Source organism: Carcharhinus amblyrhynchos, unplaced genomic scaffold (genome assembly GCF_965287045.1).
Source record: "Carcharhinus amblyrhynchos unplaced genomic scaffold, sCarAmb.v2.hapA scaffold_39, whole genome shotgun sequence".
NCBI lineage: Eukaryota > Metazoa > Chordata > Chondrichthyes > Carcharhiniformes > Carcharhinidae > Carcharhinus > Carcharhinus amblyrhynchos.
This window is the reverse complement of record NW_027649780.1, coordinates 783,540-855,628: the sequence shown is the minus strand read 5'-3', so window position 1 is coordinate 855,628 and position 72,089 is coordinate 783,540. Positions and strand designations below refer to the sequence as shown.

General features: G+C 43.6%; 2 protein-coding genes across 2 annotated transcripts; one reads left to right on the top strand and one right to left on the bottom strand.

Moving 5' to 3' along the window:
- Positions 1-41,385: 41,385 nt before the first annotated feature.
- On the bottom strand, positions 41,386-43,506 carry LOC145363506 (putative G-protein coupled receptor 139). The gene is made up of 2 exons (XM_080218702.1): positions 43,437-43,506; positions 41,386-42,290 (listed from the first exon to the last, which is right to left on the bottom strand). The coding sequence occupies exons 1-2, from the start codon at positions 43,504-43,506 to the stop codon at positions 41,386-41,388; spliced, it is 975 nt and encodes a 324-aa protein (XP_080074828.1).
- A 13,688-nt stretch (positions 43,507-57,194) lies between these two features.
- Positions 57,195-65,186, top strand: LOC145363505 (putative G-protein coupled receptor 139). The gene is made up of 3 exons (XM_080218701.1): positions 57,195-57,341; positions 60,840-60,912; positions 64,285-65,186. The coding sequence occupies exons 1-3, from the start codon at positions 57,195-57,197 to the stop codon at positions 65,184-65,186; spliced, it is 1,122 nt and encodes a 373-aa protein (XP_080074827.1).
- Positions 65,187-72,089: the final 6,903 nt, after the last annotated feature.

Below are 72,089 nucleotides of genomic sequence, written 5' to 3'. Positions count from 1 at the left end.
AAACCCACGCAGGCACAGAGAGAATGTGCGAACTCCACACAGACAGTGACCCGAGCCGGGAATTGAACCCAGATCTCTGGAGCTGTGAAGTAGCAGTGCTAACCCACTGTGCTACCGCGCCGTCCAGTATTTCTTTTTAAAGAAATATTGGGTGGAATTTTCTGGCTGTTCACGCTCCACCACAAGCAATGATAGAGAATTCAATGCTCAGCGAAATGTCTGCTCGTTGTAGTGGAACAATAGAATCCCGCTGGTGAAAGTGTCCGGAAAATTCAAACTGTAGCCTTAGGACAGCATGTTCTCTTAAAAAATGTTTTAATGACAATAGATTTGTAATCAGTATCAGATATATTTCACCATTATCTGTGATGGGATTCTAACCCTTTAACCCCCCTATTATTAGTCTCTATATCGGCAGTAATAATGCAATGACTACATTACTGCCTAATCCGCGAACTCAATTGGTATAGCAAAGCAAGAGAATGAAAAGTGACATCTGCTAACATAAAATGGAATATCATAAACTTCTATCGACATTCAAGGAGTTCAAATGCTGGTAAAATGAGGAGGAAACAGATTCTGGATCAAACAGGTGATTCACATGGCCCTCTACACCACTCGCTGGTGTTAAGCAGGTGCAGGCAGGCAAAAAATGGCAAATGGTATGTTGACCTTCATAGCAAGAACATTTGAGTACAGGAGCAGGGTTGTCTTGATGAAATTACACTGGGCCTTGGTGAGGCCGCACCTATGGTATTGTGGGCAGTTTTGATCTCCTTATCTGAGGAAGGATGTTCCTGGTCTAGAGGGAGTGTGGAGAAGGTTTACCAGACTGATTCCTGGGATAGCAGGACTGGCTATGAGGAGAAGTTGAGATGACTAGGATTAAAGTCACTGAAATTCATAAGAATGGGGGGATTATCTCATAGAAACCAATAAAACTCTAAAAGTACATGTAGGGTCGACATAGGAAAGATGTTCCCGATGGTGGGAGCTTCCGGGTACAGGAGTCACAGTCTGGGATAAGATGTAAACATTTTAGAACAGAGATGAGGAGAAATTTCTTCATCCAGGTCAACCTGTGGAATTTGATGCCGCAGAAAGTAGTTGAGGCTACAACATTATATGTTTTTAAGAAGTAGTTAGATGCAGCACTTGGAGCAAAGAGGATCAAAGAATATGGGATAGGGGAGGCAGGAACAGGCTACTTAGTTGGATGGTCAGCCATAATCAAAATGAATAGTGGAGCATTCATTGGTGAATAGTGAAGGTTGAAGGCCAATTATTTTCTATGCTTCTCTATATAGGGACATTGTGTAAATGTTAGAAAGCATTAGAATCAGATGAGATACATCTAATGGTACTGTACAAAGTGAGAATGGAAATCCAAGAGCCAATGGCTAAACTATCCCTGCCATTGTTATACTCTGGGGTAGTTCCAGAAGGCTTGAGGCTCACAAATGTTACATAGAACATAGAACATTACAGTGCAGAACAGGCCCTTCGGCCCACGATGTTGCGCCGGCCAATTAAAAAGCAATGACCCTCTAACCTAAACCAATCCCTTTCCATCCATAAACCTATCCACGGATCTCTTAAATGCCCCCAAACTAGGCGCATTTACAACTGCAGCATGCAGGGCATTCCAATCCCTCACCACCCTCTGGGTAAAGAACCTACCCCTGACATTCACCCTATAACTACCCCCCCTTAATTTAAAGCCATGCCCCCTCGTGCTAGCTTTCTCCATCCGAGGAAAAAGGCTATCACTGTCCACCCTATCTAAACCTCTAATCATCTTATATGTTTCAATAAGTTCCCCTCTTCGCCGCCTTCTTTCCAGCGAAAACAACCCCAAATCCCTCAGTCTCTCCTCATAGGACCTCCCCTCCATACCAGGCAACATCCTGGTAAACCTCCTCTGCACCCTCTCCAAAGCCTCCACATCCTTCCTATAATATATCTCAAGCAAATTCAGGCCAGTGTCTGATTTACCTGCTGGGGCAATTCTGGAAACAATATTTAGGAACATAATTAATGCCTACATGGATAACTAATGGTTATCCATGTAGCTATCTATGTTCTAGCTATCTATGTTCCAGCTAGCTATCTATGTTCTTCCAAGTCAAACACCATTTCACAGACATACACCCTTTCTAGACTCGGCACAAACAGCAAGTATGCCCACATGATGGTGAATCTTCAACTTTTTGACAACTGCTGTTCTTTTCAACGTTGGATTAAAAATCTGATGCTTCCCAGTCCTGGAAGTTCCAGCATGCCTCTGGAGAGAGAGAGAGAAACAGAGGCACTGGCTGGAATGTTCCGGCCATTTGCGCTGGCAGGATTCTCTGGTCCCTTTGGGAGTGTACCCCCGCCTATGGGTTTCTGGTCGGTGTGCGGCAACATCAGTGGGAATTCCCTTTGACAGTAGTGGGACCAGCGAATCCCGCCACCAGTAAACATCGTGACACTTCCTGCCTGCAGGAAAGATGTGCTGGGAGACCGGAGGATCCACCCCACTGTTTTCTGTTGCAAGTTTTCAAACAGCATTTGAGGAAAATGAAGCTAAACCCTTGGATTTTATTCTGCAAAAATCTGTCCCTAGGCAGCACCTGACCTGTCAATCACGCTCCACCCAGCAATTCCCAAAAGTATCATAAAACCCCAGGTTACTGCGTTAACCCAGATTAGAAATAAACCTGATCAATCATAGAATCATAGAACCCTACAGTGCAGAAAGAGGCCCTTCGGCCCATCGAGTCTGCACCAACCACAATCCCACCCAGGCCCTACCCCCATATCCCAACATACTTTAACCTCTAATCCCTCTAACCTGAGCATCTCAGGACACTAAGGGGGAATTTTTAGCACGGCTAATCAACCTAACCTGCACATCTTTGGACTGATGTCCATTATATAGTTTCAGTATCAATTAAAGGGAAGCAGTTAAAGATGAAATGGTGCCAATAAAATCTTGCAAAGGAACTGCTTGAAAAGCCTTCAAAGAATGATGGTGTAAATAAGCAAGAAATGTCTTAAAGGCACAGTATTGTCACACCCTGAACTAAAGAAATGGATATTGGCATTGGAGGCAGCCCAGAGAGTTCACTAGGTCGATCTTGGGAGTGGAGGGGTTTTCTTTTGAGGAGAGGTTGAACAGGTTGTGCTTCTATTCACTGGAGTTTCGCAGAAGTGGAAGTGACCTATTGACAGATACCAGATTCTCAGGTGTTTTGATATGATAGATACTGAGTGGCTGTTTCCCCTTGTGGGAGAGTATAGGATAAAAGGCCATGGCCTCAGAGTAAGGGGTCACCCATTCAAGACAGAGTCGAGGAAGAATTTCTTCTCTCAGAGGGGAATGAATCTGGATTTCTTTACCACAGAGGGCTGTAGAGGTTGGGTCATTAAGTTCGTTCATAGCCAATAAAAGCATAATACAGAGGAGCAGAATTAGGCCATTTCACCCATCAAATCTGCTCCACCATTCAATCATGGCAGGTATGATTCTCATCCCCATTCTCCTGCCTTCTTCCCGTAAATTTTGATCAAGGACATATCTATCTCTCAAAGACAGTCATCGAACTGGCTTCCATAGCCCTCTGTGGCAATGCATTCCACACATTCACCGCCCTTTGGCTGAAGAGCTTTGTCCTCATCTCAGTTTTAAAGGAGTGTCCCATCATTCTGAGGTTGTGCCCTCAAGTTCTAGTCTCTCTCACTAGTGGAAACATCCTCGCCATGGTCCACGCTATCTGCCCCCTCGGTATTCTGTAGGTTTCAGTAAGACTAAGAAGTCTCACAACACCAGGTTAAAGTCCCACCAATTTATTTGATAGTAAACTCACAAGCTTTCGGGGTTTGGCCCTTCATCAGGTGAACACCCCTGAAAGCTTGTGAGTTTATAGAACATAGAACATAGAACATAGAACATTACAGCGCAGAACAGGCCCTTCGGCCCACGATGTTGCGCCGACCAGTTACAAAAACAATGACCCACTAGCCTATACCAATCCCTTTTCGTCCATAAACCTATCCAGAGATCTCTTAAACGCCCCCAAACTAGACGCATTTACAACTGCAGCAGGCAGGGCATTCCAATCCCTCACCACCCGCTGGGTAAAGAACCTACCCCTGACATCCGTCCTGTAGCTACCCCCCCTTAATTTAAAGCCATGCCCCCTCGTGCTAGCTTTCACCATCCTAGGAAAAAGGCTATCACTATCCACCCTATCTAAACCTCTAATCATCTTATATGTTTCAATAAGATCCCCTCTTAGCCGCCTTCTTTCCAACGAAAACAACCCTAAATCCCTCAGTCTCTCCTCATAGGACCTCCCCACCATACCAGGCAACATCCTAGTAAACCTCCTCTGCACCCTCTCCAACGCCTCCACATCCTTCTTGTAATGCGGGGACCAGAACTGCACACAGTACTCCAAGTGCGGCCGCACTAGAGTAGTGTACAGTTGCAACATTACACTGCGACTCCTAAATTCAATCCCCCTACCAATAAACGCCAAGACACCGTACGCCTTCTTAACAACCTTATCTACTTGATTCCCAACTTTCAGGGATCTATGTACACACACACCTAGATCCCTCTGTTCATCCACACTATTCAAAGTCCTCCCGTTAGCCCTATACTCGACACATCTGTTGCTCCTACCAAAGTGAATTACCTCACACTTCTCCGCATTAAACTCCATCCGCCACCTCTCGGCCCAGCTCTGCAACCTATCTAAGTCTCCCTGCAGACTATGACACCCTTCCTCACAATCTACCACACCTCCAACTTTGGTGTCATCAGCAAATTTACTAATCCACCCAACTATACCCTCATCCAGATCATTAATAAAAATTACAAACAACAGTGGCCCCAAAACAGATCCCTAAATTTATCAAATAAATTGGTTGGGCTTTAACCTGGTGTTGTGAGACTTCTTACTGTGTTTACCCCAGTCCAATGCCGGCATCTCCACATCATATTTCAATAAGAACCTTCTTAAACTCCATTGCATGTAGAATGAGACTCCTCAGCTGAGATTTAGTCAGTAAGGGAGTCAAGGTTTATGGGGCAATGCTGAGAATGGTGCCAAGAGTGCCCATTAAGTGATTGGAATGTGTAAGTTGCAGAAGAAATGTGCAGATGGTCAAAGGAAAACCCAAGCAATGTGGCAGATAACCTGGATGAGGTAGAAAGGAGAGGGAACGAGGGCAGGGTTGGTGAACAAGGTGGAAGATTTACAAGTGGACAAATAAAACGATGAACAAATTTAAAATTTTAAATTTAAGAATATGAATTACTAGGATAAAAAGATTAATAGGGTAAAAATAAATGAAATAAAATAAATGGAGGTGGAGGAAAGAGCTCATGCTCTGAAGTGGTGCAAACTCGATGGGCCGAAGGGCCTCTTTCTGCGCTGTAGGGTTCTATGATTCTATGAGGACCAGGGGGATCCAATCCTGGTCCTGGGAGGGAAGGGAGTGAGTGAGAGTGATGGCAGGGTGCATCAGAAATGCTGAGAGCCCAGTGAACCATGGAGAGAAGTTCTGAGACAACAGAAGTTATTAGTGGATACATTATTGGCAAATGAAGTTGGTAACCCACATTGCAAGGCTAGTTAAAGACCAATGTTACATCTCTGCTCCTTGGGGTTTGAGAGTCATTAAGAGAGTCATACAGTACACAGAAATGGATCAGATCTCACTTCCTTGTGGTGCACCATGCCTGGGAGTGTGGCGATAATATTGATTAAGAACAGGTTGCCCCCTTCCCCCCTCCCCAACACACACCTTCTTGCAGTGACACTGTGGGTGGGTCATACACAGATGTTCCAGATACCAGGAATTTAGGACAGCGTGGCAACACCATGGTTAACACTGCCAGGGATCAGGGGTACAATTCCAGCCTTTGAGACCGACTGCATGGAGTTTACATATTCTCCTTATATGTGCATGGATTGCCTTCAGGTGCCCTGGCTTCCTTCCACCATCTCATGTTGTGCAGGTTAGGTGCTGCCATGCTAAATTGCCCCTTTCTGTCTCAAAATGCACAGTTTAGACTTAGAACTTCGAATCCCTACAGTACAGAAAGAGGCCATTCGACCCATCAAGTCTGCACCGATCACAATCCCACTCAGGCCCTAACCCCATATCTCTACATATTTTACCCACTAACTCCTCTAACATATGCATCTCTGGACACTAAGGCGCAATTTTTGCGCGGCCAATTCACCTATCCAGCACATCTTTGGACTGTGGGAGGAAACCGGAGCACCCGGAGGAAACCCACGCAGACACGAGGAGAATGTGCAAACTCCACACTGACAGTGACCCGAGCCAGGAATCGAACCCAGGTCCCTGGAGCTGTGAAGCAGCAGCGCTAACCACTGTGCTACCGTGCCGTTTAAGGAGATTAGCAGGGTAAACATGTGGGGTTAAAAGGATAGGGCCTGCGTGGCTGCTCTTTCGGAGAGTTGGTGCTGACCCAATGGGCTGAATGACCTCCTTCTGCATTGTGGGGATTCTATGATTCGATGGCTTCTGTGCAACCTTTACCCGGCTTTTGTTTGTGTAGGACTTGGGAGCGTGCAGTGGTTGCAGGAAGGGGAGATCAGGATCATTAGGGATATCATAATGAATGATGGAGCAAGCTCAAAAGGCGGAATGGCCTCCTCCTGCTCCTACCTTCCATGTTTCCTATGTTTCTAATTGTGATGTAAATGTTCCTTTATCATCGTTATTGACTTGACTGGAATTGTCAGTTTATTGCTTCTTAAATGGCTTAAGTGAAATTGTTTACCCTGGGATTAGTTTTATGATCCTGCATTGTTAGGAGAAAACATTGTGTGTTTTGTTTCTTTCCAGTGAGTTTAAAGTTCAGTTTTGAGAATTCTGAAGATGCAGCTTAGTTTTTAGTTTTAGCGGGGACGTCAAGGAAGAAAGAAGCTGAAGTCTCTCTCTCTGTCTCCCTGTTCTATTTGGAAATTCTGCTGGTTATCTCAAGGCAACATTTTGTTTTCGAAAGGAAAGTACAACCTCTGAAAATAGCAAATCCCATTCAAGTGTGATTTTAACCTATGCTGCATTAAACCTGTAAAAAGGGATTTGCCTGTGAAAGGTTTTGTTTTGTTGGAACAGCCTAAATATTCAAATAAGGGTTAATGCATTATTGTGGCTGTTTTCTTTCTGTTTTTCTGTTGGTAATTGTTAAAATGTATTGCTATTTTTATTTTTGTATATGTTGACTATATTCTTAAATAAAATTTGTTTGATAAAAGCTCTGCGATGGTTGTTGAATCACATTTGAAGTGAAACATACCATGCTCATCCGAGCCAATTTCAAGATGCAAAACCCATGGTTCAGGTGGTCTTCATAAAACACTTTGGAGTTTCTAATCTGAACTATAACACTAATACACAACTGCAATTCATAATCTCCTGATTGATTCCTAAAGCTCTCCAGGTCTGTGTTTTCAGGGCTTCATTTCCAGATGATTGGTCATATAAATTGATAGAGAAGATGACAATTTATTAAATCCATTGGATTTGCAGCAGTCAAAGAAACTTAATGGGTAGTGAGCACTGATGATGATGCAATCAACAAGTTTCATTGATTTATTATCTGTACATATTTAAAAATATATAATATTGTTAAATTCATTCTGTTATGTTGCATGCAGGGTGGCACAATAGCACAGTGGTTATCACTGCTGCCTCACCAGCCAAGATGAATGAACATCGCTCAACAATCACCAGGCAAGACTGTTCCCTTCCTGTTGGCGAACACTTCAGCAGTCACGGGCATTCGGCCTCTGATCTTCGGGCAAGCGTTCTGTAAAGCGGCCTTCACAACACGCAACAACACAGAGTGGCTGAGCAGAGACTGATAGCCAAGTACTGCACACATCAGGATGGCCTCAACCGGGATCTTGGGTTCATGTCACACTATCCTTAACCCCCATAACCTGCCTGGACTTAAAAAATCTCACTAACTTTCCTGTCTGGAAACAATACACATCTTTTTAACCTGTGCTTAATACTCTCCCCACTCACATTGTTTGTACCTTTAAGACTTGATTAGCTGTAAAGACTCACATTCCAATCATTACTCATGCAAATTGAGTTTGTGTCTTTGTGCCCTGTTTGTGATCAGACCTCCCAACCACCTGACGAAGGCACAGCCAGTTCCAAAAGCTAGTGGCGTTTGCTGAAAATAAACCTGTTGGATTTTAACCTGGTGTTGTGAGACTTCTTAGTGTGTGTCACGTGCCAGGGACCACTGTTCAATTCCAGCCCTGGGTGACTGTCTGTGTGGAGTTAGCATGTTCTCCCCATGTTTGTGTGGGTTTCCTCCGGGTGCTCTGGTTTCCTCCCACAGTCTAAAAGTGTGTTCACTGGATTTGCTAAACTAAATTGTCCCCGAGTAAAAGGGGAATTAGCAGTGGGGTTACAGGGATTGGGCCTGGCTGGGATTGCTGACAGTGCAAGCTCGATGGGCCGAATGGGCTTCTTCTGCACTGTAGGGATTCTATGATGAGAAAGGAGAAGAGATGGCTCAATTGTCCCCCACAGCAGGTTGTGTTGGGTCTCCTGAAATACAGTGCCACTCTCCAAACCCACAATTTACTGCTTTTTGTAGGTTTGGTGTAGTACAGAACTTCTGCCCCCACTGGGGCCGAGCACTGGCCCAACATAGTTGGCTTTCCTGAGCTGCAGCTTCCTTTAGGAGGTTTTCCTTGAAGTCTACTGTCTGTGCCAGGACCTACAAAAACCCTAACTCCAGACAGAGTCATAGAGGTTTATAGCATGGTAGCAGGCCCTTCGGCCCAACTTATCCATGCCACCCTTTTTTTTAAACCCCCTAAGCTAATCCCAATTACTCACATTTGGCCCATATCCCTCTATATCCATCGTACCCATGTAACTATCTAAATGCTTTTTAAAAGACAAAATTGTACCCGCCTCTACTACAATCTCTGGCAGCTTGTTCCAGACACTCACCACCCTCTGTGTGAAAAAAACTGCCCCTCTAGACACTTTTGTACCTCTCCCCTCTCACCTTAAACCTATGCCCTCTAGTTTTAGATTTCCTTGCCTTTGGGAAAAGATATTGACTATCTAGCTGATCTGTGTCTCTCATTATTTTATAGACCTCTATAAGATCACTCCTCGCTTCAGAGATAAAAGTCCCAGTCTATCCAGGCTCTCCTTATAACTCAACCCAACAAGTCACGGTAGCATCTGAGTAAATCTTTTATGCACTCTTTCTAGTTTAATAATATCCTTTCTATAATAGGGGGACCAGAATTGCACACAGTATTCCAAGTGTGGCCTTACCAATGTCTTGTACAACTTTAACAAGACATTCCAACTCCTGTATTCAATGTTCTGACCGATGAAACCAAGCATGACAAATGTCTTCTTTGACACTCAGTCCACCTGTGACTCCACTTTCAAGGAGCTATGAACATGTACCCCTAGATCTCTTTGTTCTGTAACTCTCCTTAACGCCCTACTATTAATTGAGTAAGTCCTGCCCTGGTTCAATCTACCAAAATGCATCACCTCGCATTTGTCTAAATTAAATTCCATCTGCCATTCATCAGCCCACTGGTCCAATTGATCAAGAACTCATTGCAATTGGAGATAATTTTCTTCACTGTCCGCTATGCCGCCAATCTTAGTATCATCTGCAAACTTACTAACCATGCCTCCTATATTCTCACCCAAATCATTAATATAAATGACAAATAACAATGGATGCTTAGATCTGTGAAATTGTGTCATCTTCTGATCATAGAATTTTATTTCAAATTCATACCTGCACATTGTTGGGCACTAGGGGGCAATTTAGCATAGCCAATCCACCTAACCCACTGTGGGAAGAAACTGAAGCACTTGGAGGAAAACTACGCAGACACAAAAACAAAGTGCAAACTCCACACAGACAGTGACCCAAGGCCGGAATTGAACCTGGGTCCCGGGCATGTGAGGCAGCAGTGCTAGTCACTGTGCCACCGTTAAGTTTGTACAGTCCTCATCATTGAGTTAATTTTGTAATGAGATGTAAAGGATATAAGACACCTTTCTTTAATTCTACTCTGAATTTACTCTGTGTCCCAGCATAAATGAATGGGTTGATGCAGGAACTCAGGAACTGGAGCATGTATCCGAACTCCTCCAGGTTAAAAGTTGATTCACCAAAACCAGAACCTGAGAAGTAAGCAACATTCGCGATTCGGACATAGAAGATGGTTACAAAATATAACAAATATAACAAGATGAAGCTGCCGGAGATGGCAAAGAGTAAAACAATGGACTTTCTCCGCTTCTCCATCTCTGGGTCTCTCTGATTCTCTCCATTGCTCTGGATCCGGAGTCTCCTGCGGGCTCTGTTGGATGCTAAAATGTGTCTGACAGTCAAAGCATTGAGCAGTAAAATCAGAACAAATGGGAGGCAAGGGGTAAATATAACGAGAATCCAGTCGAATGCAGCCCATGCTGGAGAGGTGTAAAATATTAACTTAATGCCACAGAACCAGGCGACATTGTTAATGATGTACAGAGGTTCATATATAAAATACAGGAAGGTATTCCTAAGGCAGCTCAATGTACAGACTACCCCGATAACCCTCAGCGATGTCTTCAGGGTGCAGTATTTTAGTTTGAGCTTCTGGCAACAAATTGCCACAAATCGATCAAAAGTGAAAACCACTGTTAGCCAAGCAGAACAATCTATGGCTGCGTAGATCAGGGCAATACGGAGGCTGCACATTGGTGTTATCGATAGAAAAGTGAGCGGGAAATAAATACCAGCAATTCGGTTTAATATGACAGCTGTGATAATGAGGAGAAGATCAGTCACACCCATGGACACCAGGTAGCAAGTGATACACCTGGAGAGACCGCACCTTCCTCGAGACAGAATCACAATCACTGCAAAGTTAGCTGCAAGAGTAAGACACAGAGGGAGAGAGTGTGAGGCTGGACCTGGATGAGAGGTGGAGTCAAGCAGAGCTGAGACGTTACTCATCTGACTGGCAGTAAAATTAAATGGTCATCTTGACATTACAGGTTTCAGATGCCTTATTATAGCGTCAGAGTCATACGGTGCAGGAAATGGCCCTTCAGCCCATCAAACCTGTACCAACAATAGCTACCAGTAACATGGCATGAATTTCATTTCCAGCACTTGTTCCATACCCTTGAATTTTATGATATTCCAAGAGTTCATCCAAATAATTTTTAAAAGTTGTAAGTTTTCCTGCTTCCACATCCTTCCCAGCAGCACATTCCAGATTCCACCCTCTGACTGCAAAGCTTTTTTCTCAAATCCACTCTGAATCTCCTGTTCCTTACTAAAACTATACCTCATTGTGACTGTCCCTCCCCAAGGAACACAGCTGATCCCTTCCTAGCCATACTACTCATAATCCTAAATCACATTAATTATGTCACCCCTTAGCCTACGTTGCTCTGAAGAAAAGCCGATCCATTCTCTCCTTATAACTCAAATGCTTCATTCCAGGCAGCATCCTGCTGAATGTCCTCTGTACCCCCTCTAGTCTATTACATCCTGACTATAGTGAGGTGACCAGAACTTCACACGGTTCTCCAGCTGTGGCCTAACCAAAGATCCGTACAGCTCCAACATTACCTCTTTGTCCTTATATTCTATGTCACGACATATGAAAGCAAGTGTTCCATTTGCCTTCTTAACTGTAATAGTCAACTGCTCTGTCGATTTCAGGGTTCTGCAAATAAGAACCCCAAGATCCCTCTGTTTCTCTGAGCCACCCAGGATCCCTTAAATACTCCCTTGTTTTGTTATTTGTTCCAAAATGCATCACTTTGCACATGTCAGGATTAAAAACCATCTGCCACTGACAAACCCATCTATATCTTCCTGTAATCTAAAAACATCATCTTAACTACTAACCACCCTATCAATCATGGTGTTGACTGCAAACTTTCTCTACACTCCCCCCACACTTTCATCTGTATCATTTATGTACGTCACAAACAAATCTACCATGAGAAAATATCACTTCCTGTGGGTAGGTAAATCCCTGGGACCTCATGAAGTGCATCCCAGGACGTTGTGGGAGGCTAGGAGGGAAATTGTGGGTCCTCTAGCTGAGATATTTGAATCATCGACAGCCACAGGTGAGGTGGCTGAAGATTGGAGGGTAGCAAATGTCTTGCCTTCGTTTAAAAAGGGTTTGGAACAACCAGCCGGTGAGCCTCCCATCTGTAGTAGGTAAATTGTTGGAAGGTATTCAGAGAGATAGGATCTACAGGCACTTAGAGAGACAAGGACTGATTATGGACAGTCAGCTTGGATTTGTGAGTGAAAGTCATATCTCGCAAATTTGATTGAGTTTTTTGAAGGGATAACAAAGAAAGTAGATGAGGGCAGTGCAGTTGATATTGTCTACATGGACTTTAGCAAGGCCTTTGACAAGGTACCACATGGCAGGTTGTTGAATAAAGTTAAATCTCACGGGATCCAGGGTGAGATAGCCAAATGGATACAAAATTGGCTCGACAACGGAAGAAAGTGGGTGGTTGGAGAGGGATGTTTTTCAAACTGGAGGCCTGTGACAAGTGGTGTGCCTCAGGGTTCAGTGCTGGGTCCACTGTTATTTGTCATTTATATTAATGATTTGGATGAGAATATAGGAGGCATATAGAACATAGAACATAGAACATTACAGCGAAGAACAGGCCCTTCGGCCCACGATGTTGCGCCGACAAGTTAAAAAACATGGTTTGTAAGTTTGCAGATGACACCAAGATTGGTGGCATGATGGACAGTGAAGAATGTTATCTAGGATTGCAATGGGATCTTGATCAATTGGGCCAGTGGGCTGACAAATGGCAGATGGAATTTAATGTAGATAAATGTGAGTTGGTGCATTTTGGTCGATCAAAGCAGGGCAGGACTTATTCAGTAAATGGTAGGGCATTGGGGAGAGTCATAGAACAAAAAAGATCTAGGGGTACATGTTCATAGCTCCTTGAAAGTGGCGAAGAAGGCATTCGGCATGCTTGGGTTCATTGGTTAGAACACTGAATGCAGGAGTTGGGATGTCTTGTTGAAGTTGTAAAAGTCATTGGAAGGCCACCCTTGGAATATTGTGTACAGTTCTGGTCACCCTGTTATAGAAAGGATATTATTAAGCTAGAAAGAGTGCAGAAAAGATTTACTAGGATGCTACCAGGACTTAATGGTTTGAGTTATAAGGAAAGGCTGAATAGACTGGGACTTCTTTTCTGAAGCAGAGGAGGCTTAAGGGTGAATTTATAGAGGTCTATAAAATAATGAGGGGCATAGACCAGCTCGATGGTCAATATATTTTCCCAAAGATAGTGGAGTCTAAGACTAGAGGACATAGTTTTCAGGTGAGAGGGGAGAGATACAAAAGTGTCCAGAGTGGCAATTTTTTCACCCAGAGGGTGGTGAGTGTCTGGAACAAGCTGCCAGATGTTGTAGTGGAGGTGGGTACTATTTTGTCTTTTAAAAAGCACTTAGACAGTTTCATGAGTAAGATGGATAAAGAGGGATATGGCCAGATAGGGGGATCTAGGACGAGGTTAGTTGTTAAAAAATAGGGTGGGATGGATAAGTTGGGCCAAACGGCCTGATTCTTTGCTGTAAACTTTCATGACTCTATGACTCTGTGAGCACATATTTCTGTGTTTAAAATTATAATACATTATGAAGATAAAATAAGGAAAAGCCATTGAAACTGTAAAACTAGCAAAGAAGAATAATGGACTGAACTCAATGTGGCAACATGAAAAAGCACATCCATGAAAAAAATAAATACAAACTTGTAGATGGTGGTCAACTAAACAACAAGTGTGGAGACCGTCAAGAACATTGAGTCCCAAGAACTCCTCCATTTTTAGTCTAACATGGAATTATTAACAATGACAATATTTGGCCTTGAACCTCCTCAGAAAATGTTCCATCAGGGACGAGCGATCGGAACTTTGCCTTTTCTGACCTTCAGAAAGAGATATTGATGAAGATGTCACTTCATCTGTCTGTCACCTGAATCATTCATATCAACCTGAAACTGAGAGTATTTGGAGTTTCTACGCATCCAGATAACGAACAAACTGTCCTGCTCCCTCCAGGCCCATGCTATAGTTAAGAAAGTCCACCAACGCCTCTCCTTTGTCAAGAGTCTAAGGAAATTTGGCATGTCCATGACAACTCGCAAAAATTTCCTTAGATGCACCATAGAAAGCATTCTTTCTAGTAGTATCACAGCTTGGTATGATTCCTGCTCCAAACAAAACCGCAAGAAGCTACACAGGTTACGAACCTAGCCCAGTCCATCACGCAAACCAGCCTCCCATCCATTGACACTTTGCACTCTTCCTGAGTGACTCGGAAAAAACAACCAGCATAATTAAGGACCCCACGCATCCTTGATATTCTCTCTTCCTCCTTCTTCCAACAGGAAAAAGATACAAAAACCTGAGATCAGGTACCAACCAGCTTAAGACCAGCTTCTTCCCTGTCACCATCAGAGTTTGAATGGTCCTATCATATACTAACCTGATCTTTCTCTACAACTTGGCAATGATTTCTCTGAATGAGAAGCTTCAACAACTGTCACTTTCAGGTCAACATGAAAAATGCAGCTGAACTGCGATCTTCATCAACATCTTCTCCCTAAAGTCAGAAAAGCCAATGTCCTGATCTCTCCTCTCTGATGGAACATTTCTGCAGCAGGTTCAAGGCCAAATATTGCCATCATTAATAATCCCACCATAGATCACAAGGTTTGCCCCCTTTCCCTCTCTCCTATACACTCTATGTACTCTATATTTTGTCTGTATAGTGCGCAATAAACAATATTTTCCACTGCATGCCAACACAAGTGACAGGAGTAAGTCATAAGACCAGGAGACCAGAAGATATAGGAGCAGAATTAGGCCATTCGGCCTATCGAGTGTGCTCTGCCATTCAATCATGGCTGATATGATTTTTATCCCCAATGTCTTGCCTTCTCCCCATAACCCTTGATTCCCCCTATTGATCAAGAACCTATAGCTCTCTCTCTCTCAGAGGGCTGTGGAAGCCAACTCATTGACAGTATTTAAGGGAGAGAGATATGGGTTCTTTCAAAGAGTTGACTTCCACAGTCTTTCAGTAAAAGGCTGAAGAAATTGCTCCTCATCTCAATTTTAAGGGACTATCCTTTTACTCAGAGGTTGTGCCCTCAAGTTCTAGTCTCTCCCACTAGTGGAAACATTCTCTCCACGTCCACTCTATCCAGACCTCTCAGTATTTTGTAATTTGCAATGAAATCCGCCCCTCATCTTTCTAAACTCCATCAAGTACAGAGCCAGACACCTCAATCCTTCCTCCTGTAGCAAACCCTTCATTCCAGGGATCATTATGGTGAACCTCCTCTGGACCACTTCCAAAACCAGCAAGTCTCCCCCCGCAGCACTATTTCTCCACAATGTTTCTTTGGACAGTGGGCATTAACACTGAATTCGTTCATGATGGTGAATTTTGAACTTACCACTCTGCACCTCAGATGCTTCAGATACCTCTAATAAGACACAATGTGGAGATTAACTGTGATGTCGGAAGATAGGGAAACATTACTAGGCAGAAAAAGAATGTGGACAAAATGAAGTGCAGCAACAGATAACGTGGAAGAGATGCATCACATGGGTGGCACGGTAGCACAGTAGTTAGCACTGCTGCTTCACAGCTCCAGGGACCTGGGTTCAATTCCTGGCTTGGGTCACTGTCTGTGTGGAGTTTGCACATTCTCCTTGTGTCTGCGTGGGTTTCCTCCGGGTGTTCTGGTTTCCTCCCACAGTCCAAAGATGTGCGGGTTAGGTTGATTGGCCATGTTAAAAGTTGCCTCTTAGTGTCCTGAGATGCATAGGTTAGAAGGATTAGTGGGTAAATATGTCGGGATAAGGGGTAGGGCCAGGGTGGGATTGTTGTCACTGCAGACTCGACGGGCTAAATGGCCTCTTTCTGCACTGTAGGGTCTCTATGTCTCTCTAGTATTTGCCCCATCGAGCCAGCACTGATAACTATCCCATCCTTATTATTGTAACCCCAATTTTTACCCTGAGAAGCCCCCTGATACTAAGGGGCAATTTAGCATGGCCAATCCACCTAATCCACACATCTTTGGACCATGGATGTCAGGGGTTGGTTCTTTACCCAGAGGGTGGTGAGGGATTGGAATGCCCTGCCTGCTGCAGTTGTAAATGCGCCTAGTTTGGGGGCGTTTAAGAGATCCGTGGATAGGTTTATGGATGAAAAGGGATTGGTTTAGGTTAGAGGGTCATTGTTTTTTAACTGGTCGGCGCAACATCGTGGGCCGAAGGGCCTGTTCTGCGCTGTAATGTTCTATGTTCTATGTTCTATGGGAGGAAACCAGAGAACCAAAGAAAACCCACACAGACATAAGAACATAAGAAATAGGAGCGGGAGTGGGCCATCTAGCCCTTCGAGCTTGCCCCGCCATTCAATAAGATCATGGCTAACACGGGCACAATGTGCAAACCCCAGACATACAGTCACCGGGAGCTAGAATTGAACCCGGGTTCCTGGCGCTGTGACACAACTGTGCTAAACACCATGAAAAACCTGACACTCATATGATATGATTCCACATTCATTACTCATATCTGTGCCCAAATCGCGATCCTACATAATACTACTTCAATACGTTAATGATTTTTTTATCGCATGGGAATTATTCAATGGTTCCATGGCCTTAATCAATTCATAAGACACGGCAATATTCCTACCACACAACCGCCAAAATCCTAATAGATCAACATTAAACTGTACAAACAACAAGGCGTCTGTCACACAGTAAGAGCAACAAAAGCACCTGAGAAATAGGAAGGAGATATTGATACCTCATGGAACAGAAACAGTGAAATTGTTTACGTTTGTAGAGATGATGCAGAGTTGGAGACCAAGTGCAGTGTGTCCAAGTTGCAGATGACAGTAAGATGGAGGGTAAAGCAAGGCGTACAGAGGACGCTGAAAATCAGCAAAGGGATATAGATAATCTAAGTGAGTGGGTGAGGGTCTGGCAGATGGAGTGCAATGTTGGTAAATGTGAGCTCATCCATTTTGACAGGAATAACAGCAAAATGGCTATTATTTAAATGGTAAAAGATTGCAACATACTGCTGTGCAGAGGGACCTGGGTGTCCGTGTACAGGAATCTCAAGGAATTGGTTTGCAGGTGCAGCAGGTAATTGAGAAAGCAGATGGAATGTTGTCCTTCATTGTTAGATGGATGGAGTTTAAAAACAGTGAGGTTATACTGCAGCTGTATAAGGTGCTGGTGAGGCCACACCTGGAGTACTGTGTACAGTTTTGGTCTCCTTTCTTGAAAAAGGATATACTGGCACTAGAGGGGGTGCAGACGAGATTCACTATGTTGATTCCGGAGTTGAGAGGGTTGGCTTATAAGGAGAGACTCATACTCATTGGAATTCAGAAAAATGAGGGGGATCTTTTAGAAACATATAGATTACGAAGGGAATAGTTAAGATAGAACCAGGGATGTTGTTTCCACTGGCAGGTGAAATTAGAATGAGAAGCATAGCCTCAAATTAGAGGTGAGCAGATTTAGGACTGAGTTGAGGAAGACCTTCTTCACCCAAAGGGCTATGAAACTGAGGAATTCACTGCCCACTGAAGCAGTTGAGGCTTGCCAGTTGAGGCAAAGATAGATTGATTTTTCATCACTAAAAGAATAAAGAGTTATGGTGAGAAGGTGGGTAAGTGGAACTGAGTCCACGAAAAGATCAGCCATGATCTTATTGAATGGCAGAGCAGGCTTGAGGGGCCAGATGGCTACTCCTTATAGAATCATAGAAAAAAACTACAGCACAAACAGGTCCTTCGGCCCACAAAGTTGTGCCAAACATGTCCCTATCTTAGAGATTACTAGGCTTACTACAACCCTCTATCTTACTAAGTCCCATGTACTCATCTAAAAGTCTCTTAAAAGACCCTATCAAATTTGTCTCCACCACCGTTGCTGGCAGCCCATTCCATGCACCCACCACCCTCTGAGTGAAAAACTTACCCCTGACATCTCCTCTGTACCTGCTCCCCAGCACCTTAAACCTGTGTCCTCTTGTGACAACCATTTCAGCCCTGGGAAAAAGCCTCCGACTATCCACCCGATCAATACCTCTCGACATCTTATAAACCCCTCATCCTTCTTCTCTCCAAGGAGAAAAGACCAAGTTCCCTCAACCTATCCTCATAAGGCATGCTCCCCAATCCAGGCAACATCTTTGTAAATCTCCTCTGGACCCTTTTTGTGGCTTCCACATTCTTCCTGTAATGAGGCGACCAGAGCTGAGTACAGTACTCCAAGTGGGGTCTGATCAGGGTCTTATACAACTGCAACATTATCTCTCGACTCCTAAACTCAATTACTCGATTGATGAAGGCCAGTACACCATACGCCTTCTTCACCACAGCTTCAACCTGATGGCCCACTCCTGCTCCTCGATCTTATGTTATTATGAAAATTTGCATAATAGAGCTACATATCCCATTTGCTTACAGCGTGAGACAAATCACCCACAGTAGGAATGCCAATAGCATAATCAAATTACCTTACCAGTATAATGGCAATGTGATAAAAGTCAGCACACATGAGGCAGTGGCCATAACATACCGTAACATAGAAACGTAAAAATAGAGGCAGCAATAGGTCACTCGGCCTTTCAAGCACACTCCACCAAAATTATGATCATGGCTAATCATAATCCAATATTCTGATTCCTGCTTCCTCCCATACCCCTTTATCCCTTTAGCCCCAAAAGGTATATCTAATTTCTTCTTGGAATCACAACTTTTTCGCCTCAACTATTTTTTGTGGTAGTGAATTCCACACATTCGCCACATGGGGCAGCAGCGGCACAGCAGTTAGCATTGCTGCCTCACAGCACTAGGAACTTGGGTTCAAGTCCAGCCTAGGGTCCCTGTCTGCATGGAGTTTGCACAGTCTCCTCATCTCTGTGTGGCTTTCCTTTGGCTGCTTTGGTTTCCTCCCCTAACTCCAGGTTAGGTTGATTGGCCATATAAAATTGTGCCTTGGTGTCAGGGGGAATGAGCAGAATAAATACATGGGTTATGGGGATAGTGCCTGGATGGGATTGTTTTTGGCTCAATGGGCCAAATGGTCTGTTTCTGCATTGTAGGAATTTTATGATTCAATGACATTCACCACTCTCTGGGTGAAGAAATTTCTCCTCACCTCAACCCTACAAGGCTTACTTCAAACTATGAGCCCTAGTTCAGGACTCACCCACCATCGCAAAATTCTTTCTGAATCTATCCTATCTAACCCTTTAGAATGTTATAAGTTGCTATGAGATCCGCTCCCACTCTTCCAACATCCAATGGATACAATGCTAACAACACAGTAGTAGTATGATGCTTAACCCACATTGGCATGTTCAGTGGCACAACGGCAGCGAACAGATATCAACAGATAGCAGCTTAACTTGGACAAACTGCATAATTATTGTAAAATGATACATATCAGCAAGGTGAAGAATATATGCCATTATATATGAAAATGAGTGCTGTTAAAGTGGATAAAATATGTCATTAACAAGAAGAAATTTCCACAACAAAAATAATAAATGTTCATTCATGTTGTTCAAAGTGTTAACTTTGCCCTGAATAGGTAAATTAGACCACTAAATGCTCGAACGCACACTCTTAGAGGCAATTTTTTTTGCATTTCATGGAAGAATTGGTAATGTGAAGAAGTATTCGAGGTTAATGTTGATACAATTTACCATAATTCCCTTTACTGATAATGCATTGTCTACATCAACATGGATGAAATGGAAATAGTGGAGAGCTTCAAGTTGTCAACTATTTCCACATTACCAGCAACCTGTCCTAGTTCGTCCTAGCTGACACTACAGTTAAGAAAGTCCACCAATGCCTCATCTCTCTCAGGAGGCTAAGGAAATTCAGCATGTCCGCACCAACCGTCACCAGAGGTCTTGTTCTGTCCAAGACTGCAAGAAACTACAAAGTGTTGTGAATGAAGCCTAGTCCATCATGCAAACCAGCCTCCCATCCATTGACTCCATCTACACTTCTGAAAAGCAGCCAGCATAATCAAGGACACCAACCACCCCGGACTTACTGTCAGGAAAAATAAAACCAATAAAAGTCTGAAGTCACGTACCAACCGACTCAAGAACATCTTCTTTCCTGCTGTCATCAGACTTTTGAATGGGCCTACCATATATTAACTTGGTCATTCTCTACAACCTGTGAGTGCAACACTATATTCTGCACCATCTCCTTTCCTTCTCCGCTATGTACTTTATGAACAGTATGTTTTGTCTGTATAGTGCGCAAGAAACAATATTTTTGCTGTATCCCAATACATGTGTCAATAATAAAACAAATCAAATCAAATGACTTCAATGAATGGGCTCCTTCTGCACTTTAGGGATTCTGTGTCTCCATGAAGTTTCTGATAAAATGCCTTTGGATTTTCTTGGATTTTAGCAGCCAATAATTTATCCCTTCTTCACTTTGCTTTTCAAATCTCCATATATCTTTCAATTCTGTACTTTCAATCCTTGAACTTTCCATCTGGACCAGTCATGTCCACTTACACCTGCAGGAACCGTGACCACTATCCATTTCATCTCATCCCATTTATCTCTGTCACTTACTGGAAACCTTCTATTATTCCAGCAGCTGCCACTTTCCTCTTTGTTACTTTTTACTTTCCACCTGGATCTGCGAATCTCTGCACACTCTGCACATCTCTGTCATTCCCCCACTACCCTGACCTGAGATCACATATCAACGAAATCAAGAACAGTTTCTTCCTTAATGCCATCAGTCTTTTGAAAAGACACACCTAATATTAAGCTGCTCCCTCTCTATACTCAAGCTGTGGCTATGACATTGCATACTGCACCCTCTCCTTTCATTCTTCCCTATGCACTCTATGATGGTATAGTTTGTCTCAAAAGCTCACAAAGAAGCAGTATTTTTCACTGCATCACAATACATTTGACAATAACAAATTAAACCAAAACATCACCTGGAACCCCGATTATTGCAATGATGGGATAGTAAATGGCAAACAGCAGGCCTTTTGGTGATCCATGCATTTTTAACAGAAATTCCGTGCGCCGTCTGCACTGCACTGAAAGGTTGGCATATTTATATTGATGTCAGTCTCCAGAGAGATGATGAGTTGTTTTGTTATCAGTTTAGTTCCACTAATTGTAGATTTGCACAACTCTTTCTGAGATCTGTGTTTCTGTTTTGATAGAGTTTAATGTTCTTCCAGTGATTTGATTCTTCTCTCGAGTGAGAACCCAAAGATTACAGTTTTGTTAAAAATGCATATTTCTCCCGACAAAAAAAATAGGGAGAACAGGGGAGTTGAACTGGTCAAAGTGCCCCAGATTGGAGGGAGGAGGGGTACTGTTTGGTAACGAGGAGAGGTTGAATAGACCGGTATTCCATTCACTAGAAAGATTAGTGAACAGAGATCTAGTCTTCTATTCTAGACTGAGGGGAGACCTGTTAGATGTCCACAAAATTATGAGAGGCAGTTTGGATAGACAAAGGTGGAAGTGACAATTACATGAGGATACAGGTTCAAGGTGAGAGGGAGAAAGGCTAAGGGAAATGTGTGGGGGAGGGTTTTCACAGAGAGTGTTGAGTGCCTGGAACGTGCAGCCAGAGGAGCTGGTAGAATTAGGCACATTAGCAACATTTGAAAGGTATCTGAATGGGTATCTGGATAAGGGGGGAATAGAGAATACTCTCTGAGTAAGGACAGAAAGTCATAGAGTCATAGTCACAGAGCCATAGAGGTTTACAGCATGAAACAGGCCCTTCGGCCCAACTTGTCCATGCCACCCTTTTAAAAAAACCCCTAAACTAATCCCAATTGCTCACATTTGGCCCATATCCCTCTATACCCATCATACTCATGTAACTATCTAAATGCTTTTTAAAAGATAAAATTGTACCCTCCTCTACTACTACCTCTGGCAGCTTGTTCCAGACACTCACCATCCTCTATGTGAAAAAATTGCCCCTCTGGACACTTTTGTATCTCTCCCTTCTCACCTTAATCCTATGCCCTCTAGTTTTAGACCTCCCTACCTTTGGGAAAAGATATTGAGTATCTACCTTGTCTATGCCCCTCATTATTTTATAGACTTCTATAAAATCACCCCTCAGCCTCCTACACTCCAGAGAAAAAGGTCCCAGTTTATTCAGCCTCTCCTTATAACTCAATCCAATAAGTCCCTGTAGCATCCTAGTAAATCCTTTCTGCACACTTTCTAGTTTAATAATATCCTTTCTATAATAGGGGGACCAGAATTGCACACAGTATTCCAAGTGTGGCCTTACCAATGTCTTGTACAACTTTAACAAGACATTCCAACTCCTGTATTCAATGTTCTGACCGATGAAACCAAGAATGCCGAATGCCTTCTTCACCATTCTGTCCACCTGTGACTCCACTTTCGAGGAGTTATGAACATGTAGCCCTAGATCTCTTTGTTCTGTAACTCCCCCCAACGCCCTACCATTAACTGAGTAAGTCCTGCCCTGGTTCAATCTACCAAAATGCATCACCTCACATTTGTCTAAATAAAACTCCATCTGCCATTCACCAGTCCACTGGCCCAATTGACCAAGATCCTATTGCAATTGGAGATAACTTTCTTCACTGTCCACTATGCCACGAATGTTGGTGTCATTTGCAAACTGACTAACCATCCCCCCTATATTCTCATCCAAATCACTAATATAAATGACAAATAACAGTGGATCCAGCACTGATCCCTGAGGCACACCGCTGGTCATGGGCCTCCAGTTTGAAAAACTACTCTCTGCAACCACCTTCTGGCTTCTGTTAAGAAGCCAATTTTGTATCCAATAGATACCTCACCCTACATCCCATGAGATTTAACTTTATGCAACAACCTACCATGTGACATCTTGTCAAAGGCCTTGCTAAAGTCCATGTAGACAACATTAACTGCACTGCCCTCATCTACTTCTCGGTTAACCCTTCAAAAAACTCAATTAAATTTGTGAGACATAATTTTCCACTCACAAAACCATGCTGACTGTCCATAATCAGTCCTTGCATCTCTAAATGCCTGTAGATTCTGTCTCTCAAAATACCTTCCAACAGTTTACCCACCACAGATGTGAGACTCACCGGCCTGTAGTTCCCAGGCTTTTCCCTGCAGCCCTTTTTAAACAAAGGCACAACATTGACACTCTCCAATCTTCAGGCACCCCACTCCTGACTATTGATGATTCAAATATCTCTGCTGGGGACCTGCAATTTCCTCCCTAGCCTCCTACAATGTCCTGGGATATACCTCATCAGGTCCTGCAGATTTATCTACCTTGATGCGCTTTAAGACTTCCAGCACTAACTTCTCTGTAATACGTACACTCCTCAAGACATCACTATTTATTTCCCCAAGTTCCCTAACATCCATGCTCTTCTCAACAGTTAATACTGATGAGAATACTAATTTAGGATCTCATCCATCTCTTATGAATCCATATATAGATGACCTTGTTGATCTTTAAGAGGCCCTACTCTCTCCCTTATTACTCTTTTGCCATTTATATATTTGTAGAAGCTTTTCAGATTCTCCTTTGCCTTATCTGCCAAAACAACTTCATGTCCCCTTTTTGCCCTCTTCATTTCTCTCTTAGCTCTACTCCTACTCCCCCTGTGCTCTTCAGGGCACTCACTTGATCCCAGCTGCCTATGCACATCATGTGCCTCTTTCTTCTTCTTGACTAGAGCCTCAATATCCTGGGTCATCCAGACTTCTGCCAGCTTTGCCCTTTTTTTCAGTAAGGACATCATGATCTGCAGAGGCCTGGAGGGGCTGTTTCTTGGCTGTACTTTTCTTTGTTGTTTGCCCTTTGTTTTTTGAACATTGGACACGGTAAAGCATTGGGCTTAATAATGTCAGGACTGGTTTAAGTTTCTTTTTCAACACAAAGAACATTCTTATTCAATCCCTTGGTCCTCCTTTGCTGAATCCTAAACTGCTCTCAATCCTCAGGTCTGTCTACTTCTGCCCAATTTTTATGTCTGTCCCTTGAATCCAACACTATCTCTAATTTCCCTTGCAAGCCACGGTTTGGCACCTTTCCAGTTTTACTTTTGCACCAAACAGGAACACTGAGCAGCACAGGTTGGAGAAATTCAGAGCTGGTTTGAGAAATTTCACATCATTAGGGATTTAAGCCATTAATTAAACTACTAACAATAAGTGAACTGGTCTCAGATCTGAGTAACAGGGGAACCGTCTGCATGAAAATGGTATGAAAACAGTAAGAGGTTTAAATAAGTGTAAGATTTGAAAAGTATTTCTGATTTAAATATTTATTTTTGTATTTTAAAATGCTGAAGGGATGATGGGCTGAAGCATTAGCAGACAAATCACATTCTTTGGAACAATGAAACCACAGAATGTGTGTAACGTTAACAGCAAAAGTTACGAACAGTGTGGGGTTCCCAAAGGCACATGATGAACAGGACTGTCCAAGTTGTCCTGATGAGACAGTTCTTCTCAGACATGAGAATATCAGTTGTCTGGTTTGGCCATTGGCACAAATAAGAATTGGTGAGAACAGTAATTTTGACCTTTGTGGTTAAACGCCTGGGGTTGCTAAGCGACGGGGAAAGATGTATCCAGATTCTATGGACCAATGAAATCCCATGATGTCCAAGGGTAGAATGCAATTGGCTAAGGTACATGGCAACTATTAGCACTGATGGTTGGATCATAACTGCTGGATGGGTGGAAAAAGCAAATTTCAGAAATGCTTCATTGTTTTTTGATGAATATCTTGTACCTCGGAGTGGTATTGGAATACTCAAGGCCTTATCTTCTGGGTAAGGTCTTGGACTGCCCAACTCTAATCTCTCCCTTCGATCATCGGTCAACTAAAGATGCATGTTTAACCGGGGCGTTAGCTTTGTGAGTCTTTGCAATTAGCAGATGTTTTGACATTACTTAGTCTCAGAACAGGTTCCGCCACAGCATTGCTAGCTCACCGGGTTTGATTCTGGCTCTGGGTCACTCTCCCTCTGGAGTTTGAGCATTCTTCCCATGTCTGTGTGGTTTCCTCCAGGTGCTTTAGTTTCTTCCCACAGTCCAAAGGTGTGTGGATTCTTCATGATCAATGCAGAACGTTATGGGGTTAGGGCGGGAGGTTGTGCATAGACTGGGTGCTCCTTCAAAGGGTCGTGCAGACTTGATGGGCCAAATGGCCTCCTTCTGCACTGCAGGTTTTCTATGATTCAAAGAAACAGCAATTTTCACTATAAAATTATACATGTAACAATAATAAATTAAATCAATTCAAATCAAGATGAGATATTTACCTTTTTCATCCCAATTCTCCCTCAAATACTCATTTCCTATGCTCTTGATATTCACCACGAATGGTTCACCAGTCTGAATTTGACACTTTGGCCTTCATGAAATGGATACCATCATATAATGTATCATTGACTTATCATGGTTGTTGCTCCTTATCAAGGCAAGCACACTGATGAAAGTTAAGTCTCTGTTTGAGTTGCAAGGGTAAGTTTTGCACAGCATCAGAAGATCATTAGAGTCCTTGGGAAGGAGCACAAACATACTGAGAAAATGAGCCCTGAATGAAATCTCTACACCATTCCTAACTGCGCTCACACACAAAAAAAACCAAAATAGTGTCTAATTTACAAGCACAACCATAACATTAAGCTACTTAATTAAAAAACATATGCAGGGCCATAATTAGCAAGGTACAGACCGGATGAACCATTTAGGATTCAGATGAGGAAGAATATCTTCACTCAGAGGGTAATGAACCTGTGGAATTTTCAATCATGGATGTGGATTTCAGGTCACTGAATGCATTCAGGAAGGAGATAGATTTCCTTTAAGATTTTGACAGCATCAATGGTTTTTGAAGCAAACTGGGGACATGGCGTTGAGATAGAGATTTAGCCAAGACCAGTTTACATTCAGAAAGCGTGTTCACAATGTGGACCAGAATTAGGTGTCATATTTTGAGGGTAAGGGGTAAAACTTTTAGAACTGAGGTGAGAAGAAATTTCTTCACCCAGGGGATGGTGGATGTGTGGAAGTCATTATCACATAACATAGTTGATGACAAAAGTTTGTGTGATTTCAAGAAGTTAGATACAATTCTTGGGGCTAAAGTGATCAAGGGATATGGGCGGAGGAGAAGGGGGACCAGGATATTGAATTTGATGATGAGCCATGATGAAAAACAAATGGAGGTGAAAGTTTAAAGGAGCCAATGACCGATTCCTGCTCCTCACCCCTACGTTTCAATCTCGCTCTCAGGTTAGTGTGCTAGACATGAGAATGGTTACATACCATATGCCAGTGGTGACAGCTATCACCATCACCTCACTATTTTGTGACTGATTTATAATCTTGGTGATAGGGTGCTACCATCTGTGCCATGCTGAGCAGTCAGTTGATCTGGATAATATTTCAGTGTTTGTCCAAGCCCTGATCTGATACTAGGGGACCCACACTGCAGCTCAGGAAAGAAAGCTCCTGTCTTTATGGGACTCGCTGAGTTACACTTCTGTTATTATCCCCCTCTGAAAAACTAACCTTGCCCTGAGCTGCTTCAGGATTAAAGCTTTCAAAGAATCAAAGATCGCTCACCTGTGGCCACAACACCTATCACAGTGACAGTTACCTGGATGTCATACTCAAACTTGACAGACCATCAACAACTCAATGACGACTTTGGGTCCACTGATGTTTGTCCACCCAAAGTGCTGTTAGAGAAAGTGAGTCCTAGGATGTTGACCCAGTGACAGTAAAGGAACTCTGATATGATTATAAGCTGGCAGGAAGTCATGAGGTGACGGGGTTCCAGTGGCATTTACATGACTTATGTTGTCTTGAATATATAAGATCGAATGATGATCAGATGGCTGCGTACACATGATGAAAGGATTGTGTCTGGTTAACGTAGAAGCACAGAAATTAGAAGCAGGAGTAGGCCATTCAGCCCTTTGAGCCTGCTCCTCCATTCATTATGATCAAGGTTGATCATCTGCATCAATATCCTAACCCCTCTTTCCCCACATATCCCTTGATCCCTTTTGACCCAAGAACTATGTCTCATTTCTTCTTGAAGTTGCACAATGGTTTGGCCTCAACTAGGTTTACCATTTTTCTAAAACTATGACCCTCTCACTCTGGATTCCCCCACCTTTGGAAACATACTTTCTGTATCTACCCTGTCTATGGCTGTTAGAATTTTATAAGCTTCTATGAGATTCCCCTATGTTCTAAATTCCAGCAAATATAATCCTAATTAACTTAGTCAGTCATCATATGACAGACCTGCCATCCCAGAATCAGCCTGGCAAACCTTTGCTGTACTCTCTCTATAGCAAGGACATCCTTCCTCAGATAAGGACACCAAAACTGCACACAGTGCTCCAGGTGTGATCTCACCAACACCCTGCATAGTTGCATCAAAACATCTCTATTCTTATACACAAATCCTGTTGTTATGACAGCCAACATCCTATTTGCCTGCTGTACCTGTGTATTTACTTCTAGAGACTGATGCATGAGGACACCAAGATCTTGCTGAGTATTCGTCTTTCTCCATTTACACCCAAATAATAATCTTCCTTCCTATTGTTGCTACTAAAGTGGATAACCTCACATTTATCCACATTATACTGCATCTTCCATGCAGATGCCCACACACTCAGCCTTCCAAATCACACCAAAGTATCATTGCAGCCTCCTTACTGCTCACCCTCTCATCTTCTCACCCAACTTTCTATCATTTGCAAATTTGGTTAATGGAGTTTGATTTGTTCCTGACTTTCAGGAATCTGTTTTTGAAGATCCTGAATTTAAAGAAGAAGAAGTTGGCAGACATTCGTAAAGGGCTACAAAGATGATTTCAGGATGTTATATATATGCATGCAAGATAAGCAGATATCATCAGAAATACAGAGATGGACATGGAAGAATCCTGAGATAAATTATCTTGGAAAGTTTCACAGTGATCTACCGGCTCTGACGAAGGGACTCAAAACATCAGCCCTACAGATGATGTGAGACCTGCTGTGCTTCTCAAGCATTTTCTGTTTTTGTTTCAGATTCCAGCATTGCAGTATTTTGCCTTTATAATAGATAACGTACCTGGCTTGAGTTTATGAATGATCTCTGCTCCTCCAAGTTTCATACTCACTAAATGGACAGAATGTCCAGATGGTAGAAATAAAACTAATATCTGTAATGACCAGGAAAAATTGAATCTTCTGATTCCCTACCTCTCTGCAAAGCCCACATTCACCTACCAATGATAGACATATTTTCTCTCTCCTCCAATGTAAATTTGCACAAATCTATCCATAAATATATCTTGGTAAATGTTAATATTTCTCACTGACCCACCCCCTCTGCACCCTCAGTTTTAACGGCTTGTAATATGCAAAGTGTATAACTGTTAAGACCATAAGATCGTAAGACATAGGAGCAGAATTAGGCCACTGGGTCCATCAAGTCTGTTCTACCATTCAATCATGGCTGATTGAATGTACATCCCTGCTCTTGCATTCTCGCCCTCTCAACATGAATACCAACATTGCATTTGCCTTCCTAACTGCCGACTGAACCTGCACGTTAACCTTAACAGAATTTTGAACAATGACTCTCAAGTCCCTTTGTGTTTCTGATTTCCTGAGCATTTTCCATTTAGAAAATAGTAATCTGTGATGTGTATATTCTGTTATAGGGTACACCAGTCACTTAAGGTAGTCGGATAAGTGGGCCAACTGGTTAAAAAGGCATGTGATACACTTAACTTTATTTGCTGAGGCATAGAGTTTAAGAGCAGGGAGATGATGCTGGAACTGTATAAAACGTTGGTTAGGCCATTGTGAGCAAATTCTGGAATCCACATTGTAGGAGGGATGTGATGACACTGGAAAGGGTGCAGGGAGATTTACCAGGATGTTGCCTGGGCTGGAGAGTTTTAGTAATGAAAAGAGATCGGATAGACTGGGGTTGTGTTCCTTCGAGCAGAGGAGGCTGAGGGTGAAGGTGATTGAGATGGATTAAATGATGAGGGACATAGATAGAGCAGACAGGAATGAACTTTTCCCATTGGTAGAGGCATCAATGACCAGAGGGTATAGATTTACAGGAAGGGGCAGGGGATTGAGAGAGGACTTGAAGAAATACCTTTTCACCCAGCAGGTGTGGCAGTTTGAAACTCTTGGCCTGAAAGCGTGATGGAGGCAGAGGCCCTCACAACATTGAAGAAGTATTTAGGTGTGCACTTGCAATGCCACGACAAACAAGGCTAAGAGCCAAGTGCAAGAAAATGGGATAAGGATAGCTTGGTGGTTTGTCTTTGACTGGCACTTACATGATGAAGGGTTTTTTTCTCTGCTGTGGACATTTATTACTCTATTACAAGTGCAGTTCAGATTCAAATATATTCCCTGAATCGGTTTAACAACGTGTTTTTTCGAGTAACCATGACGACTGTGCAGGTGCTGCATCTAATTGCTTCTCTGGAGATTTATATTAACTATGAATAAGGAGCAAATTCAAGCAGTTCCACTGAGATGTTGTTGACTATAGCTCAATACACCAGAGATTCTAGTAAGAATGCTTGGGGCGAAACACAATTGCCTCCTTTATAGGCAATTTACTGTCCCATTCTCAACTATTGGTAATCCAGGTGGGTTAACTCAGTGTATTTTACTTTACAGACAAGGGCTATCTTGCCAATAATATTCTGACAACACCGACATGTATCCAATGAGATTGCTGAATTTATAGAGAGTGGTTCATGACTGGGTCTCGGAGATATAGCGATGGATTTTGAATGTATACCAGAGCGAAAGGAAACCATTCGGCCCATTAAATCTGTGCCGATTTTTCAAATAGAGCATCTTTCCCAGGGTCTTATCTTCGTAGCCCCAAACACTTACCTCGCTAATCCCCCTAATGCAAATATCCATGGACTCTGAGGGACAATTTAGCATGGCCAATCCACCGAACTTGCACTTCTCTGGACACTAAAGGGCAATTTAACATGGCCAATCCTCCTAATCCGCACATCTTTGGACACTAAAGGAAAATTTACCATGGCCAATCCATCTAACCTGAACATCTTTAGGCACTTAGAGGCAATTTAACATGGCTAATCTCCCTAATTTAAACATCTTTTGGACACTAAGGTGCAATTGAGCAAGGCCAATCTATCTAACCAGCACACCTTTGGACTGTGGGAGGAATCTGGTGCACCCATGGAAACAAACGCAGACGCAGGGAGAATATGCAAACCCCACACAGCCAGTCACCCAAGAATGGAATTGGGCTGTGAAAAGCAGTGCTAATCACTGTGCTACCTTGCAGAAAAAAATGCTTTGTTTCTGTGAAAACAAGGACAAGATGATGGAGATTTCAGGATATTTCAGGATATTTCTCAGAATTGGACAGCCATGAGGTTATGGAATCATAGAATCCCTACAGTACAGAAGGAGGCCACTCGGCCCTTCAAGTCTATACCGATCACAGCCCCACCAGACCTGATCCGCACAACCCATGTATTTACCGTGCTATTCTGTCTAACACAATGGGGCAATTTAACACAGCCAGTCCGCCTAACCCGCACATTGTTGGGCAGTGGAAGGAAACCAGAGCACCCGGAAGGAACCCACGCAGACATGGGGAGAATGTGTAAACTCCACACAGACAGTGACCCAAGGTGGATTTAAACCCGGATCCCTGGTGCTGTGAGGCAGGAGTGCTGTGTCACTGTGCCACCCAGTAGATTCATACTTTGCTTAAACACTTGGCTGAGGAAATTGAGGATTGATTCATGTTTTAGATAAGTAGAGGGGAATAATTGCTGTAACATAGAACATAGAACATAGAACATTACAGCGCAGAACAGGCCCTTCGGCCCACGATGTTGCGCCGACCAGTTACAAAAACAATGACCCACTAGCCTATACCAATCCCTTTTCATCCATAAACCTATCCAGAGATCTCTTAAACGCCCCCAAACTAGACGCATTTACAACTGCAGCAGGCAGGGCATTCCAATCCCTCACCACCCGCTGGGTAAAGAACCTACCCCTGACATCCGTCCTGTAGCTACCCCCCCTTAATTTAAAGCCATGCCCCCTCGTGCTAGCTTTCTCCATCCGAGGAAAAAGGCTATCACTATCCACCCTATCTAAACCTCTAATCATCTTATATGTTTCAATAAGATCCCCTCTTAGCCGCCTTCTTTCCAACGAAAACAACCCTAAATCCCTCAGTCTCTCCTCATAGGACCTCCCCACCATACCAGGCAACATCCTAGTAAACCTCCTCTGCACCCTCTCCAACGCCTCCACATCCTTCTTGTAATGCGGGGACCAGAACTGCACACAGTACTCCAAGTGCGGCCGCACTAGAGTAGTGTACAGTTGCAACATGACGCTGCGACTCCTAAATTCAATCCCCCTACCAATAAACGCCAAGACACCGTACGCCTTCTTAACAACCTTATCTACTTGATTCCCAACTTTCAGGGATCTATGTACACATACACCTAGATCCCTCTGTTCATCCACACTATTCAAAGTCCTCCCGTTAGCCCTATACTCGACACATCTGTTGCTCCTACCAAAGTGAATTACCTCACACTTCTCCGCATTAAATTCCATCCGCCACCTCTCGGCCCAGCTCTGCAACCTCTCTCAGTCTCCCTGCAGACTATGACACCCTTCCTCACAATCTACCACACCTCCAACTTTGGTGTCATCAGCAAATTTACTAATCCACCCAACTATACCCTCATCCAGATCATTAATAAAAATTACAAACAACAGTGGCCCCAAAACAGATCCCTGAGGCACACCACTCGTAACTGAACTCCATGATGAATATTTACCATCAACCACCACCCTCTGTCTCCTATCTGATAGCCAATTCCTGATCCAACTTCCTAGATTACCCACAATCCCATACATCTGCATTTTCTGCAGAAGCCTACCATGGTGAACCTTATCGAACGGGGGGATAGATTAGCTTTTCTTACAGACATTTGGAATTTGATGAAAAAATGGACCACTCTGCCCCTGGAGCCTGCTCTGCTGTTCAGTAAGATAATAACTGATCTGATTCACATTCCCCTCAAGCTCCAATAGCATTCAAACTGCTACCTCCTCAAGGATCTACCTAACAGTGACTGATATATATGAGTCTCCACTTCCACTGCCTTCAATGGAGACCATTCCAAGAACTCACAATGCTCTTTTGAAAAACTGTACCTCAACTCCGTAGAAAAAGTTTATTTTCGAAGAGGTCACTCCAAGTTCAAGATCCTCCGAGAAGGATATTTACCCTTTCTCCATTAACCCTGTCAAAACCCGCAGTAGTTATATTTTTCAGTCAAGCCGCCTCTCATTCTTCTCCATGTCACACGGATTCATAAAATCCCCACTGTGCAAGAAGAGGCCATTCGGCCCATTAATGCTGCACCAACAGCAATACCACCCAAGCTCTATCCTCGTAACCCCATATATTTACTCCACTAATCCCCTGACACTAAAGGGCAATTTAGCATAGCCAATCCATCTAACCTGCACATCTTTAGACACTAAGAGATAATTTAGCACAGCCAATCCATCTAACCTGCACATCTTTAGATACTAAGGGGTAATTAAGCATGGCCTATCCCCCTCTTCATGGTAAGAGGTAATTTGGCATGGCCAATCCACCAAACCAGCACATCTTCTGACTTTGGGAGGAAACCCAAGCACCAGATAAAAACTCACACAGACATGGGGATCAGTTGCAAACTGCACACAGTCGCCTAAGGTTAGAATTTAACCCGAGTTCCTGGCACTGTGAGACAGCAGTGCTAACCACTGTGCCACCCTAAAACTCACGTCCCTGTGTGTAGACATGTTAAATTATGGAGATATGCCCTGCCTGCTGCGGTTGTAAATGCGTCTAGTTTGGGGGCGTTTAAGAGATCTCTGGATAGGTTTATGGACGAAAAGGGATTGGTATAGGCTAGTGGGTCATTGTTTTTGTAACTGGTCGGCGCAACATCGTGGGCCGAAGGGCCTGTTCTGCGCTGTAATGTTCTATGTTCTATGTTCTATGTTCTATACATCAAAAGCAAATGGCTGATGGTGCTGGAATTGCTCATAAATATGCTGGAAAATCTCAGCAGGTATGACTGCATCTGTGCAGGGAGAACAGAACTAATGTTCAGGTCTGGATGGACCTTGGAGAGGACAACATGTGAATCCTGGCACTGATGTTGTAAGTTAAATGTGGAGATGGATTCATTGTCCATCTAGACATAAATTTGACTATCATAGACCTAGAATCGTATAGTCAAATGATTGAACCCCTACAGGACAGAAGGCGGCCATTGGGCCCATCTAGCCTGCACCAACATCAATCCCAGCAAGGCACAGTGAGCACAACCCCACAAATTTACCCGGCTAAAATCCCCCTGACAGTAAGAGGCAGTTTAACATGGCTTATCAACACACCTTTGGACTGTAGCAGGCAATTGGAGCATCCAGAAGAAACTTATGCAGAGAAGGGGAGAAGATGCAAACTCCACACAGACGGTGACCCGAGGCTGGAATTTTCACAAGCATCAAGAATGTTAAGAAGAGCCGAAGTGAAAGGAAAACCCTCTTCATTTGGCTGGTAATTCGGTGAGGAGGGCAACGGACATGCTGGTGTTCAAACAAGAAATGACAATGTTAGAGTATCGGAATTCATACCAAGGTTACCATCTTCAAATCCAACTGAAATCAAGTGATAAGGGGTAGTATAATGCCACAGTGGTTAGCACTGCTGTGTCACAGCACCAGGGACCAGGGTTCAGTTCCAGCCGGGGGTGACTGCCTGTGTGGAATTTGCATTTTCTCCCCTGTGTCTGCGTGGGTTTCCTCCGGGTGTTCCAGTTTCCTGCCACAGTCCAAATATGTACGGGTTAGCTGAACTGGTCACAGTAAGTTGACCCTAAGTTCCCAAGATAAATAGGCTAATTAACATCATCCACACAGCTTTGGACTGTGGCGGGCAATTTGAGCACCCAGACAAAACCCGTGCAGACATGGGGAGAACGTGCAAACTGTACACAGACAGTGACCCGAAGCCGCAATTTTCACAAACATCAAGAAACCCTGTGCACCCCCAGCGACCCGGGCAGTATTTACTCCTGCAGCAAGATTACTGACAACATGTCAGAATTGGTCACTAATCTCACTTCAGTTCATGCAATTTCGATTGTAGTTTAAAACTTCAAAACTCTCGATGTTGCAAAATCGGACAATTGTACAAGAAGCCAAAAATTAAATACAAGCATTGTCCAAAATTTTTAAATCTATTCTCAAACATCCATGAGTTGAAGGGTCAGTCACGTGTGGACATAAGTTTAAGGTGAGGGGCAAGGGTTATAGGGGGAATGGTCTTGAAAAACAGTTTTACCCAGGGGGTAATGACAGCCTGGGATGCACTGCCTGGGAAGGTGATAGAGGCAGGTTTGCTCACATCCTTTAAAAAGCACCTGGATGAGTACTTGGCATAACATAATTTTTCAGGACTATGGGCCAAGATCTGGCAGATGGGATTAGCTTGGGAGCCAGTGCAGACCTGCTCAGTGACGCCCAGTTGGGGTTTCGTCAGGGTCACTCAGCTCCTAAAAGAGCTGAATTCCAGAGGTGAGATGAGAGTCCTCGACATCGAGGTCACATTTGACTGAGTGTGGCATCAAGGAGCCTGAGTGAAACTGGAATCAATGGGTTTCAGGGGGGCTGGTTGGAGTCATACCTGGTACAGAGGAAGATGGTTGTGGAAGGTCAGTCATCTCAGCTCCACAACATCTCTGCAAGAGTCCCTCAGGGGAGTGTCCCAGGCCCAACAAACTTCAGCTGCTTCTGACCTTCCCTCCGTCATAAGATCAGAAGTGGGGATCTTCGCTGATGATCGCACAATGTTCAGCATCATTCATAACTCCTCAGGTACTGAAGCAGTCCATGTACATTTTGGAATCAATTTGCATGCATTTAATTTGAATTAATGAACTGCCCACTGGTAAAGTGGGCATTTGCGTGGACGTGGCCATGGAAATCACTAATTGCCTCGTGGCCGACTTTACCTGCATTTCCCCCTTTACCATCGTGTTCGCACATCCAGGATTTGGTGTGAAATGGACATGCTCGGTAAAGGTCTGTTTGGCGCCCCCCCCCCCCCACCCCCCCCCCCCCCCCCCACCCCAGCTTCTGAAGAACATAGAACATAGAACATTACAGCGCAGAACAGGCCCTTCGGCCCACGATGTTGCGCCGACCAGTTAAAAAACAATGACCCACTAGCCTATACCAATCCCTTTTCGTCCATAAACCTATCCAGAGATCTCTTAAACGCCCCCAAACTAGGCGCATTTACAACTGCAGCAGGCAGGGCATTCCAGTCCCTCACCACCCTCTGGGTAAAGAACCTACCCCTGACATCCGTCCTATAACTACCACCCCTTAATTTAAAGCCGTGCCGCCTCGTGCTAGCTTTCTCCATCCGAGGAAAAAGGCTATCACTGTCCACCCTATCTAAACCTCTAATCATCTTATATGTTTCAATAAGATCCCCTCTTAGCCGCCTTCTTTCCAGCGAAAACAACCCCAAATCCCTCAGCCTCTCCTCATAGGACCTCCCCTCCATGCCAGGCAACATCCTGGTAAACCTCCTCTGCACCCTCTCCAAAGCCTCCACATCCTTCCTATAATGTGGGGACCAGAACTGCACACAGTACTCCAAGTGCGGCCGCACTAGAGTAGTGTACAGTTGCAACATGACGCTGCGACTCCTAAATTCAATCCCCCTACCAATAAACGCCAAGACACCGTATGCCTTCTTAACAACCTTATCTACTAGATTCCCAACTTTCAGGGATCTATGTACACATACACCTAGATCCCTCTGTTCATCCACACTATTCAGAGTCCACCCGTTAGCCCTATACTCGACACATCTGTTATTCCTACCAAAGTGAATTACCTCACACTTCTCCGCATTAAACTCCATCTGCCACCTCTCGGCCCAGCTCTGCAACCTGTCCAAGTCTTCCTGCAAACTATGACACCCTTCCTCACAATCTACCACACCTCCGACTTTGGTGTCATCAGCAAACTTACTAATCCACCCAACTATACCCTCATCCAGATCATTAATAAAAATTACAAACAGCAGTGGCCCCAAAATAGATCCCTGAGGCACACCACTCGTAAGAGGAAAGTTCAAAGCTTCCAGCAGCCCTCTGACTCAGATTCGTTGTGGGAGGGGGGCCAAATCACTCTGTGATTAGGGGCGGGGAGAGGTCCGATCGCTCTCTGACGAGTGGGGGTGTGGGGGGAGACCCGATCGCGCTCTGATGGGAGGTGGGGGGAAAGGGGGGCACCGTCAATCCGCGGACGATCGGTAGGGGGGGACCAGGGGCATCAGGTCGCGATCTGTCTGGGTAGCCGTTGGGGGAGGGGGGGGTGGGGCGGGGGGGAAGGGATGGAGAAGGGGGACAGTCACATTGTGGGGGCGAGGTGATATCTGAGGGGGCCATCGCTCCCACGTTTTGCTCCCAGGCCCCTTTATCCGCTTTTTGTGGTCTGGGAGCAATATACAGGAGCGCGATTTTTCACATTTTTTTCACTGTGCATGCGCTGTTCAACGATCAAATCAAATAACAACATAAGAACATAAGAAATAGGAGCAGGAGTAGGCCATCTAGCCCTTCGAATCGGAGCTGCAGTGATTCGGGTGCGATAAGCCCCACCCACAGCTCGATTCAGACCCATGATTTTTTTTCAGACTAAATGCATATGGGGGCGCCTGAGAGTTTTCCAAGTCAGACCTGAATTGTGTCCAGATTCAATGCTTAGAATCAAAATAGTAAAATCAGACCACAAGGGTCAAGTTGGCATTCCCAGTCCACATAATCCGCATATCATTGGAGTCTAGACATTGGTCACAACCTTGTGACTAATCTCAGATTGCCCCTTTCCTCTGATCTGTACAGGTAGAATTCTGGTAACCAGGAAATTATCAAAACCTGTTTTGGTCACTATCAGCAACCTCAAGTTCCTGATCCTGTTCTTTTGGTCTCAGAGGTTCAATTGCCTGAATAATGGGGAGGCTTAATTCGTGACCAGAGTAACGTCAACTGACCGCACATTGCAACCCCCATACTCCTTACACAAATGGGCACCTATCACCAAATTGACTTCAACGACATCATTGCGGTTGGCTTCTTGGAGTATGAGCTCCCTGATTGAGGCCATATTGCAGGCCCAATGAGGGAGCCTCATTTGGATATAAACATAAGAGTGTTAGGTTTACTGGCACTCTGGAAACTAATGTTTGCACTTAAAGGATTCTTAGGAATGGAATTAAGTTTGTACAGGAAATCCGGTGAAGGGACACCCATCTCTAAACAGTTAGTTCTTGAGCTATGAGTTTCACTGCAGCAAATACAGCAAATAGCGAAATCCCCGTATTCCGAAGCAGACCCTTGGCCAAGATTAGGGAGACAGGATTAATGCAATCGTCACACATATCTAATCATAGAATCCCCCCAGTGCAGGATGGGCCCATACTACTCGCCAAGCCTGCACCAAAAGCAATCCCATCTGGTCCCTATCCCCATATGGGCGGCACGGTAACACAGTGGTTAGCACTGCTGCTTCACAGCTCCAGGGTCCTGGTTTCAATTCCCAGTTTGGGTCACCGTCTGTATGGAGTTTGCACATTCTCCTCATGTTTGCGTGGGTTTCCTCCGGGTGCTCCGGTTTCCTCCCACAATCCAAAAAAGTGCGGGTTAGGTTGATTGGTGTGCTGAAAATTGCCCTTAGTGTCCTGAAATGCGTAGGTTAGAGGGATGAGTGGGTAAAATATGTAGGGATATAGGGGTAGGGCCTCAGTGGGATTGTGGTCGGTGCAGACTTAATGGGCCAAATGGCCTATTTCTGTACTGTAGGGTTTCCATCTTCTATGTTTCTATGTTCTACAACATTTACCCTGTTAACCCAACTGACACTCAGGGGCAATTTCACATTGTGGCACATTGGTTAATGCTGTTTCCTCACAGCTCCAGGGACTAGGTTTAGATTCCAGCCTTGGACAACTGCATGTGTGGGGTTTGCACGTTCTCCCTGTGCCTGGGTGGGTTTCATCCGGATACCTCAGTTTCCTCCCACAGTCCAAAGATGTGCAGGTTAGGTGCATTGGCCATCCTAAATTGCCCCTTAGTGTCCTGGGATGCGTCGGTGAGAGGGATTAGCAGGGTAAATTTGAGGGGTTACGGGGATAGGGTCTAGGTTGGATTGTTGTCGGTGCAGACTCAATGAGCTGAATGTCCACCTTCTGCACTGTAGTGACCCTATGATTCTATGAACCCAATTAACTTACAGAGCTTTGGAGTGTGGGAGGAAACCGGGGCACCGGGAGGAAACCCACACAGACACAGGGAGAACATGCAAACTCCACGAAGGCCAGAATTGAACATGGGTCCCTAGGGCTGTGAGGCAGCAGTGCTAACTGCTGTGCCTCATGCTGGCCAATATATGGTTTGTTGAGTGGTATCCTCATATTAGACAATCTGAAAACTTAACAATTCTCGAAAGGTCTCATTTTCAAATTCTGAATGGTGTGTTTAGTGCTTGAGGCGCTACCTCAATATTTAATGTCAAGTTGTATCTTCTCTTTGCAGAGAAATATAAAAGATGATAATTTGTTGCATGTCATTTATTATACATATCTGTGCTGATGAAAAGCTGCAATGAGTGATCTTTCCTGTGTTTTGTTCGGGGACAGAGAGACAGCAGTGAGGTGTGGAGTGGGAGCACATCTTCACCAGGCAGTATACACAAAGAAGAATTTCTATTCTGTTTTACACTAAATTCCTAAGGAGCATTTCCATACAGAGGGATTTGGGTCCTTAAAAGTAGCAACACATGTCCATACAATGGTCGAGATGGCATACACTATGCTGGAACATAGAACATAGAAAAACTACAGCTCAAAAGGCCCTTTGGCCCACAAGTTCCGCCGAACATATCCATACCTACCAGGCTTACCTATAACCCTCAATCTTACTAAGTCCCATGTACTCATCCAGAAGTCTCTGAAAAGACCCTATTGAATCTGCCTCCACCACCACCACCACCGGCAGCCGATTCCACTCAACCACCACCCTCTGAGTGAAAAAAACTTTTAAAAACTATCCACCTAACCTGCACATCTTTGGACACTAAGGGGCAATTTAGCATGGCTAATCCACCTAACCTGCACATCTTTGAATACTAAGGAACAGTTTAGCATGGCCAATCCCCCTAACCTGCACATCTTTGGACACTAAGGGACAATTTAGCATGACCAATCCATGCTTGCCTTCATCGGCCAGTGCAACGAGTATAAAAATTGGTAAGTTATGTCACAGCTGTATAAAAACTTTAGTAAGGCTGCTTTTGGACTATTGTATGCCACATGACCAGAAGGACTTGGATGCTTTGGGTAGGGTGCAAGGAAGGCTTACCAGGATGTGCCTGGTCTGGAGGGTTTTAGATATGAGGAGAGATGCATAAACTCGGAATGGATCACTGGAAAGATGAAGGCTGAGGGGCGATATGATTGAAGTCTATAAAATTGTGAGAGGCATAGACAAGATGGATAGTCTGAGGCATTTTTCTAAGACTGGAAGAGTCGGGACAGGTTTAAGGTGATTGGGGTAAGTTTACGGGGAGACGCAGAGGGAATGTTTTTTTCACACAGAGGGTGCTGGGTGCCTGGAACACACTACCAAAGGCAACTTTCAAGGTGTATCTCAATAGACACATGATTGGGAGGTGAAAAGAGGGATAGAAACTGTATTTTAGCGCAGGATTGGTGGGCAGATGGGCCTGATTCTGTGTTGCTTTGTTCTTTGTTCTCTTTGTTCTAAATGAAATATCTGGGAGGGTTTCGGTAACCATGGAAACATCACTTTTTTAGGTAATTGCCCATCAATGGAGAGAATTATTCAATTCACCTCACACAAACAGCAAAGTTCCTTTACTCAGAAGCAAACCCTTGACCAATGCCAGGGAGGCAGGATTAATACATTTGTCACATTTGATTTGATTTGAGTTTTATTGTCACATTTATTGGGATAGAGTAGAAAGTATTGTTTCTTGTGGCTATACAGACAAAACATACCGTTCATAAAGCACAGAGTAGCATGATCACATGGTGGTTTGCACTGTCTTCTCACAGCACCAGGAATCCGTATTCAACTCTCGGCATTGGTGTCTATTGGTGTAGAGTCTGCACTTTTCCTCTGTGCCTGTGTGGGTTCCCTCCGGGCATTCCGGTTTCCTTCCACAATCCGAAAGATGTGTTGGTTAGGTGGATTGGCCATGTACTCGAAGAATGTGGCAATTAGAGGATTTTCAAAGTAACTTCTTTGCAGTGTTAATGTAAGCCTGCATGTGGCATTAATAAATGAACTCTAAAAATCTTTAAAACTTTAAATTTTAAGCCTTAAATCCTGTACATAGGGGAGAAGAAGAGAAGAGGATGCAGAATAAACGTTACAGTCACAGCTAGGTTGAGAGAAAAATCAAATTTAGTACTAGGTAGGCCATTCAAAAATTTTAAGGCAAAGGGGATAAAGCTGTTCTTGAGTCAGTTGGAATGTCATCTAAAGGTGGAAGATTGAATGGAGTGCAAAGGGTCCTTGATTAAGCTGGCTGCTTTTCCAAGGCAGTGGGAAGTGTCAATGGATGGGAGGCTGGTTCGCATGATGGACCGGGCCATGTTCATAACCCTTTGTAGATTCTTACGTCTTGGTTGAAGTCGGAACCTTACCAAGCTGTGAGACAACTGGAAAGAATGTTTTCCGTGGTGCAACAGTAAATATTGGTGAGAGTCGTAGCAGACATGTCAAATTTCTTTCACCTCCTGAGAAAGTTGGTGGGCTTCCTTAGCTTTAGCGATGGCGTGGAGGTACCGGGACAGGTTGCTGGTGATCTGGACACTTAGAATCCTGAAGCTGTCAACCATTTCAACTTCATCCCCGTTGATGTACACAGGAACATGTCCTCAACTACTGTTCTTGAGGGTCCATGAATATCTCTTTTGTTTTACGATCATTGCGATACAAATTATTGTTGTTGTACCAGTTCACCAGATTGTCAACCTCTTTCCTGTGCTCCGTTGCATTACTTTTTGAAATCATTGCTGAATTAATTTCACGAGTCGGCTCAATGGATGTTTGACCAGATTCTTCAACTCCTCTCTAAATTTCCTCTGAGTCACTGCATAAATGAATGTGTTTGTGCAGCAGCTCAGCAGCTGGAACATGTTGGCACTTTCTTGAAGAATGAACTTGGGATCGGTGAAGCCCAGGATCTGATAATTGTTTGTCAGTCGCTCATACAAGAATTGCACAACATATGTCATCCACAAGAGGATGAAGGCGCCAGAGATAGCAAACAGCAAAATGATAGACTTTCTCCGGCTCTCCACCTCTGGGTCACTGTGATCCTCTGCATTGCTGTGGCACCTAAGTCTTCTGCGGGCTCTGCTCGCTGCTAGAATGTGTCTGACGGTCAGGGCATTGAGCAGGATGATCAGGAGGAATGGTAGACAAGGAGTCAAAATGCGGTCAAACCAGTCAAATGCTCTCCAGGCAGGGGAAGTATAACGGAGATTTTTCAGTCTGCAATACCATGGGACATTGTCGATCACGTACATGGGTTCATGAATAAAGTACCAAGGAACACTTTTCAAACATCCCAAAGAAGAAATCGTTCCTATTATCACAGCTGCCATTTTCGTGACACAGTATTTTGTTTTCAATTTCAGGCAGCAGATAGCAACAAATCGGTCAACAGTGAAGGCCACTGTCAACCAGACAGAACTGTCCCTGGAAGCATAAATTAACGCAATGCTGAAACTGCACACTGGAGTGATAGACAGGAAACTACCTGGGAAAAAAATAGCTGGAATGCGGTTTAAAATGACGGCAGTGAGGATGACCAGCAGATCTGTCACCGCCATGGACACTAAGTACCAAGTGATGCATCTGGAGAGACCACACTTTCCACGGGACAGGATCACAATCGCCACTAAATTCACTGTGAGAAAAAAAGACAGAGAGGGTATGAAACAAAACTGTAGAATTGGCCTTTATAGAAGGAGGATTTTAGTATAGAAATAGAGTTTCATAGAATCCCTACAGTGCAGAAAGAGACCATTTGGCCCATCTGCAACAACCCCACCTGATCCTGCAACCCCACATACACTAACACCTCTAATCCCTCAGGCACTAGGGTCAATTTAATATGGTCATTCAACCTAACCCACATTTCTTTGGAATGTGCGAGGAAACTGGAGCACCCAGAGGAAATCCCCACAGACACAGGGAGAATGTGCAAACTCCACAGACAGTGAACGGAGACCAGAACTGAACCCAGGTTCCTTGCACTTTTAGGCGTTAGTGCTAACCATTGTGCCACCGTGCTGCCCCAAAGCTGTTTTTTTGCAATTCTACAGGCTTTGGTGAGACTTGGTAAAAGCAGCCAAATCCGTCACGCAAACCAGCCTCCCATCCATTAACTCTGTCTACACTTCCCTCTGCCTTGGCAAAGCAGCCAGCAGAATTAAGGACCCCATGCACTCTGGACATTCTCTTTTCCACCTTCTTTCATGGGGAAAAAGATATAAAAGTCTGAGATAACTTACCAACCGACTCAAGAACAGCTTCTTCCAGGTTGCCTTTTGAGTGGGCACACAATATATTAAGCTGATCTTTCACTACATCTTAGCTATGACTGTAACAGTATTTTCTGCACCTTCTCCTTTCCTTCTCTATGTATAGTATGTCTTGCCTATATAGCACACAAGAAAGAATAATTTTCCACTGTATCCCAGTCTGTATGACAATAATAAATCAAGTCAATCAAATCAAACGTATACTTGGGATTTCACATGACAATTTTGCTATGTGTTGTTCTTCAATATTAACATAAGGTTCAACTATAAATTTCAATCAAACATTGATGTTCAAACTTGATTAGTTTGTTTTGGGACGTATCATACAGTTGCTGATACTATGGAAGTAATTGTATTAGTTCAACACTTTTGAACTTCATAATATCACTGCAAGGAAAACATCAGAGGTTCATTTTATAACAATGACCCAACCTGGCAGGTGGCAAGTTGCTGGAAAAGTGCATACACCCAGTACTTATCTCAGTCATTAACTCTCTGAAACATGTTACCTGGAACTGCGATCCCAGCAAGGGCAGTATAGTATGTGGCATAGATTGGACCTCTTGGTGGGAAGTGCATCTTCTGAGAGAGACAGTGGAAAGAAGCACCAAAGTTCACTGCCATTCTGAAGTTTCATTTTTATACCAATATTAAACCCCACAAGGACACAATTAGAAAACAGCATCATTAAGCTGTTTGCTCATCCTGAAAAAAAACACACAGTTTAGGTTATTTCACATTTTATATCCTCTATACATTTATCCACTCAGCAAATACATTTATTGATACATTGAATTTGACTGTTATTTTTGCTGATGCATAATGGTGAAAACCGAATCTGACAAGGTGATAAAAAGCAGCATGAAAGCCCAGTGGTTAACGCTGCTTTCTCACAGCACAAGGAAGTTGGGTTTGATACAGGTGCTGGGTGACTACTAATATCGAACTTGCACATGGGTTTCCTACAGGTGCTCTGGTTTTCTCCCAAAGTCCAAAGATTTGCAGGTTAAGTGGATTGGCCATGCTAACTTGTCCTTTAGTGCCCCAAGGTTTGTAATATAGTGAATTGGTCATGGTAAATGTGCAGAAATATGAGGATATTGTGAATTGAATCATAGAATCCCTACAGTGCAGAAGGAGGCCATTCGGCCCATCAAGACTGCACTAACCACAATCCCACCCAAACCCTATACTTATAACCTCACACATTTACCCTGTTAATCCCCTGATACTAACGATCAATTTGACATAATTAATCAAGCTTAATCTGCACATCTTTGGACTGTGGGAGCAAACCAGAACATCTGGAGGAAACACGCGCAGACATGGGGAGAACGTGCAGACTCCACACAGATCGTTACCCTTGGCTGGAATCGAACCTGGATTCCTGGCACTGTGAGGTAGCAATACTGTGCCACCGTACCGCCCAGTTGGGTGGTGGGCCAGGGTAGGATGGTGCAGACTCCTTGGGCGAATAACCTCCTTCTACAAGCTCAGTATCATGTTGAGAACTTGATGTTGCTCCAACCTAATCAAATTCTCCAACTCAATTTGACCAGGCATGATCTTATTGCATGTTGATACCAGCTTGAAGAGTCAAGTGGCCAACTCCAAGTCTAAAAGTCCTTTATGACTTTGCCTCACCTATCAGTCAGACAAGTTGTGAGAAAAACATTATTTCTTGAAAGAAACATTGCCTTATTGGTACGAACAATGAAATCAAAGAGTATTAGAACAAAGGCAAGGAGAGTATTGTTTTGTTGAGAAGATTTTGGCACTTCTCAAACACTACACAATTGGATCTATGCACATTCTCTCTCCCTGTAACTCTGTGAAATGTTTTCCTTTCATGTTTAGTGTCCATTTCCATTTTGAAAGTGAATGCTGAATCTACTTGGGTAATCTACTTGGCCTGGGTAGTTTTTTTTCTCACTTTAAAAGTTACCCACCTCAGAGAATTGCCCTCATTGTTCCTTGGGAGCACATCAGAGAGGCAGCGATTGGTGAGAGGAGAACTTGTGGGTAAGCTACTGTGTTTTTTTTAAACTAGCACCTTTAGTTTTTTTTATTTTAAACCGGATACCGGAAGTAGTCACAAGGAGGCCTGGGTAGTTTTATTTTCTGGACTCCCGTAAGTTGGAACGGTGAGGAATCCTGATACTCTACACATGTAGAGTATCCCACCCTCCCCCCTCCTCTAACCTAAAAAAAAGGAGAGTGTCTCCGAGTGAGAGCAGGTAAGTTTTTTTTTGTTGTTTCTTGATAAGGGACGTAATAGGGATGGCAGTGCAGGCAGTGCGATGTTCCTCCTGTGGGATGTTTGAGGTGAGGGACACCGGTAGTGTCCTGGCTGATTACACCTGCAGGAAGTGAATCCACTTCCAGCTCCTTGAGGACCGTGTTAGGGACCGCTGGAACTGGAGGAACTAAGAATCATTTGGGAAGCAGAGGCAGCTATTGACAAAAGTTACAGGAAGATAGTTACTCCTAAAAGTGATACATGGGTGACTGCTAGAAGGGATTAGAAACAGTCAGAGCAGTGATCCCCCGAGGCTGTTCCTCTCCAAAATAAGTACTCTGTTTTGGATGCTGATGGGGAGGAAGACTCAACCGGGGTAAGCCATGGGGTACAGCTCTCAGAGGAGTCGAGCCTGTCCTTGATACTCAGGTGGGAAGGGGGAAGAAAAGAACAGGATTAGTGATTGGGGATTCCATAGTTAAGGGGACAGATAGGACAGTCTGTGGGAACGAGCGAGACTCGCAGTTGGTATGTTGCCTCCCAGGTGCCAGGGTCTGTGATGTCTCTGATCGAGTGTTCGAGATCCTTAAGGGGGAGGGGAATGTCCCTTACCAAGAAACAACAAAAAAAACTTACCTGCTCTCACTCGGAGCCACTCTCCGTTTTTTTAGGTTACAGGAGGGGGGAGGGTGGGATACTCTACACGTGTAGAGTATCAGGATTCCTCACCATTCCTATTTATGAGAGTCCAGAAAAAGAAAACTACCCAGGCCTCCTTGTGACTACTTCTGGTATCTGGTTTAAAATTTAAAGAAAACTAAAGACGCTAGTTTAAAAAAAACACAGTAGCTTACCCACAAGTTCTCCTCTCACCAATCGCTGCCTCTCTGATGTGCTCCCAAGGAACAATGAGGGCAACTCTCTGAGGTGGGTAACTTTTAAAGTGAGAAAAAAAACTACCCAGTCCAAGTAGATTACCCAAGTAGATTCAGCATTCACTTTCAAAATGGAAATGGACACTAAACATGAAAGAAAAACATTTCACAGAGTTACAGGGAGAGAGAATGTGCATAGATCCAATTGTGTAGTGTTTGAGAAGTGCCAAAATCTTCTCAACAAAGCAATAGTCTCCTTGCCTTTGTTCTAATACTCTTTGATTTCATTGCTCGTACCAATAAGGCAATGTTTCTTTCAAGAAATAATGTTTTTCTCACAACTTGTCTGACTGATAAGTGAGGCAAAGTCATAAAGGACTTTTAGACTTGGAGTTGGCCACTTGACTCTTCAAGCTGGTATCAACATTCAATAAGATCATGCCTGGTCAAATTGTGTCATGGTTCACGTAGGTACCCATGACATAGGTAAGAAAAGGGACGGGAATGTAAAACAGAAATTCAGGGAGTTAGGGTGGAAGCTTAGGGCTAAAACAAACAGAGTTGTTATCTCTGGTTTGTTACCTGTGCCACGGGATAGCATGGAGAGAACATTTGAACTTGTGGCTAAGGGGATGGTGCAGGAGGGAGGGTTTCAGATACTTGGACAATTGGGGCTCATTCTGGGGAAGAGGGGACCTCTACAAGAGGGGTACCAATATCTTGGGGGGAAAATTTGCCAATGCTATTCGAGGGGGTTTAAACTGATTCAGAGGGGGGATGGGAACCTGAACTGTAGCTCCAATGTACAGGAGGATGAGAATAGGGAGGTCATGGATAAGGTTTCGAGGTCACAGCAGTGTATTGGCAGGCGGGAGGGTGGTTTGAAGTGTGTATACTTTAATGCGAGGAGCATACGCAATAAGGTGGATGAACTTACAGCCTGGATTGGTGCCTGGGACTTCGATGTTGTGGCTATTACAGAGACATGGATAGAGCAGGGACAGGAATGGTTGTTGCAGGTTCCAGATGTTTCAGTCAGAGCAGAGAAGGTAGTAGAAGAGGGGGAGGCGTGGCATTGTTAGTCAAGGACAGTATTACGGTGGCAGAAAGGATATTTGATGTGGACCTGACTATTGAGGCTGAGATTAGAAACAAGAATGGAGAGGTCACACTGCTGGGAGTTTTTTATAGGCCTCCAAAAAGTTCCATAGATGTAGAGGAAAGGATTGCAAAGATGATCCTGGATAAGTGCGAAAGTAACAGGATAGTTGTTATGGGGGGCTTTAACTTTACAAATATCGATTGGAAAAGCTATAGCTCAAGCATGTTCGAGGGGTCAGTTTTTGTCCAATGTGTGCAGGAAGGTTCCCTGACACAGTATGTAGATAGGCCAACAAGAGGCGAAGCTACATTGGATTTGGTACTGGGTAATGAACCAGACCAGGTGTTAGACTTGGAGGTAGGTGAGAACTTTAGTGATAGTGACCACAGTTCAGCTACATTTACCTTAGTGATGGAAAGGGATAGGCATATACCAAAGGGCAGAAGTTATAGCTGGGGGAAAGGTAATTATGAGGCTATTAGGTGAGATTTAGGATATGTAGGTTGGAGTAGGAAACTGCAGGGGCTGGGAACAACTGAAATGTGGAGCTTATTCAAGGAGCAGCTACTGCGAGCCCTTGATAAATATGTACCTGTCAGGCAGGGAGGAAGTGGTCGAGCGAGGGAACCGTGGTGTACTAAAGAAGTTGAATCTCTAGTGAAGAGGAAGAAGGAGGCTTATGTAAAGATGAGACATGAAGGCTCAGTTAGGGCACTGGAGAGCTACAAATCAGCCAGGAAGGAGCTAAAGAGAGAGTTAGAGCTAGAAGAGGACATGAGAAGACTTTGGCGGATAGGATCAAGGAGAACCCTAAAGCTTTCTACAGGTATGTCAAGAATAAAAGATTGGTTAGGGCAAGATTAGGGCCAGTCAGAGACAGTAGTGGGAAGTTGTGCGTGGAGCCTGAAGAGATAGGAGAGGCACTGAATGAATATTTTTCGTCAGTATTCACACAGGAAAAAGTCAGTGTAGTCAAGGAGAATACTGAGATAGAGGCTTTTGGACTAGACGGGATTGAGGTACTTAAGGAGGAGGTGTTAGCAATTCTTGAGAGTATGAAAATAGATAAGTCCCCTGGGCTGGATGGGATTTACCCTAGGATTCTCTGGGAGGCTAGGGAGGAGATTGCAGAGACTTTGGCTTTGATCTTCATGTCGTCATTGGCTTCAGGTATAGTGCCAGAAGACTGGAGGATAGCAAATGTTCAAGAAGGAGAGTAGAGACCATCCTGGGAATTATAGACCAATGAGCCTTACTTCTGTTGTGGGCAAAGTTTTGGAAAGAATTATAAGGGATAGGATTTATAATCATCTAGAGAGAAATAAATTGATTAGGGATAGTCAACATGGTTTTGTGAAGGGTAGGTCGTGCCTCACAAACCTTATCGAGTTTTTTGAAAACATCTCCTCTGTGCTTGCTTCCCAGCACCTTAAACCTGTGTCCTCTCGTAGCGACCATTTCAGCCCCAGGAAATAGCCTCCGAGAATCCACCCTATCTATACCTCTCAACATTTTATAAACCTCTATCAGGTCGCCTCTGAATCTTCATCTCTCCAGGAAGAAGAGACCGAGCTCCCACAACCTATCTTCATAAGGCATGTCTCCCAATCCAGGCAACATCCTTGTAAATCTCCTATGCACCCTCTCCAATGCTTTCACATCCTTCTTGTAGTGAGGCAACCAGACTGCGCACAGTACCCCAAGTGGGGTCAGACAGGGGTCTTATAAAGTTGTAGCATTACCTCCTGACTCCTAAACTCAATCCCTCAATTAATGAAGGCTAGCACACCATAGGCCTTCTTGACCACATCCTCCACCTGCAAGGCTGATTTAAGGGTCCTACGGACGCGAACCCCAAGGTCCTTCTGCTCCTCAACACTGCTAAGAGTCCTACCCCTGATATTGTACTCCTTCATCCCATTGGAACTGCCAAAATGGACCACTACACATTTATCTGCATTGACATCTGCCCCTTCTCTGCCCTGTCTTGCATCCTATCTGTGTCTCGCTGCATCTTCTGACATCCCTCCAGACTATCCACAACACCACCAACATTCGTGTCGTCAGCAAACTTACTAACCCACCCTTCCACTTCCTCATCCAGGTCATTTATGAAAATGACAAACAGCAAGAGTCCTAGAACAGATCCCTGGGTCATGCTTGCCTTCGTCGGCCAGGGTATTGAGTTTAAAAATTGGCAAGTCATGTTGATGCTTTATAGAACCTTAGTGAAGCCGCATTTGGAATGTAGTGTTCAATCCTGGTTGTCACACTACCAGAAGGATGTGGAGGGTTTGGAGAGGGTACAGAAAAGATTTACCAGGATGTTGCCTGGTATGGAGGGCATTAGCTATGAGGAGAGGTTGGAGAAACTTGGTTTGTTCTCAGAGGTTGAGGGGAGACCTGACAGAAGTCTACAAGATTATGGGAGGCATGGACAGAGTGAATAGTCAGAAGCTTTTTCCCAGGGTGAAAGTGTCAATTACTAGGGGGCACAGGTTTAAGGTGCGACGGGCAAGGTTTAAAAGAGACGTATGAGGCAGATTTTTTACAGATTGGTGGGTGCCTGGAACTCGTTGCCAGGGGGAGGTAGTGGAAGCGGATATGGTAGTGACTTTTAAGAGACATCTTGACAAGTACATGAGTAGGCTGGGAATAGAGGGATATGGTCCCCGGAAGGGTAGGGGGCTTTAGTTCAGTCGGGCGGCGTGGTCGGTGCAGGCTTGGAGGGCCGAAGGGCCTGTTCCTGTGCTGTAATTTTCTTTGTTCTTTGTTCATTGGTAATACCATCGCCTCCCCTTATGCTGTAATGATGAGCAAGCAGTTTTTTACATGAATGGGTATAAATTGCGAGTGGAATAAGTACACTGCGAAGCCTTGGCGTCCTCATTTATCAGTCACTGAAAGGATGTGTGCTGGTACAGCAAGTATTAAAAAAGGCAAATGGTATGACAGCCTTCATAGCAAGAGGGTTTGAGTATGGGAATAGGGATATTTCACAGGAATCTTACAGGGTGTTGTTGAGGCCACACCTGGAGTATTGTGAGCAGTTTTGGTGTCTTTACCTGAGGAAGGATGTCCTTGTTATAGAGGAAGTACAACAAATGTTTACCAGGCTAATTCCTGGGAAGGCAGGTCTGCCATATGAAGAGAGACTAAGTCAGTTAGAATTATATTCATTGGAGTTTAGAAGAGTGAGAGGGGATCTCATAGAAACTTATAAAACTCTAACAGGGTTAGACAGGGTAGATTCAGAAAGAATGTTCCCCATGGTGGAGGATTCCAGAACTCAGGGGCATAGTTTGAAGATAAGCGGTAAAATTTTAGGACTAAGATGAGGAGAAATTTATTTTCCCTGTGAGTGCTGAATGTATGGAGTTCAACATCATAGAAAGTAGCTGAAGCCAAACCAGTATATGATTTCAAGAAGGGACTAAGGGATATGGTGGGGACACAGAGCCAAGGTATTGAATTTGATGATCAGCCAAGATCATAATGAATGGCGGAGAACACTCGAAGGGCCGAATGTATGTATGTTTGTATGTATAGAACAGAGAATTTTTAACATTAAAATCAACAGCTGTCTTTTTAAACAAAAAGTTCATAAATTGCAAATATCTGAAATACAGGAATATTTGGGAATATCAGCCTATTGACATTGCCATTGAAAAGATAACTGTCAAACACATTGTCTAGTCTACAGAGACTTACCCATCCCTGATATCCAAACCATTGTTCTTAAGGCTGGTGGGAAATCAAGATTACCTTGAATCCGAGAAAGGGCTGTTAAACAAACATGTGTGTTTTAACCTCTACAAGCAAAAAAAAGATGGAGCTGACTTTAGATATTGAAACACAATATCCTTTATTTTGTAGATACTTCGACAAAAGTAAATACTTGCAATGCATAAAGCAAATATTTGCTGTCCATTACTTTACTGAACTTAATGTTGATTTCCACTTGCATATCGAACCTTTCTCTTCTTTCAAGATATTATATTTTCCTGTGAGCTTTTGTGCCCAGGTATTTCCACACACTTACCACACTTCCTTGGGAACTGGCCAGTGAATAGATCAGGAATCCTATTGCATCGTCCGAACAAACCAATCAAATGGATCAAGCACAAGGGGCCCCTCCAGGCCCAATCATGTTTTGGCCTTGCTGCATTTAGCTGACTCTCTGATACCCATATAAGAAACCATTTGGCTCTAAATTGTCTGTAAACAACTTCTTCAGCTTTTTTTTGTTTGGGGTCAAGATGTTAGATCTAACACCTTGTGTTCTTTGATAAGTTTCATGCTAGCTTGGCGACTGGAGATTCCAAGATAATTAAAAACAACTTTGATCAAAATGCAGGTTTACCTGATGTAAGATATTTCAGCAGATTAAAGTTTAAATCTCTGTATGCCCACTGAGCAGGAGTACTCACAAGATATTCTACACATCTTTACACTGTTAATTACAGGAGCGTTATTACATTTATCACCACAATGGGATCCCTACGAAAACAAATGGCTGATTCTAGCACAAGTATTGATTGGCTTTAACATCAAAGGTCCTCCCCTAACACTTGATGTTTAAATCTCAGGTGAGAAGCTAACTGATTCTGACAAAGGGTCATCCGGACACTATAGTTAAGAAAGCCTGCCAACATCTCCAACTACAAAGAGTTTTGAATGAAGCCCAGTCCATCATGCAAACTAGCCTCCCATCCATTGATTCTACACTTGCTGCTGCCTTGCAAAAAGTAGCATAATCAAGGACCACACACACGCCGGACATTCTCTCTTCCACTTTCTTCAGTCGGGAAAAAGTCTGACATCAGGTACCGACCAACTCAAGAATATCTTCCTTCCTACACCTTTTGAATGGACCTACTTCGCATTAAGTTGATCTTTCTCTACATCTGAGCTATGACTGTAACACTACATTCTGCACTCTCCTTGTTTCCTTCTCTATGTACGTATGCTTTATCTGTATAGCACACAAGAAATAATATTTTCACTGTACACTAATACGTGTGACAATAATAAATCAAATCAAATGTATAGGATGCTAAGAAAATTTGGCGCATCTGCTACAATTCTCACCAACTTTTACAGATGCACCAAAGAAAGCATTCTTTCTGGTTGTATCACAGCTTGGTATGGGCTCCTGCTCTGATCAACACCACAAGAAACTACAAAGGGTTGTGAACGTAGCCCAGTCCCTCACGCAAACCAGCCTCCCATCGATTGACACTTTCTATACTTCATGCTGTGTTGCAAAAGCAGCCGGCAAAATCAAGGACCCCACGCACCCCAAACATCCTCTCTTCCAACTTCTTGGGAGAAAGGCACAAAAGTCTGAAGTCATGTACCACCTGACACAAGACAGCTTCTTTTCTTCTGCCATCAGAGTTTTGAATGGCCTTACCAGATATAAAGCTGATCTTTTTCTACACCCTAGCTATTGCTTTAACCTTCACCCTCTCCCTTCCTTCTCCCATGTGCTCTATGAATTGTATGTTTTCTCCGTACAACCCGCAAGAAAATATATATTTCACTCTATCCCAGCACGTGTGAGAATACTAAATCTAATCAAATCAAATTTCGAATGTTGCAATCCATTCCTGTTTGATTTTTGCATGGAAATAATAAATTTGAATTTAGCAATCTTGTAGATGACAGCACCACACAGTGCTTGCTTGCTCACAGCACCAGGGACCCAGGTTCAATTCCAGCCTCATTTAACTGTCTGTTTGGAGTTTGCACATTCTCCCCATGTCTGTATGGGTTCCTTCAGGGCTCCAGTTTTCTCCCACAGTTCAGTGATGTGCAGGTTAGGTTGATTGGCCATGTTAAGTTGCTCCTTAGTGTCAGGGGGATTAGCAACATAACTGCAATGTGAAAAGGATTGTTGCCATTGCAGATGTGATGTTCCAAATGGTCTTCTACACTCTAGGAATATGAATCTATAAAAATGGATAAGCATTATAATAAATATCTATGCAAGCTAACTTGCCACCAGTTGAATTGGAATGATAGAATCTATGATTAGGAACTTGATAATTTGTTGGTGAGGAAAGTAGAACATTGTTAGTCAGTGTTACCATCCTGAGCTGATATTACAACTGGTTCCTAGAATCTGTCTCCAAAGACAATAATTTGTACGTTAGAAAAATTGCCTTTTAACATCAAATAAAATATATTCACTGGGCGTGATTCATTTGACTATGTTGCAACACTGCTTCACTCCTGCTTCCTACATGATGACAGCGTTTTTTAGGTCAGCACAGGTTACAAAATATAGCTTGAGCTATTGTGTTATCAGTAAATGTTCAATCCATTTAGACCAATAGCCTAACAGTGGTTAGACACACTCTGCTCTGAAACTAAGTGCCAGATGCCACTCACAGAAGTTCACAGCATGGACACAGGCCCTTCGACCCAACTTGTCCATGCCATCCAGTTTTTACCACTAAGCTCGTCCCAATTGCAAGTGTACAGAGGCCCATATCCCTCTACTCACATCTTACCCATGAAAATGTCTCAATGCTTTTTAAAAGACAAAATTGTACCCACCCATCACTACTACCTCTGGCAGCTCATTGCAGACACTCACCACCCCCTGAATGAAAAAAACTGACTGCTTGATCCTTTTCTATCAGTCCTCTCTCACCTTAAATCTTTGCTCTCTAGTTATATGCATCCCGACCTTTGGGAAAAGCTGATCTCTGCCCCTCATTCTTTTACAGACTTCTATAAGATCACCTCTCAATCTCTTACGCTCCAGGGGAAAGAGTCCCAGTCTATCAAGCCTCTCCTTATAAGTCACCATCAAGTGCCGGTAAATTGTTTCTGCACTCTTTCTAGTTTAGCAATATCTTTTTTATAATAGAGTGACAAGATCTGTAATCAGTATTGCATGAGCGGCCTTACTAATGTCTTTTACAACTTCAACAAGACATCCCGACTCCTGTATTCAATATTCTGACCAATGAAAACAAGCATGCCGAATGTCTTCTTCACCATCCTGACCACCCGTGACTCCACTTTAAGGAGTTATGAACCTGTACTGCTAGACCTCTTTGATCTATAACTCTTCCCAATACCTTATCATTAACTGAGTAACTTCCACCCTGGTTCAATCTACCAAAATGCATCACCTTACATTTATCCAAATTAAACTCCACCTGGCATTCATCAGCCACTAGCCCAATTGATCAAGATCCCGTTGCAATTGGAGATAACTTTCTTCACTGTCCACTATGCCACCAATCTTGGTGTGGTCTGCAAACTTAGTAACCATGCCTCCTAAATTCTCATCCAAATCATTAATATAAATGACAAATAACAGTGGACCCAGCACTGATCCCTGAGGACACAGGCCTCCAGTTGGAAAACAACCTTCTACAACCACCTTCTTCCTCTGTCATCAAGCCAATTTTGTATCCATTTAGCTACCTGACTCTGGATTCTGTGAGATTTAACCTTATGCAACCACCTACCATGAGGTACCTTGTCACAGGCTTTGCTAAAATCCATGTAGACAACATCAGCTGCGCTGCCCTCATTTACCTTCTTGGTTACCCCTTCAAAAAACTCAATACAATTTTTGAGACATGATTTTCCACTCACAAAACCATGTTGACTATTCGTGATCAGTCCTTGCCTCTCTAAATATCTGTAGATCCTGTCTCTCTGAATAACTTCTAACAACTTACCCACTACAGATGTTTGTTTCACTGGCCTGTAGTTCCCAGGTTTTTCCCTGCGGCCCTTTTAATACAAAGACACAACATTTGCCGCCCTCCAATCTTCTGGCACATCATCTGTGGCTGTCGATGATTCTAATATTTCCGCTAGGGGACCCGCAATTTCTTCATTAGCCTCCCATAACGTCCTGGGATACACTTCATCAGGTCCTGGGGGTTTATCTACCTTGATGTGCTTTAACACTTCCAGTATCTCCTTCTCTCCTGATGTACATTCCTGAAGACATCACTATTTACTTCCCCAAGTTCCCTAATATCCATGATATCCTCAACAATAGATGCTGATAAGAAATATTCATTTAGGATCTCAGCCATCTCTCGTGGTTCCGCACACATAGATGATCCCCAGGTTCACCAGATTCTCTATCGCTTCCCTGTACTCAGTCTCCTCATTGTTTGAGTTCCTTTAAATAGGGAGTTGGAGATGAATTTGGCCACACAGTCATAGATGTACAGGGAGCAGCGTAAAGGGCTGAGAGCACAGCCCTGTGGGGCACTGGGTAATGAGGATGATTGTGGAGAAGATGTTGTTGCCTTATCCTTACTGATTGCAGTCTGTGGGTTAGGAAATTCAGGATCCAGTCACACAGGAAGGAAACAAGTCCAAGGCCACAGGGTTTGAAGATGAATTTTGTTGGGATGATGGTATTCAAGGCTGAGCTATAGATCGAAGGGTGTCGATCCTTCAATTCTAATCCTACATGAAATAAGATCAGGTATCTTTCTGTATCTTTCAAATGAGCACCATCATTCTGCTCATCCCAGATCCACATTTGATCTGATTTCGGCAGAACAGCATATATTTACTCCTGTTTCATTCAAAACTCTTCCTCGACCGCATTTTGATTACGAGAATTCGAAGACCTCTGGAAAAAAGTAAACCATCTATCTCTGATGGGCCTTATTTTAATATTTTGATTTTAAGTGTTGGGCAGACTTGAATCTACAAGTGTTTCAGATCTGACTTTTAGGCTCATTCTCTGGTGCCCCCATATGCAGTCTGCCTGAAAAAAGATCAGTGAATCTGAATTGTGCTGCATAAGCCTGTGGGTGGGCCATACTGCGCCCAAAATCTATGAACAAACTATGCACATGACCAGCCCTCTAAGGGCCACCACCTCATACCCTGCACGAGTCACGCCATCATTTCTTTCATGGGTCCTCTGTCTCCACAGGAGAAGACCAGCCATAACACCAGAGAGAGGGTGAAGACAGGGGGTGGTGAGACAGGCCTCCGGGTCCTCACTCTCTTTGAATAGCAGGTGCTGGGGCTGTCCAGGGAAGGGGAGATGTGGGCTGTCAGCGACAGCATAATCGGGCTGGAGAACTGAGCACCTATCAATCCTCTTCTCAGTTTGAGGCAACTTATCAGGGGCACGAGTTTCAGGTGTGAGGGGCAAGGTTTAAAGGAGATGTACGAGGCATGTTTATTTGCACAGAAAGGGTGACGGGTTCCTGGAACTCGCTGCCAAGGGCAGTTCGTGGATGCAGATACAAGAGTGACCTTTACAGCTACATGAATGGGATGGGAATGGAGGCATATGGTTCCCGGAGAGTAGGGGATAATCAGATGGGCAGCTTGGCCTTTGCGCAAGGATATTTTGGCCTTGGAGGGAGTGCAGAGGAGGTTTACTAGGCTGATACCAGAGTTGAGGGGGTTGAGCTATGAGGAGAGGCTGAATAAACTAGGCTTGTACTTGTTAGAGTTTAGAAGAATGAGGGGCGATCTCATTGAGACATATAAGATGATGAATGGGATGGATAGGATAGAGGTGGAGAGACTCTTCCCGCTCAGAAAGGACAGTAGGACTAGGGGGCACAGCCTCAAGATAAAGGGGGGGCGGTTTAGAACGGAGTTGAGGAGGAACTTCTTCACTCAGAGGGTGGTGAATCTATGGAATTCCCTGCCCGTTGAAGTGGTGGAGGCTGCCTCGCTAAATATTTTTAAGACGCGGGTTGATGGGTTTTGATAGGCAAGGGGATTAAGGGTTATGGGGAGAGGGCGGGAATGTGGAACTGAGCCGCGTCAGATCAGCCATGATCTTATTGAATGGCGGGGCAGGCTCGAGGGGCTAGATGGCCTACTCCATTTCTTATGTTCTTATGTTTTTATTGCAGGCTTGGAGGGCCAAAGGGGCTTTTCCTGTCATGTAATTTTTTTGTTGCTTTGTTCTATGTTCAATGGAGAAGTGTGAATTACATGTTTGGCATCCCAGATTCCTCTCCCTCCCTTGCACTTAACCTTGTGATCCGTGCTGTAGGGACAAATCCACATCTCAGGGCCATCTGGCAACATGGTCCCCACCACAGCTACTGCTCATCCGGGTCAAGACAGCTCAGACAAGTCCTCAGAGAAAATGGGTGAAGAGACCTCCGAAGATGGCACAGTTTTGGCATCAGCTGCCACCTCACCACTCACTATCCCAGATACTGACACGTCGGTGGGTCCAGTTAGTAGTGAGTCTTCTGGGCCACTCTCTGGTGAGCACAACACATCTGCTGATGTACATTAGGTAGAGGGGGGAATGTCCCGTAACCTCTGGTATGCAGGGGCCTGCCAGAGGCAAAGACCCTCAACTGGTCCCAGGCTACATGCTGGGCCTCTGAGATCACTTCTGCCTCGGCTACTGGAGGTGCAGCAACAGAACCAGGGACTGACAGCCACACTGGACCAATTGCAAGGCTGTAACCAACTGTAACCCCACGTACTTACCTTGCTAATCCCCATAAACCACACATCTTTGGACAGCAACGTACAATTCAGCATGGTCAATCAACCTTGTGGGAGGAAACGGGAGAACCCGGAGGAAACCCACACAGACATGGGGAGAATGTGCAAACTCCACACAGGCAGTGACCTGCGGCTGAAATTGAACCTGGGTTCCTGGTGCCGTGAGACATTATTGCTAACCACAGTGCCACTGTGCCATCCTATGGTTGATGCTATTTCTCCTTGGAAAAAAAGAGATTGAATGGAGATTTGATTGAGATGTACAATATCGTGAAGGGCCTGGATGGAATAAAGGGGCAAAACCTGTTTAAAAGATTAGCTACAAGGGAAGATAGATTATAACTGAATGATAGAAGCATAAAATCGGGAGATGCAGATTGTTTGCTCCCAGAATCTCGGTGGGGGTGTGAGTGGAAATAACTGCCTGAAAGGCTCGTAAAGAGAGAAATCCTGAACTCATTTAAAAGCTACTTGGATATGAACTCACGTTCTGGGGCTCCGGACCATGTGCTGGTTATGTGACTCATTTTACAGCTGTTAAAGACACCATTGGCCAAGAGACCTGAATTTGTCCATAAAGACAGCACAGTGCTGCTTCACCAGGACCTGGGTTCAATTCTGACTTCAGGTGACTGTCTGTGTGGAGTTTGCATGTTCTCCCCATGTCTGCATGAATTTCCTCTCGGTGCTCTGCTTTCCTCCCACAGTCCAAAAATGTGCTGGTTAAATTGAGTGGCTATGATAAATTGCCCCTTAATATCAGAAGGATTAGTAGTGTAAGTATGTGGGGTTACAGGGAAGGGACCTGAGTGGGATTGTTGTTGGTGCAGGCTCGATGGGCCAAATGGCCTCCTTCTGCATTGTAGATTCTATGATTCTATGAATGTTCTCAGATTCTGACTTGATTTGATTTATTATTGTCACAGGTGTAGGGATGCAGTGAAAAGTATTGCTTTTTGCTCATGACACAGACAAAACATATCATTCATAGAGCACACAGGGGACCAGGAAAGGAGCGTACATGGAATGTACCAGCCATAGTTAACCTGAAGAGAAAGATCAGTTTAATTTAATGCAGGTCCATCCAAATGACTGATGTCAGCAGAGAAGAAACTTTTCTTGAATAAGATAGTATATGATGTCAGACTTCTATATCTTTTTCCCCATGGGATAAGGTGGAAGAGAGACTATGTCTGGGGCACATGAGGTCCCTGATTAAGCTGGCTGCTTGTCTGAGGCAACGGGGAGCATAGACAAAGTCAATGGGTGGGAGACTAGATTGTGTGATGGACTGGGCTACATCAGCAACCTTCTGTCATTTGCTGCTAACTTGGTCTAACTTAAGGAAGTGGCTCGAGAAATAGTGGGTGCATTGGTGGCAATCTTCCAGGGTTCTACAGACTCTGAAACAGCCCCTGCAGATTGGAGGGTAGTTAATGTCACTCCAATATTCAAAAAGGGAGAAAACAGGGAATTATAGACTAGTAAGCTTGACATCGGTGGTGGGGAAAGTTCGCAAATTCATTATCAAGGGATTTATAGCAGAGCAGGATCCGACAAAGTCAGCATGGATTTATGAAGGGGGAATCATGTTTGCCAAATCTGTTGGAATTCTTTAAAAATGTAACTAGTAGAGTTGACAAGAGGGAACCAGTCGATGTGATTTATTTGGACTTTTAGAAAGTGCTTGACAAAGTCACACACAAGAGTTTATTGTGCAAGATTAAAGTGCATGGAATTGGAGGAAGTGTATCGAGATGAATAGAAAACTGGTTGGTAGAGTGGAAACAAAGAGTAGGAACTAATGGGTGCTTTTCAAATTGGCAGGCAGTAACTAGTCGAGTGCCACAGGGATCGATGCTGGGACCCCAGCTATTCACTATATTAATGATTTGGATGTGGGAACAAAATGCAACATCTCAAAGTTTGCAGATGATACCAAGTTGGGTGGGAAGGTGAATTGTGACAAAGATGCAGAGATCCATCAGAATGATTGGGAAAAGGTGGATGAGAGGGCAAAAAAATGGCAGATGCAGTATAATTTGGATAAGTGTGAGGTTATTCACTTTGGAAGCAAAAACAAGAAGGCTGATTACAAACCTAAATGGCTGTAAATTGCTAGAAGGGAGTGTGCTGGGGGACCTGGGTGCCCTAGTGAACCGTCACTCAAGGTAAGGATGCAGGTGCAGCAGGTGGTAAAGGAGGCAAATGGCATGTTAGCTTTCATTGTGAGAAGTTTTGAGTACAGGATCAGGGGTGTGTTGTTGCAATCATACAGGACCTTGGTGAGGAAGGCTTTTCCTGAGGAAAGACTTTCTTTCTCTCACGGGATTGCAGTGAAGGTTTACCAGGCTGATTCCGAGGATGGTGGGACTGATGTATGAGGAGAAATTGACAGAGTCAGGTTAGGATTGTTTTCGCTGGACGAATGGGAGGGGGCTGGGGGAATCCCATAGAGATTTATAAATCTAGACTGGGTAGAAGCAGGGAGAATATTCCCAACAGGGGGAATCCAGAACCAGGGGTCACAGTCTGAGGATTCAGGATAGACCATTTAGGATGTAGATGAGGAGACATTTCTTTACCCAAAGAGTGGTGAGCCTGTGGAATTCATTACCAAAGGAAGTAGTTGATGCCAAAACATTAAATGTATTCAAGAGGTGGCTCGATATAACACTTGGGGTGAATGTGACCAGAAGTTATGGGGAAAAAGCAGGATTAGGCTATTGATCATAATGAATGGTGGAGCCGGCTCGAAGGGCCAAACGGCCTCCTCCTGCTCCTAGCTTCTACATTTCTTCTGGTCCATCTGTCAGAATTGGTGAGAGTTCTATTGGACCTGCTGAATTTCCTGAGCCTCCAGAGAAAATAGAGGCTTGTTCTATGGTCCCATGTGCCAAAAGAGTAGAGGCTGATCCTCCATAAACAACATAATGTTTGCTGGCAGAATGAGAGATCCTTGTTGTCCATGCCATTTTATCAATATAGAATTGAAACATATGGAATTAACCCTCTTAACTTCATATCTGTCGCCAGCAATAACGATGATGCATTCAAACCTAATTGTTCAGGGACCACCTAATGGAAAAGCTGATGTCACCTCATATATTGCTGCTGTTGGTTCCATCTAATTGTGCCTCTGGAGGTTTAAAATTTAGTATAAAAAATTATCCTTTTACATTTCAAACACCATTTCTATTTATCACAGAAAATGCATTCGCCACCCAGAGGTCTGACATATGCCATATACTATACAGTACTTGCAGCTGTCGCTATACCAGGTAAAGTTGATGTTGTTAAATGCATGTTATGCTTTACCTCCAGCAGTCCGGATAACTAATGATATGGAAACAGGGCATCAGAAATACAAGTTGAGATACTGGGTACGCAAATCTAGAATTATGTATCAGATTTGGAAGGGGTGAATAACATCGGGTTTAAAAACTTAAGTTAAGAGAACTGCTTGCATAATGGTGACACAGAATGTTGAGATGTGTTTAAGGTGAGTAGGAAAATTTTTTAAATAAATGCAAGGATCACCCCACTCTGCTGCACGATACAGGGCAACAGAGATTCGTAAAGCTAAGTGTAAGCAGTTCAAATAAAGAACTAACAACATCCAAGAAAGCAGCCTACTTCAAGCCCACTGCTTCAAGCTCTATGCACTTCCATTCCTCCACTATTGACACAGTGGAAGCAGTTTATAGCATCTACAAGATATGTGGAAACAACTGACAAAGATTCATCAGAAGGCACAACCCAACCAACAGGGTCTGTAAGGATAAGCGCAACATACAATAGGGAACATCAGTGTCTGGAGGTTCTCCTCCAAGCCACCCACAGTCCGGACATGGGAATGTATTACTGTTCCCTCACGATTGCTGAGAAAAAATCTTGGAACTCTCTCTCTATCAGAACCAACATGGAATCTACCAGTTCAATAGAGCGGTTCACCACCATCTTCTCTGTGGTAATTACACATGGACAATTAATGTTGGTGTAGTCAGCGACACCTAATTCCCCTAAATTAAAGTAAGTAGATTTGAAAGGTCTTCACAATAAGTGTAAGGTCAATCTGGAACTAGCTATGCTAGAAATCAATTGTAGACCAGTCAACTGAAAGTTCCAAAATGTTTTGGTGGCAAATATTACATTATATACAATGAATTCTGTATTTGAATTGAAATGCACATTAACCATGTGGGAGACCAGACTCGTGGATAAAAATGTCCTCTTCTCAGATTTTTGTTTTCCTCACAGGGCTAACAGCTATGAAACAAACAGAGAATGATGATTGATGCAGTGTTGTGCCATGTATCGAAACTCGTGGTCTACCTGTCCAGTAATTTCACTGTAGGGCAGCCAGTTAATGGAAGATGTGGCTTTGAGGCTCTAAACATCTCAAGGATCAACACAACTGTGTAATAAAGGGGCAGCTATAAATAAATGCAAAATATATAAGGCATAATTATGGGAATGGAATTGAAATAAAAGTCTATCGATTGATAAAAGCAGATGCAGGGTCATCATGAAAGTAAATGGGAACAATTATACATCTAGCTTCACAAACCACACGGCAATAAAGGATTTAATGGATTTGTATCTGGAATTGACATGGAGGATTCAGACATGACAGTAAAACTGTTGTAAGATTTCAGTGTGACTTTTGTCAACTTTTGTTTCAGACCAGCATTAATAATGAATATTTTTCTATCCAGTTACAGTTCTTGTTTCATCGCAGTGATTCTTTGAATTGTATTAATCCCTCTTTTTGACTGTATAATTTGTAAGGGGACAGCAGGCAAATTGATGTATCAAGAAATGAAGTTATCAAAGGTAATTTATTGTGCAAAATATTTTGGTCATTAAAACAATAGTAGTAAGTGACTAGATAAGTGACTGGGCAGCACAGTAGCACGGTGGTTAGCACTGCTGCTTCACAGCTCCAGGGACCTTCGTTCGATTCCCGGCTTGGGTCATTGTATGGCATTTGCACATTCTCCTCGTGTCTGCATGGGTTTCCTCTGGGTGCTCCGGTTTCCCCTCACAGTCCAAAGATGTGCAGGTCAGGTTGATTGGCCATGCTAAGATTGCCACTTAGTGTCCTGAGGTGCGTAGACTAAACAAATTAGTGGGTAAATATGTGGGGATAGGGCCTGGGTGAATTGTGCAGACTCAATGGGCCAAATGGCCTCTTTCTGCACAGTAGCGTTTCTATGATTCTATGATAATGGGATCACACTTGAGAGTCAACCACATTGCTGTGGCTCTGGAGTCATATGTTGGCCAGACCAGGGCAGGACGGCCGATTTCCTTTCCTAAAGGACGTTAGTGAAACAGACGGGCTTTTCCAGCAAGCAACAATGGTCATCAGTAGATTTTGAATTCCAGATGTTTTATATTGATTTTAAATACCACCATCTGCCGTGGCAGGATTTGAACCTGGTCGCCAGAGCTTTAGCTGAGTTTCTGGATTAATAGTCCGGCGATAATGCCACTAGGCTATTGCCTCCCCTTAACAATAAACATATCATTAATGTATTTCTTTGGCTTTCCAATGTCATTGTTTTGGGCAGCCCTAATGGGAAAAGGAGGAAGAATGGAGATAAGAAACTTCATGGCCATTATTGAGTGGAAGAGGGGACTTGATGGGCCGAAAGGACTAATTCTGCTCTTCTATCTAATGTCTTATTGGAACCTTTTCCTTGGATATGCTTTGCCTGTTTTAACATGTGATCTAGCCATTGTGAAACTCATTTAGATCCCCAGCAGATTCAAAACTATTTCTAACCCGAATCTCTATCATTCCAAAATTCTCTTGAAAACTGAGATTTGAATCAAATCCAAAAATTATGTTCTGCGGTTATATTTCCTTTCCCATTGGTCAAGAACATTGTGTGAGTAATCAGTCAGCTTCATTGTCTGTATGTGTGTGAAGTTGCTTGGTCTTTGTTAATGCCCTAAGACTTTAAGTTCAATTGTCAACAATTTCATCACTGGACCTCAATCTGCAGGCTGGCTTGAGAGAAGGACATTTAGTGCAATATTGAGCCACTGGTTCTTGTATCAGACCATAAACCAAGGCCCAAATAGCACGGTTGGAAATAATGCTCAGAAGCTGGAAGAAGGACATGAAGGCTTCCTGGTACTTTGAGTTTAATTTTTCCATTTTATGCCTCTGCAGCCACAGAGATGTACTGGCTAACGACATATACTAAAGGGAAAAAATGTTGAAAATTTCAAGTAGGTCTTCAAGAATTTGTTTAAAAAAATGCAGAGTGATTGTTTCAGGCCTGCCACCTTACATTACATTAGGTTAATCGCCCAAGACCCAATGCATTACTTTTACAGGGAGGGTAAGATGTCACGGTGGCACAGTGGACCATGGATCAGGGTTCGATTCCCGGCTTGGGTCACTGTCTGTTTGCAGTCTGCACGTTGTCCTCCGTGTCTGCGTGGATTTTCTCTAGGTCTGCCTAGATAGTTAGGTGCATTGGCCATGCTAAATTCTCCAACAATGTACCCGAACAGATGTTGTAGTATGGTGACTAGGGGATTTTCACTTCATTGCAGCGTTAGTGTAAGCCTACTTGTGACAATAATAAAAATTAACTTTAAAATCACATAACTTACTACACTTTTGTGCCTTACAGTTAATTTACTGGCGATTGTGATCCTGTCCCGTGGAAAGTGTGGTCTCTCCCAGTGTATCACCCGGTACTTGGTCTCTATGGCAGTAACAGATCTCCTGGTCATTATCACTGCTGTGCTCTTCAACCGGCTTCCCGCTATTTATTTCCCTGGGAGTTTCTTGTCCATCACTCCCGTGTGTAGTTTGAGTATTGTGTTAATTTACGCCTCCAGAGACACTTCTGTCTGGTTAACAGTCACTTTCACATTTGATCGATTTGTGGCCATTTGTTGCCAACAGTTGAAAACTAAGTATTGCACTGAGAGAACAGCGGCTGTGATTATAGGACTGGTCTGTGTGCTGGGCTGCTTGATCAATATTCCCTGGTATTTTATGCATGAACACATTTACATCATTAACAACGTGCCTTGGTATTGCAAACTGAAAGAAATCCGTTTCACTTCACCAATATGGGCAACTTTCCAATGGAGTGACCGCATTATTACCCCTTGCCTCCCATTCTTTCTGATTCTTCTGCTCAATGCTGTGACAGTCAGGTACATACTAGCAGCCAGTAGAGCCCGCCGGAGACTCCGAGCCCAAGGAAGCGGGGATAATCAGAGTGATCCAGAGATGGAGAACCGGAGGAAGTCCATTGTCTTACTTTTCTCCATCTCGGCCAGTTTCCTTCTGTTGTGGGTGGCATATGTTGCGCAGTTCTTTCTTGAGCGATTTATAACCAATTACAAAGTCAGCGGCTTCACCGACCCCTTATTTGTCCTTCGAGAAAGCGCAAATATGCTTCAGCTCTTGAGCTGCTGTACAAACACTTTCATTTATGCTGTGACCCAAAGTAAATTCAGGGAGCAGTTAAAAAAGATGTTACACCATCCACTGGCTCTTATAGTTAAATTGGTTACATAATGATATGCATCAATGCCAGCAATATATCTGTCTAACAATTAAAATTTTACCATGCATTATGATTGGATAATAGGGAAAAGGATAAAGTGGATGGAAATAGTTTTCTATTTCATGGACTGTACAAAATTCTCAAGGTTTTGTAAACGTGAACTGTAGTTTTGAATAGTAGATTAACCCAGTAGTGACGATTTGTTATAAGTTATGAACTTGGTGTCTCTGGTTCAGAATGTTCATCTCTCAGTAAATGTAGATTTGTGTCTAGCTTTGACACTTAGGTCTGTAAATTGGGATGTTTGTGCTGCAACTGCAGGTCACTAATTGATATGTTTCATACACCAGTCTCAACCATACAGGATGTTATTTATCAGTGAGTTTGAAAGTGTGTGCAACAGGTACAGGAAGGCCACTTGTCAGTGAATTGCAATTTGTGAATGAATGTGTCATAGATGTGGTGACATCAGAAACCAATTTGTTGTCCAATTCTCTGATTATGCACGAATCGCATAAATCGCAAGTGGAAATACTAGATCATTGGTGATTATTTTCTAAAATTCTTCAGGTGCAGGACTTGTTGCTATGGATTGGGTGGTAGCTGATGTAAGCCCGCTGTTCAGAAAAGGAGGTAAAGAGGAATCAGGGAACGGCAGATCGGTAAGCCTAATGTCAGTACTGGGGAAGTTGCTAGAGTTTATTATCAAGGATTTTATAACTAACATTTGAAAGGCAGTAGTATAATCTTGTAAAGTTAGCACTGATTTACAAAAGGGAAATCATGCTTGATGAATCAATTGGAATTTCTTGAGGATGTAACTAGTAGAGTTAGGGAGGAGAACCAGTGGATGTAGTTTATTTAGACTTTCAGTCAGGTTCTCATATAACAGAAACTATGTAAAGTTAAGGCTTGAGCAACTGTTTCTGTAGAGTTTGCGTGTTCCCCCTGTGTCTGTGTGGGTTTCTTCCGGGTGCTCCAGTTTCCTCCCACAGTCCAAAGATGTGCAGGTTAGGTGCATTGGCCACAATATCTTTTCCCTCAGTGTACCTGAATAGGCATTTGAGTGTGGCAGCTAGGAGGGTTTTCACAATGACTTCATTGTAGTGTGAATGTAAGCCTATTTCTTATTGGCAATCAGTGACTAGTGGGGTTCTACAGGAATCTATGCTAGGATCCCAACTGTTCACATTATATATTAATGATCTGGAACAGGAAACTGAATGTATTATCTCCAAATTTGCAGATAATACAGATATGGGTGGGAGGGTGAGCTGTGAGGAGGTTGCAGAGATGCTTCAGAGTGATTTGGACAGGCTGAGTGTGTGGGTATGTGCATGGAAGATGCAGTATAATATGGATAAATGTGAGGTCATCCACCTTGGTAGCAATAATAGGAAGATAGATTATTACTTGAATGGGTGTAAATTGAGAAAAGTAGATATATCTGCGAGACCTTGGTCTACTCACACATCAGTCGCTGAAAGTAAGTGCACAGGTACAGTGAAGAAGGTGAGGGTATGTTGGCTTTCATAGCAAGAGGATTTGTGTGTAGGAATAGGGATATTTTGCTACAACTGTTTATGGCATTGATGAAGCCACACCTGGAGTATTGAGTGCAATTTTCATGTCCTTTGCTATGGAGGGAGTGCAGCGAATGTTTACCAGGCTGATTCCCAGGACAGAAGATCTATCATATGAGGAGAGGTTAAGCTGATTTGCATTATATTCACTAGAATTTAGAAGAGGGAGAGGGCAGATTCAGAAAGAATGTTCCCAATGCTGGGTGAGTCCACAAGTAGAGGTGATAGTGCGAGGGCAATGGGTAAACCTTTTAGAACTGAGGTGAGGAGAAATTTCCTCACTCAGAAGATGGTGAATGTGTGGAATTCACTACCACAGAAAATAATTAAGGCCAAAACATTGTCTGACTTCAAGAAGAAATTAGATGTAGCTCTCGGGGCTAAAGGGATTACAAGACATGGGGGGGAAATGGGAACCCGGATATTGAATTTGATGATCAGTCATGATCAAGATGAATGGCAGAGCAGACTCAAAGGGCCGAATGGCCTCCACCTGCTTGTAGTTTTTATGCTTCTTCCTGTTTCTAAGCTCACTGACAGTTGTCCTCCACGTTCCAATTATTCAAACAACACTGTTGATTTATATGTAGGCATCGATTATTCAGTTACATGTCAACTGTCATGCCAGGTCAAACTCCTTAATCAATGAATTTCTCTCCCTCTCAAGTTCAGGTGTGATGTTATTTGCTGATTATAGCACAGTGATGAGGACTGCTGCCTCACAGTGCCAGGGATACAGGTTTGATTTCCTGCTCAGGTCACTGTCTATGTAGGGTCTGCATGTTTCCCCCACGTCTCCGTGGCTTTCCTCCGGGTAGTCTGATTTCCTCCCAGAGTCTGAAAGACATTCTGGTTGTGTATATTGGCCAAATTCTCCCACACAGTACACGAATAGACGCCGGAACATGACAACGAGAGGATTTTCACAGTAACTTAATTGCAATGTTAATGTAAGTCGACTTGTGACATTAATAAATAAATATTAAAAACACACCATTCAGAATGCAAATTCCTGGCTTCTGGGATTGCGCAGCAGCCTGCACCTATACTCAGCAGGACCATGATAGTAATCAGGTTTGGTCTAATAAGTGACAAGCACCATTTGCACAGTACTAAAGGAAGTTAAAGACAGGTTCCAACAAGAGATAATCAAACACTTTCCTCTTGATACTTCATGGAATTTCCATCTCATAAAATAAACATCATCGTGCAAAAGATAAGCATTGACAACTAGTTGAATTTGACAAGCTATCCAAATCGAGTCATTATCAGACTTTCAGAGGTTTACAGATTGGAAACATGCCCTTTGGCCAATTGGTCCATGGCGTCCTTTTTTTTAACTACTTAGCTACTCCCAATTGCCCGAGCTGGGCACATAACCATCAAAATGCATTTGTAGAAGATAAAATTGTACCTGCTTCTACCGGTAGTTCACTCCAAACACTCAACACCTCCTAAGGGAAATGAATTGTCCCTCTGGACTCTTTTGTATCTCTCTCCCTCACCTTAATCCTATGTCCTCATGTTTCAGACTCCCTTACCTTTGGGAATAGATGTTGACTGTCTAACTGATCTATGCCCTCATTATTTTATAGACCTCAATAAAATCACCCCTAAGTGTCCTAGCGCCAGAGAAAAAAGTCCCAGTCAATCCAGCATCTCCTTATAACTCAAACCATCAAGTCTCAGTAGAATCTTAGTAAATCTTTCCTGCACTCTTTCTAGTTTTATAATATCCTTTTTTAATAATTTTAATAATCTCCCCAGAGTGACAGAACTGTACACAGTATTCCAAGTGTGGCCATATCAATGTCTTGTACAACTTCAACAAGACGTTCCAACTCCTGTATTTAATGTTTTGACCAATGAAACCAAGTATGCTGAATGCTCTGTCCACATTCAAGGAGCTATAAACCTTTATTCCTAAATCCCTTTGCTTTGTACCTCTCCCCAATGCCCTACCATTAAGTCCTGCTCTGGTTCAAATTACCAAAATGCATCACCTCACAAGTATCTAAATTAAACTCCATCTGCCATTCTTCAGCCCAATTGATCAAGTCTGTTGCAATCTTAGATAACTTTCTTCACTGTCCACTATGCCACCAATTCTTGGTGTCATCTGCAACTCACTAACCATGCCTCCTAAATGCTCATCCAAATCATTAATATAAAAGACAGATAACGTGGTCCCAGCAACCATCGGCACATTGGTGGTACAGGCCTCCAGTTTATAAAACAACCTTCTACAAGCACACAGTGTCATCTGTCATCAAGCCAATTTTGTATCCATTTCACTACCTCACCCTGGATCCCCTGACATTTAACCTCATGCAACAACCTACCATACAGTGCCTTGTCAAAGGCCTTGCTAAAGTCCATGTAGGTATACTATGATTACAAGACCATGTAGATTACTATGCCAATACTGTGACAACAAAATCAAGTCAGATGCTCTGAATTATGTAGTGAGTATCTCACCTTCTACAATCCAAATCATGGCCACTATCTACATGGCAGAAGTCCAGCCTGTAAGGTAGGCCTCCCCTCACCCAGTGGAGTGCACGCCAGCCACACTCATGCAGCTCAAGAAAAGTAATGCAATGTTTATTTATTAGTCAGAAGTAGGCTTACATTTACACTGCAATAAGGTTACTGTAATAACCCCTAGTTGCCATTCTCTGGCGCCTGTTTGGGTACACTGAAGGAGAATTTAGCATGGTCAACATGCCTAACCACCATGGTTTACAGATTGTGGAAGGAAACCAGAGCACATGGAGGAAACAAATGCAGACACGGGAAGAATATGCAAACTCCACAAAGACAGTGACCCAAGTCAGGAATAGAACCTGGGTCCCTGGAACTGTGAGGCAGCAGTGCTAACCACTGTGCCACTGAGCCGCCCATCCACTGTGCCACCAGGTCACCATACCACAGTCCAAAGATAAGCAGATTGGATAGATTGGTCATGATAAACTTCCCCTTAGTGTCCAAAAGTGTTTCAGCTAGATACATTAGCCATGGGATTATGTGGATGGTTAAAAAAAAAACATAGAACATAGAACATTACAGCGCAGAACAGGCCCTTTGGCCCACGATGTTGCGCCGACCAGTTAAAAAAAAACAACAATGACCCACTAACCTAAACCAATCCCTTTTCGTCCATAAACCTATCCACAGACCTCTTAAACGCCCCCAAACTAGGCGCATTTACAACTGCAGCAGGCAGGGCATTCCAATCCCTCACCACCCTCTGGGTAAAGAACCTACCCCTGACATCTGTCCTATAACTACCCCCCCTTAGTTTAAAGCCATGCCCCCTCGTGCTAGATTTTTCCATCAGAGGAAAAAGGCTATCACTATCCACCCTATCTAAACCTCAAATCATCTTATATGTTTCAATAAGATCCCCTCTTAGCCGCCTTCTTTCCAGCGAAAACAACCCCAAATCCCTCAGCCTCTCCTCATAGGATCTCCCCTCCATACCAGGCAACATCCTGGTAAACCTCCTCTACACCCTCTCCAAAGCCTCCACATCCTTCCTGTAATGTGGGGACCAGAACTGCACACAATACTCCAAGTGCGGCCGCACCAGAGTTGTGTACAGTTGCAACATAACGCTACGACTCCTAAATTCAATCCCCCTACCAATAAACGCCAAGACACTGTATGCCTTCTTAACAACCTTATCTACTTGATTCCCAACTTTCAGGGATCTATGTACACATACACCTAGATCCCTCTGCTCCTCCACACTATTCAAAGTCTTCCCGTTAGCCCTATACTCAACACATCTGTTATTCCTACCAAAGTGAATTACCTCACATTTCTCTGCATTAAACTCCATCCGCCACCTCTCGGCCCAGCTCTGCAACCTGTCTAAGTCTTCCTGCAAACTATGACACCCTTCCTCACTATCTACCACACCTCCGACTTTGGTGTCATCAGCAAATTTACTGATCCACCCAACTATACCCTCATCCAGATCATTAATAAAAATCACAAACAGCAGTGGCCCCAACACAGATCCCTGAGGCACACCACTTGTAACCGAACTCCATGATGAATATTTACCGTCAACCACTACCCTCTGTCTCCTATCCGCTAGCCAATTCCTAATCCAGTTCCCTAGATCACCCCCAATCCCATACATCTGCATTTTGTGCAGAAGCCTACCATGGTGAACCTTATCAAACGCCTTACTAAAATCCATATACACCACGTCCACTGCCTTACCCCCATCCACCTCTTTGGTCACTTTCTCAAAAAACTCAATAAGGTTAGTAAGGCACGACCTACCCGCCACAAAACCATGCTGACTATCTCCAATCAACTCATTACTCTCCAAATAACTATAAATCCTATCCCTAATAATTTTTTCCAAAACCTTGCCCACAACAGAAGTGAGACTCACCGGTCTATAATTCCCGGGGAAGTCTCTGTTCCCCTTCTTAAACAATGGGACAACATTCGCTAACCTCCAATCATCTGGTACTATACCAGAGGCCAACGACGACCTGAAGATCAGAGCCAGAGGCTCTGCAATCACTCCTCTTGCCTCCCAGAGAATCCTGGGGTAAATCCCATCCGGACCAGGGGACTTATCTATTTTCAGACCCTCCAGAATATCCAGCACATCCTCCTTATCAACTGTAACACTGTCAATTCTACTCCCCTGCAACCCAGTGTCCTCCTCAGCTATATCCATGTCCCCCTGCGTGAACACCGAAGAGAAATATTGGTTTAATGCTTCACCAATCTCCTCCGGTTCCACACATAACTTCCCTCTGCCGTCTATAACTGGCCCTAACCTTGCCCTAACCAACCTTCTATTCTTGACATACCTATAGAACGCCTTAGGATTCTCCTTAACCCTATCAGCCAAAGTCTTCTCATGTCCTCTTTTAGCCCTTCTTAGCTCGCTCTTCAACTCCCTCCTAGCCAATCTAAAGCTCTCTAGTGCACTATCCAAGTGCTCACGTCTCATCCGAACATAAGCCTCCTTTTTCTTTTTAACCAACGAATCAACTTTTTTGGTGCACCACGGTTCCCTAGCCTTACCAATTCCACCTTGCCTGACAGGGACATACCTATCACAGACTCGCAGTAGCTGCTCCTTGAAAAAACTCCACATTTCGGACGTTCCCAATCCCTGTTGGTGCGGTTTTGGGGTTAGATGCTCTATCAGAGACATTGGTGTAGATTCAGTGGGTTTCTAAGGTGCTTAGACCACAATGATTCAAGAAGGAAACCTTCTCAAGAGAAAATGGGGTATAAATACCTAAACACTGAACATTGTTTTTGCTAATATTCACTTGAGTTTTCTTCATGTGG

What these genes read in the sequence shown, in the direction of transcription:
- LOC145363506 (XM_080218702.1), bottom strand. Translation starts at nt 43,506, where the DNA reads ATGCACTTCCCACCAAGAGGTCCAATCTATGCCACATACTATACTGCC. An exon ending in TGCTGGGATCGCAGTTCCAG is followed by an intron (nt 42,291 to 43,436) that starts GTAACATGTTTC and finishes TTTTTCTCACAG; the next exon opens with TGAATTTAGTGGCGATTGTG.
- LOC145363505 (XM_080218701.1), top strand. Translation starts at nt 57,195, where the DNA reads ATGGTCCCCACCACAGCTACTGCTCATCCGGGTCAAGACAGCTCAGAC. An exon ending in TCCCAGATACTGACACGTCG is followed by an intron (nt 57,342 to 60,839) that starts GTGGGTCCAGTT and finishes TATTTATCACAG; the next exon opens with AAAATGCATTCGCCACCCAG. An exon ending in TGCAGCTGTCGCTATACCAG is followed by an intron (nt 60,913 to 64,284) that starts GTAAAGTTGATG and finishes TGTGCCTTACAG; the next exon opens with TTAATTTACTGGCGATTGTG.